Source organism: Anguilla rostrata, chromosome 6, assembly GCF_018555375.3.
Source record: "Anguilla rostrata isolate EN2019 chromosome 6, ASM1855537v3, whole genome shotgun sequence".
Classification (NCBI taxonomy): domain Eukaryota; kingdom Metazoa; phylum Chordata; class Actinopteri; order Anguilliformes; family Anguillidae; genus Anguilla; species Anguilla rostrata.
The window spans coordinates 37,772,661-37,843,637 of record NC_057938.1 but is presented as its reverse complement, the minus strand read 5'-3'; the positions used below and the strand labels follow the sequence as shown (position 1 = coordinate 37,843,637).

Genomic DNA, 70,977 nt, shown 5'->3' with positions numbered 1-70,977 from the left:
AATTTATCCTTTATTAATTATTACAGCATCATAGAGGTTTGCATAACAACCGCGTAAACCTTTTCACCATTCTTCTGCAGTAACAATAAGAATGCTGAGTTTTGTGCCATTACTTATCTTGTGTCCTTACTTATTGTCAGGAGATTCTGCTATGTTGACTTCAACAGTATATATATGCATCATGTGCTTTGTACAAGGTGCTGTAAAACTAATATTTGCCCTCTCCCGTGTTTGCCAAATCCAGGTGTGCTTGCACTTTATGTCACGTAATCCTTTCTCTTTAAACACCTGATCATCCTTGAAGGAGTCCTTGCCTGCCTAATCATACTATTCTGACCAGCTGCGCCGCAAAGCTGTGACAGGCTGCCAGGGAACCATGCACGCACATTTTTGCCCAATCAGATCACAGCGAGGGGATGGGCCTTGTTGTTGCAGAGTGCAGCTGTTTCACTTGCTAGTAAAGTTTTCCCTCAATGTCTCCAGAAGTAAGGTCACAGGAGAGTCCTCATGCATTGTATTAGAGCAGTGGTTCCCAAGATTAAGGAAAAAATTCTGAAAGAAATTATGTGTGCAACAACCTAATTATGAGTCTGTTTATCAACACTAGTCTTTCATTTGATGAATAAATTGTTCCTTCTTTTTATGTAATTGTTTGCCATTTAGCACAAAAAGCCCAAAATGAACATGGAAATTTTTTTCTTCATGGCATGCATCGGTATTTCTGACATAATGTGGCTTAAAGGTCCAGGAAACTGGATTTAAATTGTGGTTATATTCTCCAGAAGTGACAATGGATTGTCTTCTTAATATTTCTTTCAGGTCTTCAACCCCAGTTATAACCATTAAATTGCGATAAACACTAGTGAATTATTATGACCTGTTCAGCGGACAAGGACAGGGTTGGCGTGTATCCTGCACTCATTTACATACACATCCGTAACACACGTCATATATAAACCATTCGTCATCACTAGCTATGTTAGAGCCAGTCAGGGCAGGTCGTCACATGCAGTAACCTTACACTACCGGACAAAATGAAAGAAAGCAACATAAACTAGGCTTTGCCATCATATAGCTAAACCTGAAGATCATTCAATGTGTGATAATGTTGTAATACTGAGCTACTATACACTAACTTTAGACTCCATAGCATTCCCTAACTCCTGACATTATACCCAAATAAAGAAATTCTTTGATTTCACACGTCTAAGCTCGAGAGCTATTTAATTGTTGCTACTAAACGGTAGGTCTAGCTATTGATCCATCGTGTTCTGCGACAAGTTCCGGGTGAAAATTGACACAGCAAATATTGACTGTATGGGTTATTCTGATATTGCAGTGCCCATGGGCTCCAGAAAGAAAACCGATTTCTTGTAGGTCTCTTCATTTTTGGGAAAACACAACAATTTTGCTTTTGCCGCATCCAGAGAAGGGGCAATACTTAGGCATTTTCAACTTAGCTTGCCTTACTGGCACAAAAGTGGCAAAAGCATCAATTACATATTACATGTAGAAAGAATTTCACTGGTTCTAAGGTTTTGTTACATAACTAACACCCATGTAACCCCGCCCACTGAAAACCTACCATTTAGCCAAGATATTTTTTTGTTGTTGCAAGAATCATTGAAAAATATTTCTTGGCAGTTTGTCAATGCAAAAAAAGTGCTAAAACAACACATCAGCAAATAATTCACAGATTTCAGTTTCCTGAACATTTAAGAGGATAAATAATACCAATAAAGGTGAAAAGCACCTAATTAAAAAATATAAAAAGTAGCTTTTTAAAATTTCAGGATTGTAAATGTGGTTGTAACGCAAATGAGCCTATACAGGGGGCCCCATGACTGAGTTTGGGAACCACTGTATTAGAGAGACGAAAGCCTCTGTCAGCATAAACACTTCCATGGCTGTGGCTCAGATGTGCAAGGTGAAGCACCCTCTCTACCTCCCTTTTTTTGTTGTTGCGGCTTTGCCTGGGAACTGCTTTCTTGGGAAAACCCTACCCCCAGCTGTGATAATGCAAGACACAAAGCCAAGAGTTAAAAAAAATCAGTGGGCAATGCGCCTAGTCAAACCAATCTGAAACCAATATAAATCTCTCATTGTGTGTTCCTGGCTGCAATCTGAGGAAGTCTTATGCATATTTATCTCAATTAAACAAATAATTCCTACCAGTTTTACACATTAAGGGTAGTTGAATGTGGTAGGCCCTGTTCCCTCTCTATCTTGTTTCTACTTCAATCTGTCTTTCACTCTTATTATTTGTCTTTTATTCTTGTTCTCTCTCTCTCTCTCTCTCTCTCTCTCTCTCTCTCTCCCTTCCCCAGTCGTGCTCTGTAATTTGTAACTGTATTGTAATTTGGGAGTGATGCCACTGATTCCATTGACAGAGTGAGGGAGCAGACAGGGTGTGTACGTGAGTTTCCCCACATAGCCTAACCGGTGTGCCAAGAATGGGGAAGCAGACTATCCCCCCCCCCCCCCCTCCGCCACACTCGGCGGGAGGTGCCACAGTCACGTGCGACGCATCCCATTGGACTGCCTCCCGCATTTCCCCACCCGGGGTGAGACCATGCCTGAAGTGAGGGGGGGGGGGGGGGTAAAAACCTGTGATGTGGTTGAGCTCAAACAGAAGCCAGCTGTTTCCTGGCTCCCCCTGGACCAGCCCTGAAGCCCCGCCCAGGCCCACAGACAGCCCAGGGCCCACCGTGGATGACTGGCTGGAGCACAAGGGAACACTAAACAAACCAAACCCAGAGAATCTCAAAGCTGGGTTTTATTCAGAAGCAGAGTAGATTGCTGACACAATACTGAGAGGAACAACCATCTCTGCCTTACTTCCCTCCCCTTCCCTACACTGATGTTTTGAGGGTGTTAAGTGAGGTACATTAATGTTAACTGCATCTAAACCTGGCAAAATCTTGATCTGTATGCATCCTGCATAGGACCGAGAGAAGCCTGAAGAATAGTATAGTTTTACATGGGTACTTCCCTGCTTCATCATGTCATAGCCTGCAGTATCTTGTTTCTGTATGAACTGTTTGAACTGTGGAGTTTCATTATTGGAGGATTATAAAGTAATCCAGTCTTATCTAAATAGTCTCTGGACCTGTTGGGTCTCACTCCTGATTGATTGGAAGGCAAGCTCATATTTCATTGGCTCCAGGCCATTTCTAGTATGCCACAGGCAATGAGCAGATGTGGTCAGAGTTTTATGGTGGCTGTGTGATCATGTGATCATATCCACAAACACCATGGGAAGCATATGCTACTCATCTCTGAGGAATGATCGGCTCTTCTGCCTCAACTGCGCGAGCAAAGACTCAGGACTAAAGGTACTTTACCACATGCCAATCATCTGAAGTGAATGGATAGATCACACTCTCATTCCTGTGGATGAAGCTGACCTGGCAGTGTGGCCCTGCTGGACCAGGGTTGAGTAGCCTTGCAGCCACACAGCCCTGCAGGATTGGGGTTGAGTAGCCCTGCATGTAAGTCTGGATATCCACTCCCCCATCACATAAACACCAGCTCACATGCACACAAGCATGCATGCAAGCGCACACGCACACACACATACACCCACAGACACACACACGCACACACACACAAACACTGACAGCCGGAGTTTGTTTTTTTATTGTGCTATCCTTTTTGTTGTTTGTTTTGGGAAAGACCTTCGCAGTCTAAGAATTTCAGCTATCTCTGTTCCATTCTACCTCTCTCCCTTACACACATGCATACACAGACACACACACACACACACACACACAGGTGCCATTCTTCTGAGTCTGCTCTTCATTAATTCATTAATTATGTGCTCTCGCTGTAAAACAAAATAATAGTAACACTGGTTATAATTCGTACACGGGAAGTATCCAGAAACAGGGAATAACACTATCGCACCGGAATCTTCTTTTTTCCCAGCTAAAGGGTCAGCTGCAGCTAGGAATAAACTGCCAGGATTAGTGATCAACTAAATTATTTTCAGAGCGGTACTGTTCACTGCCACAAGAGGGCCACATTCATAGCATAGATGGCATGTTTAACAGATGTGTTCAAATAAATAAACAAATAATGAGAACACATTTTGTGTTACTTTCAGCACATTGTGTATTAAGAAGTCAACCTATGTAACACATAAATTGTATATTTGTAACACAAAAGCAGTAACACTGACACAAATATAGTAACACAAAAGTAACACATCCTTTTCTCTCTTAGCAGTTGAGTTGGTTGAACTCTCAGTTGCTGGCACACAGGATCACTGGTGCTGTAGTGGTGATTCATCTTTTTTGTCAACAAAGTGGCTAATATCCAAATGCACATTTCCTTTCCAATGCAGCATATAAGTATTCTGATAAAGACTGCTGCCTCCTTTTAATTCAGCCTCTGTTGACACTCTCACTGAGATGATGGTAAAAATGAAGTCCTCTTTATTATCCTTGGCATCCTGTATGCCATATTTCTGAGAGTTATATGGATCTGTCTTTCCACACCTCTTAGCTATAATCAGTGCATCGCTTGTGACTAGTACTGTCCCAGCCTGAATAAAAATGCAATAATTTGACCACTTACTAAGAAGCCCTCGCTGGACACAAACTCCCTGAATAATTACACACTGATTTCCAATTGTTTTTTTTTTTTGTCTAAGGTTTTCGCTGAGCAATTGATTTTTTATTTATTTTTTTATTTATTTATTTATTTTTTTAGCAGAAACAGACTGCTAAAAAAATCTGTCAGGTTCTAGGGCTCACCATAGCATGGAGAGTACTCTCCTTAAAGTGATGAATGATCTGCTTGTAGCTGCTGATGCTGGGAATTCATCAGGGTTTGTTCTTTTAGATTTCAGCGCTGCGTTTGATACTGTTGACAATACTATTTTATTGAACGGGCTTAATCACAAGGTGGGCATAACCAGTTAAGTTTTAAACTGGTTTTACTCTTACCTGCAAAATAGCACTTTTAGTGTAGCTATTGGTGACTCACAGTCATCTTGTGTGAAAATGATCTGTGGGGTGCCTCAGGGGGTTTGTCCTTGGGCCACTTCTCTTCTCCATCTACATGATACCCTTCTGTTGCATGGCTGACCTTGTCTGGGGCAGGCTATGTTCAGGCTATCAGACTGAAACATATACAAGCACCGCCCTTTGACCAATCAGCTCCTCGGAAAAATGCGTCTCCATTCCTGTAAGATCTGGTAGAGCTTGCGGGTGTTTTGCAGGGTGTAGATTATTTAGAGACCAAATTTATCTGCTGATGTTCTCTGATGATACACTCGAAAGATATAGATTCTCAACAGAGTACATATACATATGCAAGCTTCTTGAACCCTACACATTCATATCTACTTCCCATATTTATGGGACAACCCATAATTTTTGAGTTCATGAATAAACTTTGGTGTGATTGCTTCAGACAATATTTTAAATATCCTGTATCAAGTTTAATGTACAGGAGCTCTAGAATGAGTCTAGAATCAGTTGCCAAATTATAATAATAATACAGTTTGTGAGATAGGTGATTCATTTGTTAGTAGTGGTATGGTAAATACGGTATGAACTAACAAATTTCCATGAGCAATTCTTTTCTGCATACCCTTTGTTGGTGGCATCGGTCTTACTTTTTGACGATTCTTTTATGTTCTTCATGTCTATCCATTGTGTCTATCCTTATCAGTCTTTTTTTCCTCAGGTGGGAAATACGCTGTTGGCTTATGGTCCATGCTGTACTGCTATAGGCTAATTTTTTCAGACGCCGGCACTTTTATGGGCGTGCGCACAGAGCTTGATTAGCAACCCGTGATCACTTAGCTCGTTGATGACCTCCTTTGTGGTACCGGTTAAGCCCGTTTGCAGTCGTTAGGGTTTGTCAAGCCAGCTAATGCAAATAAACCCTGGGTATGTTAAGCTTCCTTCGTAGTATGGCCACCTGTTATCTTCATCTCAGGGTATTCTCTAGAATTTAATCATTTTTATTGTGAAGGAACCTAATAGAGTGTAATCCACGCATTTATCTCTTCACAATTGGACTACTGTAATTCCCTTTACACCTGCCTGAGTCAGAAAAAGTTTTCACAGATTACGGCTGCAGCAAGACTCCTCACAAAATCTGAAAGGAGAGAACGCATTGCCCCGGTCCTAGCGTCCGTTCATTGGCTTCCGGTTCATTTTAGGATCAGAGTTGTTAAATTTGAATTTTAACTTTTAAGACACGTTATGGGCTAGCACCCAAGTTACTTTCATGATCTTTTAACCCCATATGAATTAAGGCACCCCTGGTAATCTCTCAGTCTAGATGGGAGGGTGATCAGTTTCATCGATTCATCAAACATGTTTCATTTGATGCTTGTGGAGGGGAGAACAGGTGACATTCTTAGACACAATATAATATTGAAACCAATTCACTGTTTCTCTTTCTAAGGCCACAAGCACTGGATATCTGATATGCATCTAACATTTTTGAATGTTATCATCTTTTGTCATTTTACTGTAAAGGTTTTCAATCTTTGTTGTGTGAACAAAGATTATGAGTAATTATGATTATGATTATCATCCCATTTTATTCATTTTATTATTTTTCTCTGTTTTATTCTGTCATGTAAAGCAGTTTTAACTTTGTTTTTAAAGATGCTATTATTATTATTATTATTATTATTATTATTATTATTATTATTATTAAGTTTTTAACCTGGTTTTTCATTTGTAGACAGGGGACTTATGTAGAAAATTCATTAAGGTCATTATGAGGTCATTAATGTTGTATCTTCACCCTCTTTCTTCCTTCTGGTTCCATTGCAGAGTTCTCCATATGCAAGTGGAGTCCACAGCACTGAAGGTAAGCAGCTGCTCTGGCTAATAAGCCACACTGTGAACACTGAGAGGATCTGTTTGAGGTGTTCAGTTGCCCTTTGCTGCAAACTGAATGGAAACATTGGTAACAGTAATCACAGCCTGGGCGAGTTTATGAGACAAAGCTAATTAACTGTGATGTAATTCTGTGGTGGTTTGTCTCCCAGTCAGTAATGAGTAGTTTTAGAACAAGGCCTTTTATTAGTGACAATCCAGCCCCAAGACTCAGGGCTTGTACTCAGCACTTTTTACACAATTAAAATACATTGCCATATATTTAAAAATATCCCAAAATACATCGAATAATACATTTGCATGTATAGACACTCTTCAAATATGTTTTTCAATACTTGCAAATATATTGCCATTTTTGCTTAAGAATAGATTCTCGATGTATCCACATAGATCCCACTGAGTCCCAAACAACAATAGTTTCTTTCCATTAATCAGTACTTTTCTCAATACAAATGATAAGATATTGTACATTTCTAGTAAAAGTTTTTAAATTCATAAATAATTTATTTTTAAGGTTGATATCATTGGTATCTGAAAATATTGTGAGAACAGCCTTACATTATCACAATACATGACAAGTCACAAATAACTATATACTGATATTGTGATATCTGTGAGCTCAGATCAGACAGCCACAGATTGGCTGAGTGCTGTGAGTGATGGCCATGAGTTCTTCTGTCGTTGCAGTGGTGCGGTTCCCTGAGGTGTGGGGGCGGAGCTTCTGCCGCACCATGGAGAAGCTAGTGGAGGTGGTGCAGGAGTACCCCGGTGAGGTAGAGCACGTCTTCAGCCCGGCCTGCGTTTTGCTGTGGCGCTGTGCTGGTTGCTGTGGCGACGAGAACCTGGAGTGCCACCCTACCCATACCAGTAACCTCACTGCTCAGGTACGCCCAAAAATCCACACCCTTGCCCAGAGAGAGAGACCACATCTTTGCTTATAGGCTTCCAGTTGCCAAAGCACTAGGTCATTTGATTTCTGTAGCTGAAATCAGATGGCCATGTGCTTTGGCATCACCTCTACTGGTGATTTTTGTAAGCACAATATGAGATACCAATAAATTCCAGTGTATCAAGTGATATCCAAATATATAAGTAAATGCCTCAAATATTAAATATAAATGTGATTTATTTTAAAATATGAGTATTTCTCCCTTATACAAAAATATTTTTTGTTCTTGATTTATTTTTCATTCTGGAAATAATTTCAGAATTTAACAACATACCAGTGATGTGAAGACTTAACACATACTTTTTTTTTTAGAAATGCACAGTGTATTGAAAAATGCTGCAACATCCAACGGTTGCTATTTTGGTTTCCTGGAATATAATAAACAGAAAGTATTATTAAGCAAAAGTTGCAAAATATAGGAATGTAGTGAAAAGACATATGGAGCACCGATCTATTTTCAAATGCATTGTCCACTATATCATAGTGCTTTTCCAGTATATGAAAATTCATTTTCATTGCCGAAGGGTTGTACTGAAATATTCCTTAGATATAATGTCAGGAAAAGATAGATTAATCATTTCTGGGGAAAAAAAGAAAACAAATGTGCAGTCTAGTTTTAAATTCTGCCTCCTTTCTCTGTTATGCCAGCTGTTGAAAATCAAGCCAGGGGATGTAGAAAAAGAGTATGTTGAGATGACATTTATGGAGCATCAGACATGTGAATGTAGGTAAGAAGAGTCCTATCTGTGTGTGTGTGTGTGTGTGTGTGTCTGCGTACATGTGTGTGTTTGTATATGTGTACGTGCTTGTACGTGTAAGTGTGTTTGCTCATTTGTGTATAGATGTGTATGCATGTTGGAATTCATACAAGCATGCATGTTTGTTAACGTGAACCACTATCTCACAAGTCAGAACTTCAGCTTTCTGGCATTTTACAATTATCATGTCAAGTTGTTCATTTTCATCCCTAAAAAACTGATTTGAAAAATAATGACTAAGCTATACCAAGAAAGATTTCAAAGGAACAGCAGTAGAGGAGGCGTCTTGCAGTCATGAATCATTATGATTGATGCTCCATGCGAGCTTTCCATGGAAAAATTGTTCATGTTTGTTCAGCCATTTCTTTTGAATTATGAAACATATGTAAATGTATGTCACTGATTCCTGTACTGAACTGACCGATGATGTTCTCTCCTCTCCAGACCGCGAAGCACTTTGAAAAATGAAAGGTCAGCATTTTTGCACACATGGACACGCAAACACGTGCACAGGCATAAACGCATATTCATGTGTATACACACTCAAGTATCTGCACACACATACACTTAAACTTACATACACAAATGATGTGCGACCAACAGTATGCATAGTTAGACAAGAGAGAGTTTGGGTAATTATGGGTCATTTGTGTGGTATTGCGCCTCTGCAGGCAGAGACCGAGAAAGAGGGGGCGGAAGAGGAAAGACCGGCAGAATGCAAAAGAATGCGACACGTGAGTAGCCTACTGAGAGAGAGTGAGAGAGTGAGAGTGTGAGAGAGAGAGAGAGAGAGAGAGAGAACAAAAGTGTGTGAGAGAGAGAGAGAGAGAATGAGAGAGAGAGGGGGAGTGAGAGAGAGGGTGAAAGAGAAAGCAAGAGAGAGAGAAAACAAAAGTGTGTGTGTGAGAGAGAGAGAGAACTAGATAGGGCTAGTATAGTGCATGTGGGGGGTATAAAGTGTTTGTGTGTATGAGTGTGAAGGAGATAGGTAGATGGATAAGAGATCTTGGCTTTTCAAAGGTCCTTATTTAATATCAAAGATTTAGCAAATATATTGGGAAAAATACGAACACCCCAAAATAATTGATAAGAAACAACAGAAGAACGATCACGCCAGCATGATAAAAAAAAAGCCCCTGTTTATTTATCTCTAATTAATTCTGGTTGTTACAAATAAAAATTCCTTCCCTCATTTACATCTTACGTCACTGATAGGGCCTGGAGAAAATATCGAAACACGTGACCATCTTGGCTGTCAATTTGAATTTCATCAGTTTTCCTGCAGGTGTCCGGGTAGGCACTCCAAGTGCAGCAATCATTTGGCAATCACCAGAGATGTGACTAATTATGTAATCAAGAACTCATTATGAGCTCTTCATCAATGCTAACCAACAGAATGATGCCGATATGTGTGGAGGAAGTGAAACATGGATGCACAAACAGTGCCATGGCCAATGACAGACTGAGAAGTGCATACTGACTGATTAAATTGATTTTTCTTATGACTTATCTTTAGACCACAGGACAACTATTCTAATAAACTGGCACTAAAAGCACAAAATCACCCAAAAAAAAAAAATTCCCAATTGAACCCAGAAGGCCAAACTACTTGTTTTTTTTATTATTTTTTATTCTGTTGAAGTAGAAGAAGTATATCTCTTTATGTAGTTTTCCTACATCACCATCAATCCTTAGCTTACAGTAAATGTAAATGTGGCATTCACAGCTTGTTGTGTTTTTCGTTACATTCCAATGCTGAAAATATATTCTATTTATTTATTTATTTAGTCCTATTTATTTTCTATTTGTTATTGCCTGACAATATTTTATGAATCTGTAGAGCATGTTGCTCATTTTAAGTCAGCATCTCCCACCAGATGTTCTAAGCGAAGCAGACAGAAATGGAATCATGCAATAACTGCCTGCATTCTCCTGTCTTTGCCTGCTAGGTGTCTTCCTCCACGTAGACGGAGGTAGCTGTACCTCTGCCCCTGCCCTTGCCCCCCCCCCCCCTTCTGCCCGTTCGCTCTCTGCCCATGGTTGACTGCGTGGACTGTCTTGAGGAGCTGGCTGAATCTAGGATTGGACAGGGTTTCTACAGTGATGAGCTGATTGGCGATGATCCTGCAGGGAGGCCAGAGGGTCTCCAGGGTGGGGGGCGTTCACCAATGAGAGATCATTTTAATGTCATCCTGACCTCATAATGTGTTCCTGAGGAGGACTGCAAAAAGTATCGACTATGATCGAGGGTCCACATAGAGACTAATCACTGTGGAAGACTACGATCTGTGTTTTGGGGTGTTTGTTCATTGAATTATTATTGATTACCACCATAATTGTGTATGTCTAAAAAACTATTTATTATCCAAATATTATGCAATCAAGGTCTGTAAAATAAATGTGTTCTAGGTGTTGTCTGTCTGCTTTTCCTTGGACTGATATGTTACCCCTCACAAAGGGGCTTGCATGTGCCTAACAAGACAAGGACATTCACTGTGATATATTGACACCACTGATTTTCCTGTGAAGATGTTGAATGACAAAAAGAGATTTTCTTTGAATGGACAAATGTGACTGTTCCTGTGTACAGTCTAAAACAGCTGAATATTCCTATGTAACATGCACAAGTGTTGAATACAGAACATTCTATCCTATTGTAGCACATTGATTTTCAAGTGAGGGAAAAAAACAAACAAAAATGGACACAATTAGCATTCTTTTTGCAAGAAATTGTGGTGTGCTTTTATACAACCAGTTACACAGGCTCAAGATATCAGCTAGACTGCTGAGTGGCTCAGCAGGTAAATTTAATGAGTAAACGGTTGAAGTGCAAACTGTCAGCTTTAATTTGAGGGTATTCACATTCATATTGGGTAAACTGCGTAGGAATTAACAGACCTTTATATACATAGTCCCCCCCCCCCCCATTTTAGGGGAGCAAAGGTAATTGGACAAATTAAAAAATATTCTGATTTAAAGTTGTCATATCAAGTGCTTGGTTGCAAATCCTTTGCATTTGACGACTGTCTGATGTATGTGACCTATAGACATCACAGGGCACTGGCATCTTCCCTGGTGATGCACTGCCAGACTTGCTCTGCAGCTATCAGATCCTATCTGTTCCTGGGACTTTTTGCCTTCAGTCTTGTCTTCAGCAAGGCAAACCCATGTTCAGCTGGATTTAGGATGGGTGATTGACTTAGGAAAGAAAATGTCACTTTTTGGCCCTGAAAAACAGCTTGGGTGCTTCAGCAATATGCTTGGAGTGATTGCCCTGCTGCAAGGCGAAGCATCATCATCATGATTTTTGAGACATTTTGTTAGATGCCTCCTGCCTGTGCAAGCTATCATGTAGTAAACCACATATCTAGTAGAGTGTTAAACAGGTACTTGCTCATAGGCAAGTGTACCAAAGGAATGTATGTGCTTCAGCTGTAATGCTGCCTGTACAGGGGGTGGCATAGCAGGGACATGAGAGTGTAGTGTATTTGCCAATTCCAAAATAAAGCGTCAAAATAAAATCATAAGTAAACAAGTGCAGTGCAATGGGATAGATCACGCTGCAGTTTTACTGATGCAAACACAGTAGGTTGTCACCATCTACTGGTGCTTTTGCTGCATGTCATGATATTTGGTTTTCTCATTTCCATCATCAGAGTAATTAACCAAGATGCCGTATTGCACATGAATAAATTAGTAGTAATTCAATATGTCCTCAGCATTAAGAAACAGATTTTTTTATGTAATGAAATTATTTAAAGATGTATTGTGACATGGTTTTCTTGTTGTTGTGTAGAAGCTATGTCTTGGATGCTACCATGAAACCTGTGAAGGTGACACTGCTAAACCACAGAGGACTCAGAGAGAAAATCTGCAGTTCAGCAGCTTCAATGAAAGGCTGTTGCTGATGCCTTTTCCGGTTTCCATTACTTAAGTTTTGCGGATCTGGCTACTTAAGAACTCTAACTTGCAGCTGCAGTGCCAGTCAGATTGCTGACACAAAAGGAAAAACATACAGAGCAAGGGTGTTTCAGAACAGTTTTCCACTAGACTGCCTGTTCACTGCACAATATTACTTTGGGGGTTGGGCTTTGAAATTAGAGATGTCAGGAAATATTCATGTAGTATCACATGCTTAGCAGGGGAAATGTCCAATAGAAGTATCAATCAATAATGAACCATTCTAAGGCAGGAAAAGAAATCAATGAACTTCATCAAGATCTTGAGGAGGCATTTGTTCAACAACTGTGTTTTCTGTTTCCCTCTAGTGGCATAATGCTGTTGTTGCATGAGTTGCAATGTCCTGAATCCATCAGTTAGAAACCAAAACTATTTGCCAGGTTAAATATAAAAAGTTAGTGTTCTGTAAAAAAAAAAGGTGCATAATCTGTGTTTGTAACGCACATTGTAATTAAATTCTATTCTATTAACTGAATTGTTGTACGTCGTAATGGTTAACTCTTAACTGCTGGAATGTTTATGGAGCCAGTTTCAGGCAAGAGGTAGCAGTGTCCTCCCCCCCCCCAGCTCCCTATTTCTCCATCACTGTGCAGAGTAGACTCCAATATCACAATATCATTGACACCCCAGTCTGAAAACAGTAGCGTTCAATACACATTGGCTGACCCAGTATTTCCTATCTTGACCCAAAAGTACACTTTCAACTAGCACCACTACTGTTGCATCCCATAAGGCAACTAGGAGTGACTTCTTTCTTAAAGAATGAAAGAGATCCTCCGAGTATTTGCCTTTAATGTTTCAGATATGCCAGTACATTACAGAAATTGATTTTATAACGTACTCTTAATTCTTATGTCAAGCCAAGACAAATCAGCTACATATCGTCACAACTGAGGGCAAAATAATAGATTGATTAAGTGAAAGGCTAGCAACTTTCTTCGTGTGAATAAGCACACGTGACAATTGACTCTGGCCCAAATGTGAATAGCCGTGCCAGTCTTTTACAGTCTTTGGCCAGCACTCAACCAAATGTGCCAGCAATCAGTCGAATCTGGTCCACGAGTGCTTGCTGTCTGGGACGCACCTGCAGTGGAAAGATAATGGTTTTCCGTCATTTGAAGTTCGTTCCAGCACAAACGATTGTGTTTCCACGCAGTAACTGTCACTTAAATTTTGATACACTTCGTTGAACTAGGCGCACATAGCAAAGTTCCAGTTTAACTATGTGAGAACAATTACATAACGTAAACTGACACCAAGAACAAACAGTCTTCCTCTCTTGGAACATGTGATTTGTTTGCGCCATACTTTACCAAGTCGCGGAAGAACACAATGTACTCGGGATACCATAAAATTAACATACAGTCACGTTTCTAGGCTCGATGCCATTCGCGTCCACCAATGACAGCTCAGGAAATGTCAAATATGGGAGGACACATCAGTCAAAAACAGTGACGTATTGCAGAACTGTAGATTTAGCCACGCCCCGATATACCGAATAAGGATTATGTTTACAGAGATTCCTTGCGGATGAGTGTAATGTCAATGAATAGTACACTTTCGTAGAGATGTGTGTGTTCAATTTTAAATGAAAATAATAGTTGAATGGTGCTGAAACTGAAAAAAAAAAAAACTGACTCCGGGTAAGTAGTTGACTGCACTATCCATCACGAGTTCTGTGTGCTGGTGTGTATACAGTAACAGTAGCCTACGTGTTTTCTTGTCGCGTGCTCTGCATCGTGTATGGTAGAGCTGGCTACGTGACGGGGCTGCTCGGGGAGTGAACTCGCAACAACTGAGTCGTTCTGAACTGAGAGGATTTGACACACAATTAGCTATTAAGCTACATATTTAATAGTTATTTGAAGGCACGGTGTTTTATAAATAAATGCGTTCAATGTTTAGCGAGAAATGTACATCGTGCATTTGAATGAGCCGTTCTGTAGGCAGCTCACGGAACAAAATTAGCTTGCATGGTTACATAGCTAGAAAGGTCAACACTGAAATTGGTGATACGAGCCATTTTGGGGTGAAATAATGTCAGGTATGTATAATGTGTGTATATTTAAATGCTGAAAATATTGTTTGGAATTTTCAGAATTATAATTTAGTCAAATATAGTAGGTGGTGCCCATAGTGCTGCAACAAAAGCTGATGTCCCGTGTTTGGCCACATGAATAGGCTAGCCGATATGGCGTTCTGGAAAGATTGCATGTATCCTGTACAAATGATTTCCGTCGACGCGTAGACATCTCTCCACTACTGTACAACAGAATACTTTGTATAATTTGTTCTGTTAATGCGTGGTTACATTTCAGCTCTTTGCCAATTGCATAGGATAAATTGCCTTCAAGAAATTCAGTGTTGATTAAATGAAAGATCTCTGTTGTTTTTCTCAAAATCTTTCGCAGCATCCATACATAATTACAGAAAATATGCAACCGGGTAACCTCTTTCAGAAGAACAGCAAATATTGAATGATTGTTAGAAGTCTTGAAATATTGAAATAGTACACATGTATAAAATACAGGCATATATATTATGCTAAGCAGTGCTGCGTACATACTCATATTAATCTCAAGCTTATACATTATAGGCAGGGACAGAAAAATATGACCCAAGGGCCCAGGGCCAAAGGGTGCCAAGGTTTGCCCTGTGAGGGGTGGTAATGAAAACATAAATCAGTGTAGTAAATGATGTGAATGGGTGTGTGTGTGGGGGTGGGGGGGTTGTGGTCATTGATATACCTTGAGTCTATACATAGACTATATCTCAAACCCATCTGAAGCCATGTTCACATAAACATAATACGCTATGCTAGGCCATGCTGTAACTGTGCGCACCGAATAAGTGCTGAAACATAATATAGCCCAATGTTGTAAAATCTTTTATTTGCGTGTTCTCATACTTGTGATTCTGATAATTATTGTCCCTTCATCCAGAGTGACGTAATGGTGCACAATAAAGGGTGTGGAGCATCAGTATTACAGTAAAAACACTGCTGTGAATATTGTAGTAAACCATTAAATGGCAACCCACGAGACTTTTGCATGGGGCAGGTCTAGTTTTTGGAACCAAGGTGAAGTTCGAACAGGTTTATTTTTTGAGGGGGGCATTCGCATGGTTTCTAGTTGTTTGTAGGGGAACCTCTGTCTCAGAGAGGAAGGCCTGCTCTTTGGAGCGAGGCAATGACTTCTTTTACGCCCTTCCATTACTAAGACGTCCCTCTGGTGCAGGAGATGCGGTTTGCCTGAGAGACGACAAGCGCACTGGAAAGATCGGAGCAACTATGAGCGGCAGAGTTCGAGCGCACAGCCAACAGAAACCGTCATCTGTCGCCATGAGCCGGATGAAGGTGGAAGGCCTCAAGCCAGAGTCCGAGAGGGACTCAGGATTCTCAGGTCTGCCATTCCCTGGCTACTGTTACCGTTTCATTTTTTTATGTATTTATTTTTAGCAGACACCATTACCCCGTGCAACCCGATGGCACTGGGTAAGGACGATAATCTATCCAGTGGGATATTTAACTAGCGTTGCAGGCATATCGTAAATACTGTAAGTAAAATAGGTTCGGTTTCTTGGCCCCTATGCCACACTGCCACATTCTTTAAACATTGATGTGTCACACTGGCCGTACCAGACACTTGTTTATCATTTGCAGGCGATCACTGTTGATTTTATATAGTCAACAGTCGCACAAAGATTGATCTTTATGTCTCCATTTTTATAAACAACAATGCAAAGTGTGTCTCTACACCTTGTATGGCATGCCTTTAAAATGGATCAGTGGAGAAGATGATGATGAGGATGTAAGTGAATGATACCTAAATCCGAACCAGTGAAAACTTGCAACAAGATGGTGTATATTACAGCATGTGGCTAATTTCCTCACACCAAATGAAGATAGCATTTACTTACTTAAAGGAGACAGGGAGCAAGTCCCATAAACTGTAATCAAATTCAAAGTAGCTAGCTTTACTGTTTTGTAGTGCTGGGCGTGCATACTAATTGAATTACTGCATGACAGTAATTAAATTAGTGATGTAGAGTCTCTACAGATTCTTTTGCTGGGGACGCAAATGTTCTTGACAACTGAAAAATGAACGCTGGATAAAATGATGGATAAAATTGCGGACTGCCATTAGCTGCCTGTTTCTCACGGTCCCACAGATGCGAGTTCGGAGCACCTGAGTGCTCTGGATCAGATGGACCTGGACGAGACTGCTCAGGGCATGTACCCAGGCGCCCAGACGTCTCAGCTGGTGATGGGGGCGCCCTATTCTGGCCTGTCCCCCATGATCTTCATGAACAACGCCCTCCTCAAGCAGGTATGAGCCAGAGAATCCCAGCACCTTGCATGGTCTTTGGAAGGTCTTGGAAGAAGTGCAGTACACCATTCTATTAATGTGTAGAAATATTTAAGAATCTCCCTGAAAGAATTGTAATTTTTTTAAATGTGTGTAAATTGTGTTATATTTGCTAAAGTTGCTAATATTGAAAGTGGTATGAATTAGCTGAATATACTGTATATGCACTAATTGTTTTGCTCTGCTTTGGAGGCTCACATGCTGTTAGTTGTACTTGTATCACTTGCTCTGCATCTGACGTGTGAAGTTATCTTTAACGCATGTGTATGTTGCTTTTGCAGCCAAATGATACCCCTCAGTCACCAAATGCATGGGGTTTCCAGCCTGCGATTGAGATGCTTCCACAGCCTCAGGTGGTCTTCCTGCAGCCCATGGTGTCTGCCAACCCTTCCTTGCAGAGGAGCGTGTCTATGAAGCGCCGGCGCTCCAAGAAGTACTTTCCCATCCTCAAGTCCTATCCCAAGATCGCCCCCCACCCAGGGGACAGCTCGTCAGAGCAAGGCAGCTCCGGTTCCACCGAACGGAGCAGTTCGGCCTCCAGCCACTGGGGGCGCCGTCGTGCACAAAAGCAGAAGAGCTGCCCAGCCGGCGTCATTCTCCTCACCCCTCCCGCACTCCCTGTGACTTCCGGCCTGCGGGCTCCATCCCCCAAGCAATGCCCTTCGCTCCAGGAGCCCAGCGCAGACAGCAGCGGGGTCTTAGGGAATAAGCAGCCGGGGCCCCTGAGCGACAACGCGGAGCGCGCCCCGTCCACCTCCCCGGCCAAACCCTCGTCCCCGCACGCCGAGGCCGGGGCTCTCGCCCCCTTCTCGTGGCCCGTGGAGCAGGCGGACGGCCCCCCCACCGACGACGACTGCGACAGCAAGCGGAAGCGCTTCTGCAACACCTACAACATCCTGAGCCAGTCGGGGCTGCTGGACATCACGCTGCGCATCAAGGAGCTCATCCGGCAGAACCGGCACAGCCAGGGCCAGCTGGAGCGGCTGCAGACGCAGGCGGGCCTCTTCCGGGAGGCCGTGCAGAGCGGCAGCCCCGAGGTCTGGACCAGGCTGCAGAAGGCCATGCAGGAGGCGGGGCCCGAGGCCATGGAAGAGGAGATCAAGCATGCTCCGGAGAGGCTGCCCTGAACCCCGCAGCACGACCGGGGACGATGGTCCGTCCACCTGACGGGCCGACAGACAGATAGCCGCCGACAAACAGAATACAGCTGCAACATCTCACAGTCCAAATCGAGGTGGGATTGGGATTTTTACGTCCAGCTGTACCTCACCATCGAGAGGCTGCTGTCACATTTCTGGTGAGGGGATTGGTCCAAAGGTGCTGTCGATCACTTCCAAGGAGGTCAAGCCCTACGCTGTATTTGGGGACTATGGGAACATTAAGATATCAAAGGGATATGTGTATAAGGCATGGAAATTCTAGCACAGCTGGTGCTGTCAGTTTACTGAATTGGAAAACACTGTGGACCCCTGCAGATGTTTCGTTTTTTAAAAGTAATTTACATTTAAACGAAGGTTGGCTGTTAACTAAAGGCTTATAAGAAAACTTTGGTCAAAAACTTTGAAATCTTCCATTGTTTATCGTACATACACTTGGTTTGGTGGCACCCACTTTGGAAGATAATGCATGTCTTTATGCTCCTCCTGAATTGATGGAGGACGTCACAGTGTCTCACGTTTTGAGAAAAAATAGGGATCAAAATGATTTAAAAAAGCGTCCACGAGATGAAGCATTCCAAACGGCATCATCCTTCAGTTGGTGATGCAAGCCACAACTTTGCAGTACTCTAGGCAGAAAGAAATGTGACAAAATGGCTCACCAATGTGGCTCACCATGCACAGCGAGGATTCCATTACATAGAAATATTTAAGAAGCAGGTCTTACTTTTCAATTTGCCGTCTTCCATTGAATGATTTTGTGAGCTTAATCTCGAGGTACATTAACAAAATTTGAATTTTTGACCATAGTTCTCCCAGTTCAGTTACCAAGCAGATCATTTAATCTTTTTATATAGCGGTGACTGAATAATAACGCATCATGGATTGTTTGTCTTGATGCCGATAAAAATGAATAACGATAATGTTCTATTTATGACATTTTCAATGTGCTGATGTCAACTGAAGAAAGTATTGGCATGTGGTAAACCTATATCAATCTGTGGCACGGAAAAGACTATGAAGCACGAACAAAGTTGTGTACGAACCAGAAAAGTCCCTTGAAATATAGACTGAAGCATGGACATGTATCGATCTGGACATGTTTCTTCAGAGCTTCCATCACGGATCCCAAAGGACACTGTCAGCAGTTTTTGCCGAACGCCCCCCGGAACAGCACAAACCTCGAGGAGAAATTTCTCGCCGACGCAAAGAAATCCCTCCTCGCCACTTCCGGTGCTCTGTCGAAAAGTGCCGGAGACTCCTGGAGCTGTGGCACCGCGATGTCGTCCTAGAAGGGCCTCACACGTGCTTCTCCCCCATCTTTAGGAGAAAAAAAAAGAAACGTTGTCGACGTTATGTCGCAAAAAAGGCCATATCAGAGCTTTGGTTATTTATTTTTGTACGACTTTATGCTGCACTCTGACAATAGGACTGCAGCATTTCGGCCTGCTTTAAATTGTGATTACTGGGCTTATTGAGGCAGCTAAAGAAAACGAGAGAAACAAATAAAAATGGCAAAGTAACCGTTTCATTTACAAAGCTTCATTTAGGGGATAATACATTTCTGGTCTTTTAAGAAAATATATTTTGAACCTGTTTTAAGTACTTATCTTTTTATCTCAGCCGTTAAGCACTATAAAGTGTCTGTAATTGTGAAGCCGCCAATGACAAAGTACATTAACAATAGGGGGGAGTGAACTTGGAATAAGATAGAATAATAGAATAAGTTGTAGACAACATTATCTCCCATGTTCATGTGCCGTGTGTGTGTGATTTCTATTTATGTTCTTAGTTGTATAATAATTTCATACGATAATATAATTCATTCTTACATATACTAATTATACAGCAATGAATTGCACTCCCAGACAGCAAGACAGTCTGAAGTATTGACATTAAAACTGTCTTGGCAATCTCCTTAATACTACGTAGGTACCACCACTGTACAAGTGCTGAATAGATTTGACTTTCTTGACAGATGGCTATACAATACACATTTTTTTTCTTAGGCCAGATTCAGTTAAACTGCAGTACTCCTAGAATAGTGAATTTCTGAAACTGGTTTGTTACTTGTGTTGAGTACTTACACAACACAACTCATGTATTCAACGGAGAATTAAATAATTAAACAATGTGTGGGAGAAAGAAACTTAATGCTTGCTTCAGGCCTCTACACTTTGCAAAACAAATTCAAATGTGATTTTGCCAAAGGTACTTTCTTTGATCTTTGGAGAATTTGGGTGGGGTGAGGTTAAAATCTAACCCAAGGTCAGCTATAAACAGCAAACTTATAAACAGAAACTTATGAACTTCCCTCTTGAAATTCCCAAATAAAACAAGTAATGAGTTGTCTACATTACATAAAGGCCTGTAAAAAGATATTAAAAAATCGGGTGGAGGATCAACCCTGAACTTATATTGACTCAGTCTGAACCTGTGACTGCATGTTTAAAATGACTCAGTGTGTACAGTTTGTGCGTGTAGGCATGCAGTTGCACTTCTGTTTCGTATTGAAATATCAGGAAAGAAAAGGATACTGGTGAACTGACCATGGGTGACTGTGTTAAATCTCTGTGGTTGGTGAGGGTGTTCCATTTCCAGAGTGCTCCAAACCTCAGCTCGGGAAGCTGTAACTTGTGAGAGAGATCACGTGAAACTTTCACAGTACTAGTGGAGTTTTTTCATTGAAGTTTTGTAAGGCTTTAGAAATATTATTATTAACATCAACGTGTGTTGTGTCTCTTGTTCTACCTTGAAAGGTCAAAAAGGGTGTGTAAGGGTCAGCAAACTAAACAGGACTAAACATGGCTGGATGCAGGCTGTGTTAAATCCCCCAGTGGTGTTTTTGATTGTCTAAGAAAACTTGATGTTTAACAGTTGCCATTCCATTTAGTCTGATGGCATCTGTTGGGCTTTTACATTACATTACATTACAGGCATTTAGCAGACGCTCTTATCCAGAGCGACTTACACAACTTTTTACATAGCACTTTACATTGTATCCATTTATACATTTATACAGCTGGATATACTTTAAGCAATGCAGTTAATACCTGCTCAAGGGTACAACGGCAGTGTCCTTACCCGGGAATCGAACCTGCGACCTTTCGGTTACAAGCGCAGTTCCTTACCCACTGTGCCACCTCCCACTTTTAGAAACACTTATTACACCAAAGGGGTGCCAAAGACACTTAATTGTCTCATATATTCAGAAAATATTAGCTAATCTTGTTAGCCTTCACTTTCATTTGAAGTGAACTGCTCTATTGGAACTGCTTTGAAAAAAACACGAGCTTCTTATCGACGCTGAGAAATGATCCTCTCCATTCTCTTGCTGTGCTCTTCACTGCAGTCGGACATTTAATCAATGCCTGAACATGTGACATAATTATGCAAATAATCAGCTTTGTAGGTATACAGGCCATGTGATCTCTCTGCAGTTCATGATTCATATGCAGCACGTGAGGGAGCACATTTGAGCATGTTTTCTTCTGATGGTAATGTGCGATGACCTCACACGTCATGAGTGATTTGGCCTTTCATCCCTTCATCTTTGTTTTTAAAAATGCATCTCACCCGAAAAGCAAATAATTATTTTTCTGTTTAGAATCTTGGGCCGGGTGCAGTACAACAGACCTTGTCTTCATCTTTCATGTACAGCTGAGCACGTACTACTGTGACAGATCCAGTATCTATGTAAATGGAAAGCTGTTGTTCTATCTTTTCATAGTAAGCACAGCAAATATAATGGGTCTTCTGAATGTGGGTTTTTTAAATATCGGCTTAGCGCAGGAGTAGCGAATCAGTATCTTCAAGTATCTGTTGCGGTGGGTCACCGAGCCAAGCACAAAACAAAATTATGCTCGTACAATTGGCTTTTGACTTTCCAAAGACATTTTCAGCAATAGATCCGCAGTTTTTATTTTAGGTGAGGCAATCAAATTGTGTATTTAATGTAAGTTCAAAGGTCCATTTTTGAGAAGTGGACGACATAGCTCAGGAGGTAAGACCGATTGTCTGGCAGTCGGAGGGTTGCCGGTTCAAACCCCGCCCTGGGCGTGTTGAAGTGTCCTTGAGCAAGACACCTAACCCCTAACTGCTCTGGCGAATGAGAGGCATCAATTGTAAAGCGCTTTGGATAAAAGCGCTATATAAATGCAGTCCATTTAGCAAGTGAGTGCTGTGTGAACTGAAACTGTTAATACTGTAATTAGTTTTTAAGTGATTAAAGAACTCTTGGGTGTTGCATAATACATAAAAGAAAATATTCAGGCTACAGGGATCTGTGCTATCTCATGCACTGTTTTTCTTGTTAACTATACTATTGTTTAGCCATCTGAGAGGAAACCGTGGTTGTGACATTTACTGGGGGAAAACAAAGCTGTGGTAGCAAAGCTAATTAACTATGCAACATTAAAAGCTGAAAATTGAACAAAGATTCACCATTTCAAGATTTTTTGGTTTAATGAAGTGCACTTCTGTACTTTAAAAAAAAAAAAAAAAGCTTGCTTTGACATATTTGGTTATTAAATGAAACCATTTTTTTCTAAAAACCATTTTAACCATGCATCTATGCTGTTACTGGATATTTGCAAAGGTCATGTGCAGTCCATGAATATAACCACTGTTGAGTGGATTTACAATTTACACGATGCAACTCAACATACACTACACTTCACTAAATAGCCACAAACAACAGGATGGCTAGGTTAGTTTGCGAAGTACCACTTAACAGAGCCTACAGAGTTCTGGAAAAGGTTCTTGGGGACAGATAGGACCAAGATTCACTTTCATGTTATCAGCGTGATGGCAAGAGGAAAGTGTGGAGGCCAAAAGGAACTGCCCAAGATCCAAAGCGCCCCTTTTCATGTGTGAAACATGGTGTTGGGGGTGTTATGGTTTTGGCATGTATGACTACCAGATACTGGCTCACTTGTCTTCATTGATGATGTAACTGCTATTAGCAGCAACAGAATGAATTCTGAAGGGTACAAAAGCATTCATCTGTTTGAGTTCCACCAAATGCCTCCCAACTCATTGGAAGGCACTTGATCCTACAGAAAGACAATGATCCCTAAGACAGAATAAATGTTTTTTAAATCTAAAAAATAATTGACTGGCAAAGTCATTCACCCGACCTGAATCAAACAGAACGTGTTTCATATGCTGAAGAGAAAACTAGCCCACAAAACAACCAGGAGTTGAAGATTGCAGGCCTGGCTGTGTGTCACAAGAAGATACTCAGCACCTGGTGATGTTTATGGGTTACAGACTTCAAGCAGTCACTGCATGCAAAGGATATGCGACAAAGTACTAAACATGACTGCTTTCATTAACTTAACATTAATATTTCCCAAACATTATGGTACTTTGAAATGGGGGCTATGTATAAAAAGTGCTGTTATATCTATATGGTGAAAACACAGTGTATAAAAATACCCTTAAATAAAAGATCAGAATCTGCTCTTTAAGCAGAGCAGATGTGGAGTACAGAGCCAAATCAAGAAGAAAAAAACTGTCCTAAACATTATAGAGCTCTCTGTGTGTGTATCTCTCTCTCTCTCTCATATAAACATAAAATTGACCAAAATCAGGCCAGCAGTGTCACATGTAGGTCAAGAAATAGCAGCAATAAAGTGTAAATGGTTACTGCTCCCTAATTAGATGACAACAAACCTCCTCACCCCCTTTCAAAAAAGAGACTGGCATACAAATATCAAATGGTTTAATACAGCATGAAATGCATGTCTCAACATTTCACAAATTTTAGAATTTTAAGGCAAAAATCTGGTCTGTTTATTCCTTAGGATTTGATGATATGCATATATGTGCAGTATGGCCCTCACTTTGTTCTCAATGTACAAAGAGTAGACCTGCTAAGGTTTGGTTAACAAAACTTCTATTGTGCAACAAGAGTACCGAGACATAGAAGATCTCAGCAACTTGCACTCTGTAGGCAGTACATAAAGAAATTATTTAATTATTGTATGTAGTACATTATTGCACTTTCTAATAAATAATTTACCACAAAAGACCAAGTTTTAAAAAAACAAACAAAAAAAACGTCAAAAGCAATTCCATTCAAATGAGAATTATTAAAAACATATTTAACAAGAGTAGTTCCTCTCTAATGCCTAAAAGAAATGAAAATGATTTATATACCAGATAATCGATTTAGCCATTGATATTAATCCGACAAATTTAAGGCATATTCATGAACAGCAAATAGTAGGAAATAAATATTATGTGCGTCCTTTGACCCTGAGGTGTTACTGTAAACACGAAGCCTTCCCATTAATAATAACAAATATGTACAACTCTTGACCGCTATGAAGCGAGAGCACCTTAGAGCAACATTATCAGCACTTAAAGTGATACACGCAGACGGGGTGCACAACTCTGGTCCTGGAGGGCTGGTCTGCATGGTCATTTTTGTTCCAACCAATTGCGTTGGTTTCACTCGTTTTGACAGCTTTACAGCTCTATGCCGGTTCACTCCTGTACCTGAGCACAGTAAAATCTCTAGGACACACATGCAGTCTACGGTTGTCAGCGTTTATAAAAAAGATGAAGATATGCGTGAGCTTATTAAATAATTATGAGCAGAAGTCAGCACAAAATCCTGGAAACAGATCAGCCATTGTTGTGCACCCCTTCTCTATTCCTTTGTTTGACAAGTTTTAGACGGGGATTATTTTAGTACTTTTTTTTCCAAACATGCCATTATGCTCATGCTAATTCACATTAATTAATTAATTAATTTATTTATCTGACATAATGAAAGTTGATAAAAACCTAAGACTGGATATATATACTTTGCACCGCTCCATCAAAATAGTAGTCATCAAATAAAACAAACCTAATATTACATGAATGCCCCTGCCCCTGTTGCTTAAAGAGAAACACTCAGGGTTGAATTGAAATGTTTGTCTTACAAATAAAAGAACACATAGACACCTAATAACTGCATGTGTGCCTTTGATGATGTCATACTCTTATGCACACAGCAGTATAGTCAGTTGGATCAAAATTGCATACTATACACTTCATGTAATTATCAGATGCAATTACATGCAATTACAAGGAGCTGACTGCAGCTCACTATCCCATTCTGTGTAAACTAGGTAGTGTGTCAACAGTTCTTGCCCTCTTCCTGTTGGCTGGGCTGAACTCAATTCCTTATTCTCATCTTTGAGAGGAAACTAAACAGCAATACTTTCCTAAAGATGTAAAGTCATAACTCTTTCAAGTGGATCCAAGTGAAAAAGTACTATACTCAGCATACTTGATATACACTTTATCCTTAAAGGTATTCTGAAGTACAAAATAGCATACTTCAAGTATACTTCAGCATACTATTTTTTCATATATGGGGATGCATATCAGTGAGACATGTTATATGGTTCATTTTTAAGCTTTATGGGCTGGTCATATGGGAAACAAACTATTGTATAAGACATTGAAAAAGTTTTCCCATTCAAAGTAGCTGTAAATCAATGTCATTCAAGTAATCCGTCACAAACTCTGCTATTCACTGCAAAATGACACTGATCTGGTTACTAGTAGTTAGCTTTTATTTGGCTAAATATATAATTACCTGTGTTGAGAGCATTCTGCCACAAATTTGCTCTCAAACACAGGTGATTATGCTCACAAAATGGCATTGCTGGTGATGACTGAGGTGTGCCCCCCCCACTACAAATTGTAACCACTACAAATAATGGTATGACTCTTTCCTTTCATTTTAAACTAAGTTGATTCACATACGTTGTTAAGTTATCATTCTTTGTGGTTCTGGGACGTTCAAATCTAAACATACAGCAGAGATATTAATTTGGAGCTTACTACGTAGAGACTATTCTTTTTTATGCAGTGTTTCTCAGATTATACCCAGGATACCAGGGTCTGGATGGTGAGCCAGGTGGCGCAGTGATGGTGAGGGACTGCGGTCTCTCCGGCCCTCTACAACCTCAGTGAATGTTCAGTTTATGGAAGTGGTCAAAGGTGGCACCCAAGGCCCAACTCGCCTCCACGTTATTTACTTTCTTGGTGAGCTGCGGAGGAAAGAGAAAGGTGAGGGACGGCCATTCTGTTCACACGCTTCAAAGATTTACTTTTAAGATCGTTGTAAACAGTGTTAATTATATAGGTCTAAAAACTTCCCATTTTTCTCTGTGATTCAAAATGGTTTGAATCAATTAGCAGCTGTGCCCCACCCTCCCACTCCCCTGGCATAACAAGACCGATTGTTTTCCCATTTCCGACAGGCTCCTGGTCACAACTGGCCAATGACCCATCTGAGGAATGACCAAGCGAGCTCCTCCAAATGGGGCGACATAGCTCAGGAGGTAAGACCGATTGTCTGGCAGTCGGAGGGTTGCCGGTTCAAACCCCACCCTGGGCATGTCGAAGTGTCCTTGAGCAAGACACCTAACCCCTAACCCCTAACTGCTCTGGCGAATGAGAGGCATCAATTGTAAAGCGCTCTGGACCTGCACAGTCCCATTTTGTGCAGCTAAGCTAATAGCTAAGCGGATAGAAAGTGGGCCACCAGACGCTTACCTGCAGGACAGTGTTCTCCTTGAAGCCGAAGCCCTCCTTCAGCAGGCAGGTGATGTAGGTCATGTCCATGCACAGGAAAGGGCTGACAGCGGCGTACTTGGACATTTTATTGCAAACTGAAAAATAACGCGTTACCCTTAGAAGCGAGATAATGCTGGTTGGCATGTTCTGCTTTGTGAGTGTGTGTGTGTTTGCCTGTGTGTTTCACTGGTTACTTCATTCCATTTTTGCTCTTGTTCAGTTTACTTTGTCTCAGACAACAGATCCTTATCTCCTTTGGTTTTCGGTGAAGTACTGTGTGCTATTTGAAAGAACTTGACAGAATATCAAGGATGCAAGTGCTCAATTATTCTGGACCGAGCAGAGATTCTTCTGTGCTGAATGCTTCCAAATGAGATGGAATTTCTACGGACTATCGTTCAGGTTACTTAAGTAAGTAATTTTACTCATTTTACAAGTGCGAATGAACATTTTTGAAGTCAAGCAGGAGGCCTACTGCTCCGATGCAGTCTAACGTCCTGCAGGAATGCAGCCCGGACGCTCACCTTCTTTGGCCCTCTTCTTGAAATCTCGAACTTCTACCGCCCCTCCTTGAGAGCCGTCTGAAAAACAAGCCCCAATCAGCAAACATTTTGGATTTCATACAACACTCACGGTAATGCAGTTCTGTTACGCATGTAACCTTCCTAAAGGTTTCCTAAAGTACACATTACGTACATTTTTGTGGGCATACAGTATACCACTTCTACATGTATAGCACTCATAACAGACTGGAGTGCTTCGTGACAGCTCCCATAAGCCTGGATTGTGTACAAAAGAGAAATAAAGAACATAAAAATATGTGAAATAATCCCAGAACTAGTGCTCTAAAATGAGGCATGATGAGTTTTTCCTATGGTAAACCATAATACTATATAATGATTTACGTTAAGGTACAGAATGACAACGAATGCCATAAACTAATGATACATTAAACCTCAAGACGTAAAACGTAAGAGGAGAGAGCAGTCAAACCTCCAGAAACATGTAAATGAAAAGGGAACGTCACTTAAATTATTTTACCATCATCGAGCGCTTTTCTCATTTATACCAGTTTGGGGACATTGTCACTTGGCTTGTGTGCCAGAGGTGGCGCTGTTGTGAGTGGTTTCGGGGTCTCACCGATGAGGCCTGCGTCCACGGCCCTGTCAAAGTAGTAGGAGAAGGCGTAGAAGACGCTGTTCCCTCTCAGCTCCATTGGCTGGTGCACGATTCCCTTCACCACTTTCAGGACCTCCTCGTAGCAGTGCTTGTACCCCGAGGAGCCTGAAGGCCCAAGGAAAGAAATACCACAGAGTTCAGAGCTGTGCAATCCCTGTTAACCCCTTCGTGCAGATGCCAAATTTGGCCAATCGTCACCCTTTTAGGCAGTGTTCTATTTCAATCTTTAAACACCAGATGTACGCAAGCATCACAGAGACTTGGAAAACGGCTTAAATGAAGCAAGACAATTTTACCATTTACACTACGTACAATACTGAGATTAGTTTACATTAATAATTTTGGTAAAAATAAAGTGCCACAAATGCAATTATCTCGCTCAGTTTGAAACAAGTTTAGCTGCAGGAGCACTGAATGTCTCAGCTGAGAAATCTCAGGACGCCAGCTTCGGGCCACTGGGGCCTTGTGCAAGCAGGTTAAAGAGCTCCTCACAAAATATCAATAACATACACAAGTATACAATATATGTAGAGTGATAACCTTTTTTTTTAACATGTACAGAGAGCTATAAGCCATATATTTTAGTAAGAAGTTATCCTTTTTCACAAAAAAGGTCCGAAATGACCAAACAAACTCTTAAATAAGATCTTGAAATGAATTCTACAAAGGTAATACATTCAGGAAATGAACACCAAGGTAAGTTTTTTTTCTCCCCAGAATACATTATATCACACAAAGTTAACAAAGGGTCTTTACAAATATACATTTTAAATGTAAGGCACAGTACATAAGCCAAACATATTGATGGAGCTGTACATTCATCACATAATAATTACTGTATGTAAATGGCTCATTCTGTCCTTGCACAGGGATACTGTGCACTGTGCTGATATCTGAACTGTCTTAATTGAACATAATGAAGACAAAGCCAATACGCCCTGATGTGCTCTCTACCCGAATGAACATAAAATGTTCACGTTACCATGCTGTTGCACAAACGTAACGGAGGACACCGCGAGTCAGCAGATTTGGGAGTCAGCAAATTCTCTTTGGTCTCCCCAGGCATCGCGCAAAGCCCTCACCACCCAGAAAAAGGAAGCGTCGACCTTTGTCTGGCAGGCTGATCCTACTGGAAAAGCACCCAGCACAGCCCTCTGGGTAATCGAGTCTTTACTGCATTACTCATGGCTCTATGGATCAAACCAGTAATTGCACTAAAGAATTTAAAAACAAGCAATTAGTGACAAAGGTGTGGGAACGCGGGCATTACTTAAGGTGCTGACCATATGGTTTAGCCTTAAATCACACCGTTTGCACCGCTGCTGCTCTCCGATTGGTCATGTCTGGGCCACAGAGGCCAAAAAGTACTCATTTACATTCTGGCTCAGCAAATCTGTGTTTCTTTTTTTTTTTTTTGTGTGTGTGTGTACGTGTGTGTGTGTGTGTGTCTGTGTGAGAATTCAACTGTTCAGCGGTAACAGGTTCTCACAATGCTTTATTATTAATTACCCAGCAACTCACAGGGCCACCGGAAACATAAAACGCACATCACAAAAGCTGCAAAAATTGGTGTACGGGAACAGACAGTAAATCATTACTCCAAGTCATACGGTGCAGCGTCACTCTTAATGGTGGAGACGTTGAGGATAAAATCAATTACAGATGAGCATACACCAAAGGAGCAGAGTATGCTAAAAGGCTCTCTTAGTCTGAAAAGCAGGCGTAGTCCTCACCAGCCTCCACACCGCTGACTTTGTAAGTAATCCCGCCAAAGGTCCAATTCTCGCTGAATTTCTTTGGCAGGCAGGAGCTTGTAAAAACCCTCCACTGTAACCCTGAAGGGAAAAACCCAAAAGTGCATAGTTGGCAAGGTACTGTGTGTGATAATCATTTTAAATGCAACAAGAGTTGAAGTCACACAGATAACATCCACAGTTGGACTCATAAGCCACAAACTACAGCTTTAAGTGTACATTTCCCAGGAAGTGAGTTACCCATACCCATCGATATCATCCCTAGTAATTAAACAATAAAATGTGGGGTTTGCATGTGAAATGATAGAGAATGCATTTCAGACATATAAATGAGCTGTCCATAAAGATTAAACGGCTGTAAAAGAAACTTTTATTTTTTATTTTTTAGCAATTATTAGTCAGCAAGCACTAGCTTCCACACAAAACGAAGAAGCTGTTCTAATGGCTGAGTAACATGTACACTTCCTTATATGTCAGAGAGTCCAAGTGTCCAGCAATTGGCTACTTTAATAAGATGTTGTTATTGGCAGATGCGGCTAAATGTCCAATGGGGAACATTATTGATTGTGGGACTGGAGTATTTGTGACAGGAATAGGCATAGGACAAAATATGAAAAAGAAATGCAAAAGAATCGATGTTTGGTATTTATTGTGTGGATGTGTGAAGCTGTATCTGAATTCTGTGTGTTTACATGAGGTGAGAAGGTACAGAAGAGCTGAGAGAGGTCACTGTGGTTATTTCTGTAGGAAAGCCTGCAAAGTGCCAAACTCTAGATGCTGTACAGGTATGGGATATTATGGCATACCTGCCATCCCAGTAGTATTTTACCTTTAGCAACACTACTGTGTCTAATGACAATGCTGAAAAGCCATTGGGTAATTAAAGTCATGTGGCCATTCACATCAGCACATTATTATCCAGCAGCCATACCACCACGCACTCTGCTCCTGCCGACTGGCTGAAGCTAAGCAAGTGTGGGCTTGGTTAGTACTTGGATGGGAGACCACCAGGGAATACTGAGTTGCTGCTGGAAGTGGTGTTGGTGGGCCAGCAGGGGGCAATCTTCCCTCTGGTCAAATAAACCCCGGGGACACTGTGCTGTAGGAGATGCCGTCTTTCGGATGAGACGTTAAACCGAGGTCCTGACTCACTGTGGTCATTAAAGATCCCATGACACTATTCGCAAAGAGTAGGTGGTTGTCCAGTGTCCTGGCTAAAATCCCAGATCTGGCTCTCGCAATAACTTGCCACCTAATCACCCCCTGATATAATTGGCTAAAAAAATGTTCTCTCCCTCCCTCAGTGGCCAACAATAGAGGATTGTGGTTGTACTGGCCAGCTCCTAGGTGTGAATGTGTATGAGTGTGAAGCAGGGAGTTGCTTCACACTTCACAAAGAGCATCCGTGCTCAGCGAACCTACCCCGGGTAAATAGAGGTTAAATAAAATTTAAATAAATAAAAAACAATTATGTGATATGTCAGGTATATACAGTTAGATTAACTGTTTGCCCTTAAAATACACTAGCCCTGTGTGATGTGCATCACAGACAAAAACTCAAGTAGACAATTCAATGGATTCAGCATGTTTTAAAATAGCCTACCTTCAGCTCCAAGGGCACCAAGGGTTGCCAGCCGTGCTGCTTTCAATCCGTTTCCAAGGTAACTGCGGGTAGAAGGAGATCAGGACAGCAGTTCCATATGGGTCACACCACAAACATTTACAAGACAGCTCGAGCCAGCACAGGTCATCCCCTGGAGCGCCACCAGGTGGCGCTTCTTCCCCCGCCGCTGACACGCTTCATGCAGATTAAAGGATCGACAAGAGGAGTCAGTCTGGCGCCGTGAGACGGGGACAACACTGCTGACCAAAGCCTCCCCTCCAGATTTAAGCTAAAAAATAAAAAAATGTATAATTGCGGGAAAGAATATACAGTGCCTTACAAAAGTGTTCAGACCTTTGCGGTTCTCATTTTTCTGGAATGCAAATGACAGGTATTTTTTATACACTTTATATTTTTATACAAAACTCTCAAGCTCAAAATGAGTTGTATGACAGCAAAATAATTAAAAGTAGGATGAAACAGAAATATGATGCTTGCATATTCAGACCCCTCAGATAAATAGACGAATGACCTTTCGACCTAATACTGGCATTTTATCAGGGTAAGTCTCTACCAGCTTTGCACAGGGAGTGATTTTTCCCAGTTTCTCTATGCAAATTTGCTCCAGCTTTATTTGCAGTTCTGCTCTAGTTGCAGGGACATCCAAGTCGAGCCACAGATTTTGGATGGGGTTGTGGTCAGGACTTTACTGGCCAACTCAAGGACATTTATCTTTTTATTCTCTATCCTTTCCAATGTAGCTTTACCTCGTAGACCTGCAGTGACCTCAGCCTCAAGTCTAGCTGACTGAAAAAAAGTATTTTTATCCTTTTTTTCCCCGTATACTTTTGATAACCTTATTCCTTAATCGCTGAGAAAGCTCCTTGGTCTTCATTTTTGTCTTCCCTGCAAATTCACTAGTTGACCAGTGATCCTCCCAAAAACAGGTGGCGCACACAGACCGATCAACAAATTTTATGGCTCGCTACGGCGATTATCCCACACCTGCATTATTCCTGAGCTGACGGAGCACAGGGATCGAATGTTTATGCAATCAACATGCCTCCATTTTCATTCCATTTCTGCCCATCTACTTTTTCCCCACTTATTTTTGTTTCTAAAAGAGCGGAGTAGGTTGCACAAATATTAGTTCCTAAGTAATTAGTTCGCAAACAAGTAAATATAAAGATTGAGCAAGGGCCTGCATGCTTTTGCAAGGCACTGTATCTCTCGTTGTTATGGCAGCGTGGGAGTCATGTCGTGGGAGTGGTGCATGCATCGATAAACACAGACAGACAGCAGCATTACCTGTGCGTGTACAGCTGGTACGTGGTGTTGAACATGTCAAACTTAGCGATATAATCGGCAGGAGCTGCTTCAATAGTTTTCTGTAAAAGAAACAATGGAATGTCACAGGACATAGAAGTATATTATGTAGGTGCGTGTGTGTGTGTGTGTATGCATGCGTTATTAATAAAAGACAAATGCTGGAATTGTTGCACAGTAGTAAAAAAATATTCACCTCAGATTTGGGGAGAAAGGTGATTTGGGTCGAACCCCCGCCTAAATCCAAGGTTCCCACTGTCTGTTTGCTGTCTGAGTACAAGTGACCTAGAAAGCAAAATCAACTGCTTAACATCAACTCCACCAATGAATGCTGTTTGAGGAAAAGGTGACATGGCCAGGAGGGGTGCCCATAACTTTGATCATCCTGCCAACACTGTGGTCACGAGTGCAACAGTGAAGTTACAGCAGGCTGTCTGCCCCATTCTCAGAGAATGGCAGTACATTACAAAGCTGTTCCTTCAACCACACCTAAATCTACTTCTGCAAATATGCACTTGTAAGCATGTCATTATAAATGCTATGTGAAATATTAACTGGGGACAGCACGTGTCTTGCAAATAAACCATAAAATAATGATTACTGAATGTGAGAAACAGAATAGCAATAGTAATATCACAGGCTGTCTAGACCGGGTGGAGACACAGGTGGACTCACAACAAGAGAAGGAAGATAGTCTCTCAGCATTCGTAACCTCTCGGGTATACAAGCTGCGTCAACTAAATTTACCACCGAGTCAAATACCCAGTAACAGCCAATCAGCCCCAACACAAGGGGAGTTTTACCTGTCAAAAAATTCACTGTCACCCAGGCCAGGATCCCTGAGGGACAAAAAGATATCGTATCAGAGAAGCGCAATGTTACTCACAATCATAAAGGTCACACAGGGAAAAACATAACAACTTAACAATAAACATAGCTTTAAGTACAGTAGGCTAAGGCAGATAAGGTGGGAAGCGGTTAGCATGACTCTTAGGATTCACGTCATTACTCATGCGTCTGGAGCCGCGCGACGCCCAGGCGATTACAGCCGCCCGCAGCGCAAAAACCGCCTGACGTATTCGGAACGGCGCGCGCGAGCGCAAGCGAGGCTAAAGCCGAGGGGAGGGAGGGCCGCTTGGCGTCGGCCGTGGGCGGCGACGCCGACAGACTGGGCTAATTGCACCATGAGGTAACGCAAGCCCCGCTTAAACACAGCCCTTTCTGAGAGAGCGGGATTAAAAATCAGCGTAGTTCTGCTTCCAAAAGCCTGGTTCGGATCTGGGAATGACGGCACTGCAACATCCAAAGCAACGCAAATCCTTCTTTCAGCTGCTGACCATTCGAAAATACAACCTCTCATTACTCAAGTGCCTGGAGATAAGTGGTACCTACGGTAATTTTGTATCTTAGGGCTATCAAGCTGTACATTTTGTTTGACGGCTTGGTGAGAGGCAATGGAGTAGATACCACCACCAGAAGCAAATAATCAAAGATCAATCGGACTGACCACAAGATCCTCAACAGTACCTTCATTTGTTCCATCCATTATGCTGACGCTGTCATTTGGAATGAAAAATGGAGATTCGGTGAAGACCTGTTGGACCTAGGGACATCACGCAGATCACGCTGTGAATGACCTATCGTTACTCAGACGTTACTACATTATGACATCATTTATAGCAGGGATCTCAAACTCAGGTCCTGGAGGGCCACTGTGTCCACTGGTTTTTGATGTGTTCCAGCACTTAAGTGCTTAATTTAAGCCACTGACTGGCTAAGGAGTCTGGAAACCTTGTTTCCAAGGCCTAAATTGGCTGCTGATTGAAAGGTTGTTACAAAAACCTGCAGACACTGCGGTCCTCCAGGACTGGAGTTTGAGACCCCTGATTTATAGCCTTTATCACTCGGCTGTTATATCACATCATCATTTTGGTTAGCAGCCATTCTTGTTCAGAGCAACACTGCACTTTTTAACATTCTGTCTGTTAGAATAGGCATCTATGTGTCTTGCTCAGGAGTACAACAGCTATGCCCGACCGGGGGTCTATAATGGCCGCTCTAAGGCATTTCTCAGATGGTTTCCCAGATGGTGCAGTACCTGCTCCAGCAGGGCCTGGGCCTTCTCCTCGGGGAGCAGCCGGAGGCCTGCGGTGGCCTTCAGTATGACGGGGGTCCTCTTCCACTCCAGGCGAGGGACCGTCCTCTTCGCCAGCTTCAGGAGCTGCCTCACCGTCTCCCCGCCCTGCCAACGCATGCAGCCGCACCCACACAACACATCAACATTGCACTGAGCCCACCTCGGCTGTTACCATCTCACCGATTATTACGACATCCAATAAGCCACTGGGGATTATCCAGCACCACGTCTGGCCTTTGGGATCAAACCCTGCTCCAGTCATCGGACGTGAGTAAGTAAATAACAGGAGTTGCTATTTTCCGGCGCGGCACGGATTTGATTCGAAACATAACAGCCAACTTTATGATCCGCCCCTGGAAGAAATACCAGACGAATGAATGACGGACATACCTTTTCAGGCGCGTCTGCATAGGCGGACAGTCCAGGCTTCACTGACTGGAACATCTCATTGTCCAACACCGGCAGCTCGTCTTTAAAAAAAAAAAAAAAAAAAAAGAGCGGGAAAAGCAAGCAGGTTATGAGAGAACTAACACTAGTATGACTGATTTAAGCCCCATAGTGTCAACAGGCTGGGAGGACTTCAATGAAGCACATTTTCAACACGAGCGCCTAAAATCCCATATTTAAGCCAAGACAACAAAAACGTCATGTCCACTTAGTACTCCCCTCAGTCCTACCTCAAAATGCACATGTGAACACAATGACTGAAACTGTGCAAAACTGGTATGATTGACAGCACAAAAAATGTACCCAAAACACAAAATATAGCCGCGTTTCCACCGCAGGAACTATACCCCGGAACTAGGAACCTTTTGAGGAACTCAGTGCGTTTCCACCGCAGGAACTAGGGTCTAAATTTAGTTCTGGGGGCTTTGTTTTACCCCCCAAAACGTTCCTGCTCGGGGGGTAGTCCGAAAGTACAGGAACCTTTTCGGTGGAGCTTGCAGCGCTGAACATTTCTGATTGGTCGAGTACTCGTAGCATTTGTGTTGTATTTATTTTCCGCCATTACCCGCCATGTTTGAAAATATGCAGCGGCAAACCAATTTATTTTCATAATAACTTCAAATCAAACTTGTATGTTATGCGGCGCAGTAGGCTACTTTTGGTTATAGCCTGTCAACATCTTGGAATTATAACGTGTGCTCTTCTGTTCTTTTCTTGCTTTAGTATTCCTTTTATAAAATGCTAAGCATTCGTGCTGGGACAGCATATTACGTAGGCTACCAAAACATTCAAACGGATTAATTCGGTTGCTGAATATTTTCTTCCGGATTTTCTTTGTTAGCCCGTTGTAATTGACTCAAAACGTTTGATACAGTTATGTGAGGTATGCGGTAGTTCTGCATAATTAACATTGGTGATACAGTACAAGCAAACTGGAAATCACCTTCCGCACTTTTTATCCGGGTAAAATAACAGGTTAATTCTAGTAATCTTCCCTTTAGCTTTTTCAGACTGCCGTAGTTTTACTCAATTTTACTGCCATTTTTCAATTGCACGAAAAGACCAGGAAGACTATGGACTCGTTTATGGTGCATGGTTCGCATCTGGAGGGCACACTTCGCTGCTCGGCTAGCAGTAGCCTAACTTCGAAGGAAAGCAAACGGTGGCTGTACCACTACTAATTTACATTTTCACGCAAGTCCGAGTTTTCGTTCTATTTTGTCATTTTGCGATTAGCCTATATGGAATTGACGACGAGAAAGTAATAAAACAGCAAATTGTTTACAACGTGTGCATGTTTTCTGCTGTTAATGAATGTGTTTGAGAGGATATATGAAAATCAATAAATACAAAAGTAACCATATATAGTCATTGTTGGTAATCCGTTGTATATAAGTGGAATAAACCCCTCCGGGCTGTCCCGGTTATTAGAAAATAATGTAGGCTACTTCGGTGGTAATATGGGGTTACAGAAGAAATCATATGACAGATGGACCGACGACAACGTCAGTGGGCTAATTTGCCTAATCTTCGCGGTACTTTAGACCCCGGTGGAAACGCAGACAACCATTGGCTGAAGGAACCTTTTAGTTCCTGGTAAAGTAGTTCCTGGGACTGAAAGTTCCGGGTAATTTTGGTGGAAACGCGCTTAAGAAAATCAATTTTAGAAAAACATAAGTAATTCCTCAAAAAGTAGGCTTACCAAAATGTTTTAAAAAACAAAGCACAAAATGTCTCAAAAATGGCCTAAAATACTAAATTAACACTTGCATTTTAGGGGGAAAATCTGCCTCTTTCTACCTCTGGGAAAGTCACACCTTAAAATCTTCAACACAAAGCGCCTTCACTTATCATGATATGTTTTGCCTAACAAAATCTGCTTTATCCTCCCCATTAAGAAAAAAATGCTTTAAACAAATTTAGGTCATCACCAGTGCCAGTGGACTTTTTCTAAAAACTCCACAGGAGCACTATTCGTCCGTCTCACCGACATATCCATGGATGCACTTTAAAACAACACTAAGTGCAAGGAGAGGCCAGTTTAACTTCATCAGCGAATACAAATTCATCATATCCATTACAGCCACAGCACTGTCTAGCTGTGAAAGCAGCCATATAAATTCACGATGCAGCTTCGTCAGTACACTCTACTCCTCTAACATTATCCTGGGTCTCTTTGAAGAGGCCCCGACTCACCGCGGTTCTTCTGGATGAAGGTGTAGACGTGGATGCGGGTGCCGGTGCTGCCGGCGTCGAACATCACGCCGTAGAAAATCCGGCTCGCGTTGGCGGGGCGGGTGACGATGGGGAGGTTGTTGTCCATGCCCGGGAACTCCAGGTTGTACTGCAAGGCCTCGGGCGGATAGTCTCCAGACACGCCGCAGAGAAAGGCTCCCCACAGGAGCAACATCTGCAAAGCCATCCTCGCCTTGTGCTGAAAGGAACTTCTTTACGCTTCGATGAGGTGGGAAACGGGGGGAACTTCTTTCCTTCCCCCGTTCTTCTAGATCAGAGGAGTTGCGAGCCAAAGTCAGTCAGCTCCAATCTGCAAAAGAGATTCCCACAAGTCGATACTGAAAGACGGTGAGAGATAGAGAGAGCAGCCTGCTCCGTCAGGTATATAAAGACTGCCAATTGGCAGTTAGCCAGTCCAACAAAAGCCATCAACCAATCCAGGAGCTACATATATTGCTACCCTGAAACCTCCCTCTGAATGATGGACACTACATACCACATACCTGCATAACAGTTTTGTAAAACTGCAATACATTTGCTTTTCTAGACTAATCTGGCATGCAAGAATGGTGTATGCTATTCAATATAAACCTAACACTAAACGTAACTTTGCAGTGCAACAAGTTACCTGGATCCAAGCTAAATTCATGTGTCGAACAGCTAATTTCCGAAATAAATCTGATTAATTTTGAGTATTAACTTAGTTAAATTTGGGGATGTATCGGTATCAGCCGGTAGTACTGAATTTATTTACCACTAAGATAATAACCAGTATGATGATGCGGCTTACAAACACCAGATAAGAGACACACATGATCTAAATTAAGTGAAAAGGTCACACCCAAAAATTAACTTAATCATAGTCACTTAATCATAACTCAAAAGCTTTAATTGTTTTCATTTCTTATTGATGTCTATGTTTTATTTTTATGTATTTATCTTTACCAGCCAAACAGAAGCAAAGCTATGAACAACTATGTAGAGCTCTATTCTGATGTATCACTCTAGACTGATGAATAATGTAAGCAAGTTTAAATATTTTTTTTATGGAGAAATAAAGTGTATTACACTTATCCTTCATAATTTGTTTGGTTGATTGTTACACTAATTCAACTGGATTTAGCCAAGATGCAAAAGCATACCTGCTACAAATATTAACATGCACTTCTTAAAACTTGTGTCAATGGCACCTTTGTGTACTTCATTCTAAATGTTACTATGAATGAAAAGTAATCTTGTTTAAAAACAGTCACTGATCTGGTCTACAATTCGATTTAATGTATTGTTAATTATAGTCATGATTCTCATCATTTAACTTAACGAGGACCGCACCAAGGTATTTATAAAATATATTGTGAATAACATACAAGATTGAACACATAATACAAAAAAGCATCTAAGTTTCAATCCTTAATTGAATGCATAAACGACTTAAGACAAAACCAAGCCTATGATAATTATCACTTTTTCTCAAAAAACAAAACCTACCCATAAGCCGTCCCTGTGTTTACGCAAGCACATGGTGTACAAACAACACAAACAGCATTACTACAGGACACATAAAATGGTGCATAATAAACGTGCTGTACCCATCGAATCGAAATTTCACAGAGAAACCTAATGCAGTATGCATTCCTAAATTAAACGTAGACTATGCTCAATCGCGAGACGCTACCATGAAATACCATGGTACGACAGATATCATCGCGTCCTATGTGGAAAACATGCAGCCGTTGGGTAACAGTACCTATCTACCAATTCAAAGGGCTAATTTGTGCTTACTTTTTCTAGTAGATTTAAGATCCAAACATACAAGTCTGGTTAATTTTAGTTGGAGTACAGCCTTTCATAGATAACATTGGCTAAGTTACACGCTTGATATTACGTGTAAATATTTGCACTGTGGAGGGATTTCCCCCATATCAAATGAACCACCGGCATAGCCATAGCTATTGCGGTAACATTACGATTTCATAACTACGACTGAACAGTTTGAGATAAGAAAACGTGGCACACTTACCTGATCTTATGACTAATGATGCGAGTTAACATTGTTGCTATGATTAGCTAGCTAACGTTTGCTAACCTAGTTTTCGTCAGTCCGGAGAACATTTCGGATATCGTTTCAAATAAATAAGTACTCAGATAACTTAGCCAGCTACCTAACGAGTGAATTAGACGTAGCAAGTTAGCAACAACTACAGAAAACAAGCAAAAATCTAAAAAAACAAAACAAAAACAAATGACAAAGTCTATCTAGTCTAGCAAACTGGTCAGCTAGCTCGCTGGCCACAATGTTCTAGAAAGAGCTCTGACGTCACTGCATAGCTTTTAGTCCGATACGCAACGTATACAAAGCAAATACAAAGTGTGAGGCTACTTGGTGCTCAACAGTGTTCGCTAGCTAGATAAAGACAGATTGTATTGGCTCATATTCTCCTATCTCGTTACGAATGAAAGTGAAACATCAGAAGAATTTCTCTAGTCAGCTGCCTATTAGCTAAAATATACGAATTTTGCCAAATCCCGTTAGTGGACAGCTAACGTTACCGATAACCGCTAATTTAATTATACCAAAAAGTTTCAGAAGTCCTGCCAAACATTTAAGCACACAGCCTAAATGGAACTGGTCAGACAGAATGCTGTACGTCACCTAAAGTTTCGCCTAACGTCACATTACGTGGAGTACGTTGTCTCTATGGCAACCCTTTTAGCCTTGAACATTACTGGCAAGGTTCTTGTTGTAAAAAGAGTTTAGCCTAACACTATGTTGTGTAATATAATATCATGTTTGTAAAAACAAGTAGGGACACCAAAGGATGTTTGGAAATTATCTGCAGAGCATATGGCATTTATTTTGGCCTGAAAACGCGGAACCGATAGCTCTTAGCTGGACTGATCTTGTCTTAGGTGGTTGCTATGGTAGCAGTCACTTTGGTAACGTGTACACAATCAAGATGGATGCTTTCTTGCACTGGAGTTGCAAGGACGTGGCAAAATGGATAGAATCCTTAGGATATCCACAGTATACGGTAATTTTATTAAATTTTGTTTAAACAGGATTTTGAATTTTTTCACGAACTAAACCAAATCCATGGGCTAGTATTTAGCTACTGGAACTTTCTATTTATTTAGCCTACTATTTCAAAATTGTGCATAGCTGTAACTTTATATCACATGCATAGCATTTCCAAAAAATTTTAAATCAAAATGACTTAAAAAAGTATTGATACTTTCCTTCCAAAAATGTATGGTGGATTGAAAAGGTATGTTGGTGGACTGTAAAGCAGCCATGTGTTTAGGATCTGAAGGGAAACTGATAGCTCATTGAAGCAGCAGAAAAGATGACAAAGACTGTGTGTTAAAATTAAGGTTTTGTTTCATGTCGTTTTCTTCTGTCTCAGGAGTGTTTTACTGAAAACTTTATTACTGGTAAAAAGCTGATTTACATTAACTGCCGTTACCTTCCAAGACTTGGAATCACAGATTTTGAAGACATGAAGGTAAGTTAAGGGGGAGTCTACAAAGCAGGCAAATGTCTATACATCCAGTACAGGCCAAAAGTATTGGGCCACCTGTGTTTTTTAATTTATTTTTGATTTAATTTGAACATTTATTGAATAACAAAACAAAGTATAAACTTTTTTTTTTTCAATTTCTACAATGACACAAAAATATGAGTTTTATTTAACAATGATCTTAAACACAACTTTCCTCAAAATTGCCTCATTTGGCTTTAATTAAAATTAAACTAATTACTGGAAGTCAATCAAATCATTTTGAAAATGGGGTTGGGGGGGGGGGGGGGCGGGAGGGGTAGTCAAGTTGAAGCTCCTGCTGATCGGCAGTAAAGTTTACAGGAGAAGACCAGGAAGTTCCAGAGGCAGTTGACAAATATCTTGTGGTGTCAAGCAAAAGAAACCATTGAAAAACCACAACTACCGGAAGAACTCTAGTGCAGCTAGAGAGCATGGCAGCTATGATCTGCAGGTCTGAAAGGATGTGCATCTGCCTTTTTACAATCTTTTTTTGTCCATTGTTGATAGTGCTTGGCCCACTGACATCTTCTCTTCTTGTGAACAGCACATAGCAAGGGTTTTTTCACAGATATATCCTTTTAGACCAGCAGATCGTAGTTACCTTTTCACTGTAGTCAGTGAAACTGGTTTCTCTCTGCATTGAGTTCTTCCTGTACTTGGTGCAGTTTTACAATGGTTTCTCTTGCTAGAAAACACACGATATGTAGGCCTATATGCTGCCTCTTGATTTTCTTGGCCTTCTACTGTTGACATTACTGCCCATCAGCTGGAACCTTCTGAGAGTGTACTGAACACTTCACCTGGAAATCTTAAGCTTCTTTGCAATTTCTTACTGGGAGTTACCTTCTTGCCACAATGTTTATTAAGTCCTGCACATCTAAGCCAGTTTCCATTTTCTTTGCCATATTTCTTGCAACTTTAGCGCCTATTTAACTTGCACTGCAGGCTAAAGGTATTAGGCTACCTGGGGTTTAAAAAAACTTAAGGTGAAAAAGATTTCACTCAGTTTAACTGCCCATCCACCTCCCTCCCACCCCTCCACCTCCCACTTTGCAATGGTTCCAATAATTCCAATAATTAATTTAATTGTAATTAATACCAAATGAGGCTATTTAGAAGAAAGTCATGTCTAAGATTACTTTTAAGTAAAAGTCATGTTTTGGTGTTTGTGTGTGTCTGAGTGTTTACTGCCACAGCAAACAAATACTGTAACATGTGCCTAACACATTTAAATAGGATGATACATTTTCAAAAAACTGAAGAAGAATTGTTGATATTGAGTATTTCAGTCTGTCAGACGGTTTTCTTTTGCGCAGGCGATCTCTGGCCATGTGCTTGAGCTGCTGGGGATCACAGACCCAGTCTGGAGCAGGAGCATAGCACTCCCACCGCGGGACCCAAGGGGCCTGTATTTAGAAAAGAAGAGTCGCACAGGCCGGTGGGCCGATTCTTTAACCTACACCCAGTTTTTAAAGGATGGGAATAACTGTCACGCACCTGCTTTATTTCCAGATATAAAACGTGTGACCAAAGCAAGGGTATAGTCACACAGCGTTAGTTGTTTCAGATCTTTGTGCTTTTTGTGCCCCTCTCCTCCAAAAGAGAGAAAACAAAAGATTTTTCTTTCCTATTTATGTTGTTTGGCATTCTTCTGAATGGTTCATTTTTAGTAGTTTTGTAATTACCATTAGTATTTTTGAAATTAGTTTATTTTATATCATGTCTCCAAATATGCTGCCAACACTCAATGAACCACGTCATGCTAATAAATCCATTGAATCCTGTGTCTGTTCTTGCTGTTAGAGGGTGCTCTGGAACTTCAGTGTAGTGAGAGCTTGAACAGCTAGTCCAGAGAAGGGGCAGGTAAAAGGAATCAAACAAGAGGAGTCATTAAGTACAAAGTGCAGATGTTATAAATTGTGAGTTTGTGAAATGTCCTGCTTGTCTGACTCTGTGTGCTGCTGTGGGGCCTGGTTGCTGTGGGAAAAGCAGTCCAGTGAGTAGTTTATTACTGGGGATGTGTCTACAGCAGTGGTTCCCAACCCTGTTCCTGGAGATCTACCATCCCATTGGTTTTCACTCCAACCCTAACAAAGCACACCTTATTTAACAGCTATAGATCTTTATGAGGTCCTTATTAGTAAAATCAAGTGTTCCAAATTAGGGTTGAAACAACTACAGGATTGTGGATCTCCAGGAACAGGGTTGGGAACAGACCTGGGTCAAATACGTATTTGTTTTGGATTCAAATATTCTTCTATGCTTTACTGATTTTGTCTGGTGTATTGGAACCAATGAAATACTCTCAAAAAGTGCAAACCCCGTCTTCTCGTCATATTGTCAGGCTCAGTTACACCAGGCAAGATCAATAGAGCACAGAAAAGTATTTGAACCCAAAACAAATACATATTTGACCCAGGTCTGGTTGGGAAATACTGTTCTACAGAATGGCATTTCTAACCATGAAATAAGCTCTGAAGAATTACTACAGTCACTAAAATTCAAGCAGACTAAAGAGTAAAGCAGAAGTAGGGCCATCTGTTCCCCACAAATATGTCACTGCAGGTAAACCCAAAGAGGAGATAAGAGACACTTTGAGCCATGAAATTCACTGCAAAGGAGAGGATGAGAACAGGCACAATAATGGGGGTGAAAGGGAAATGTTTCTATACTGAATTGCTGGAATCTCATCCAATTAACAAATTGCCCACTAGCTTGTTAGGTGTGGTTTGTAATGGCACCTGAATACTATCAACAGCATTACCTTGATAACTCTCCCATTGTGAGCACCACTTACGTCAAATCACTATAGTGTAGTGTTCTTTTGTAAAACAGTGTGCAGTCGTCGGAAAATTGACCTTCACCTAATGTTGGAGGCATTTTTTCTTTTTCTTTTTTTCTTTATATCAGCCATTTATTTAAGTGGAGTACAACTGTTCTCAGAATAATTGTGAAATATTTAGGGTCAAACAAGTGACAACCAGGGGTCCAGTTTTTGCCACTTGGCCACTGCACTGGGCGCCTTACTCACCCTTTAGGATTGGTAACCTATAAACTAGGATTTCCTTGAACAAGAGGTCACCTCTCACCTTTGACCCCTATTACATTCTTAACACATTATATACTGCCTCATTAAAGTTGATAGGTTCCCAGTTTTATTTAGTATATATATATATATATATGTAGTGTATTGCGTTTCCTTTTCATATCATACTGTGTCTGTAGTTTGCTTGCCTCTATGTCTAGCACCTCTGTAGTGTGTCTCTGTATAACACCTCTAGTGTCTGCGGCAAGGATGTCACATTCCTATACTAAATGGCTGCGAGGGTTCCCAGGAAGGGACAAGACCATTTGTCTCCGGCCCGCCACTTAACTCAACCTTCTGATATGTAGGCCATGACTGCAAACGGTATATCCAGACACCACACAGCTTGATCGGCAGAGATTCTCTCAGCGCAGCGCCCGAATGTGCTGGGTCTGCCTCTCCCTTGCGCATCGAATTGAACATCAAATCCTCTGAGGAAACTTTGTCAGCGTGTTCTTCATCGTCCTGCATTTGACTCCACGAATAAGGGCAAAATATCCTAACAAAGTGCATGACAAAGGTAAATGAAAGCATAGTAAACATATGCACAAACAGATAGGAGAGAAAGGCCAGCATTCAAAAGGTATAGTTTACTTTGTGGAGTTTTTATATTATTTCAGTTCTGGTGCATGTTTCCAAATGGCACAGACATGCCTTGTTTAATTAATGTTATTTTAGATACTGAATTTTCTCAGACCTGCTAGCTAAACAGTGGCTGGTGTAAGGGCATTAAAGAGTTTGTGGTATAAAGCAAGAAAATAACTTCACATGAACAAATCTTTTTGTATTTTTTTATTATTTAAAGCACAAACTTGTCGCTGGCCCTATACTAGCCATTACTATACAAGCTGTAACTTCTACAAGTATGTAGAATATCTTTGAACCCCGGCCAATACAAAAATACACCAAAACTGAAATGATATGTTTTTAGAAACTCAAGAATGTGAAATATCCCATTAAGTGCAACTGGGTAATTTAGGAACTGTAATTACCACCTCAGTTTATCACTTTGTTTCTAGATTTTTATTGTTACCATTTTTTAAAGAGAGAGGTCAATGACCCCTCGCACTCACTAATGAAATGAGGCGCCTCCTGCTTATGTGGATTGAGGAGACACTGAGTGCCATGTCCATGTGGACATGTAGCCGCAGTGCATTTAACAAAAATACATGGGATGGAGACCAGCAGGGCCAGAGAGAAGATGCCAGAAGACAAGAGAGAGGTAAAAGGAACAGCATGTGCCAATCTGTTAGCACATTAAATACTCAGTGCAATCAACACCCCTTAAAATGATGTCAGAACCAGGGGTCAAAAAGGAGGCTGCCAACAGGAGTCTAATCTCCGCACTGCAGGGTATGGCTCCAGGATGGTGCTCAGAAGGGTCTGGGACAATTATTTTTGTTTGTTTTTATTTTTGGGAACAGGGCCTCTGCATGACAAACTGTGAGCATTCTCGAAAACATATCGTAAAACTGCGACGGTTTTAATTCACAGCTCAATCCACAACCTAACAGGGCCCTGCCACCCACCCAGGCATGAAAGATCTGGCTCCGGGGAGTCCTGTGATTTCTCATGGGACTTCCTGGTTCCTGCTTTTTTTGAGGAGTGTGAAAGTGTGGTCGTAAAATAGTGGTAAAATAGTGGAAGGGGGTCAGGGTATTGGTCTTGCAACCATGAATATGCAAGCTGCTATCCTTTAGATGCAGTGCCCTACTTTAGTACCTGAGGTTAGCTATTTAACCTACATTGCATAATAGAAATGTTAAGCTTCATAAATGGGTAATATGCTAAATATTCAGAAGACACACACTCATGTGCATCCACACAATCTTAAAGACATTGCAGTAATGTGACATGTTTAGAGTTATGATTGCGTTGTCCAGTATGGGGTAGAAAAATGAAACAGAAAATAAAATATTAATAACAAATCAAAATAATTAATATTAATTTCCTTACGGGTTTTCATCTTTTAATGTCACCCATACTTAGGTACATATTCCCGTATTTAACTGGATCACACACAGAATATCTTGACCTGTCTTGTCTCCACCAGGTGGCACCTCAGAGTATGATTGAGCCAGATGTGATGGCAGAATGCTGTACCGTAATGTTTCTCAAATATGTTTCAGATATTCTGTATAAGAAATATTATTTAAATATTCTGCAAACATTGTCTATTAAATAAAACATGGCATTAAAACACCTTTTTTATGAAAAGAATAACTATAGCTTTCATAGCTTTTCATATAACTATATTAAAGCCTAGAATCCTTTGGTTTGAAACCCAGTGAAGCTAAAACCCTATGTTGTTCTGATAATGTTTTGCTGTTTCAACTTTTGGAGAGGTTATTGCCACTTTGTTGATATTTAGGCCTTGTTTGATATTTAGGGTATTGTTGATATTTAGGCCCTGGTCAGCTGGGCGGTTGATGGGTTTCTGGTCATGTGGGTTGGAGGTGTTTTTTTAAATACTGCGCATATCTCATTCGAGCAGAACACTTGTTGCAGTTACATCATCGGCCAGTTAGCCTCTAGTTTCTATATTGGCTGATGGCAGCAGCGCTCTGACAGCAGCTGCCGCATCATTAATCTTACTCTGGCTTTCCCTTTATTTTGAGCGCTGACCAACACGGCCACACCCTTATCTGCCACAACGATCCAGCTTCAAATATGTCCAGATGTGCACTTTTCCCTTTGCAGTAGCCTGTGCATCTCCTGTCTAAGAACAGCTGTGAACTCGCCTGTGACCGCGTGCACTCGGTGCTGATGGTAGTGGCGTCCTCAGCACAGCACTGAACCTGACGCCCATGTGGAAATGGACCAGCTATTTCAGAATCCTGTGGCACAATCGGCGCAATATTGTTTAATGTGTTTAATCTAAAAGCCAGTTAATGAAATAATCAAATGTGATCCATCGCCAGCTCAAAGCTGGCAGATCAACAATAAAGAAGCCACAGGTTCACGCAAGCATCAGAGTTGAACCAGTGAATTTACAGGCTTACTCTCCACAGCAAAGTTGTATAATTGGTTTTAATTTTAGTTTCCCTTTTGGTAATGTCAAGCCTTGCTTTACCTTTTCTGCAATTATTTATTACTTATTAAGTCCCATTAGAACTCAAACATAGAAGGGTTGAAGATTCCCAAATTGCCTATATCTGATCTACCCATGATGCCTTTTGGCAAAACCAAAACACCCAAATTGACTAGCCTTGGTCCAGACTAACAGAGAACTAACTTTGGACAAAAAAAGAGTTGCACACTTTACTCTCTCTGCGCTGTGTTTACGAACAGCCCTCAGCATGGGAAAAAAAATCAACTGAAGAATAATGTTAAAAACCACAGAAATAAATATCACGAGCTAAAGTAATTGACTCTGACTGAGAAGAACAGAGGCGCAAGGTCACCAATCGATTCTCTCTTTTTTCACACAATGACAGAGCTGGTCAGCAAAGCCAGGAGTATCACAACATTGATTTCAGGTCCTGTTTAATTTGAGCACCAGTGGAAAGGGTAGGAAATGTATGCTGGAAGAAGTTCCCTGTATTTATTACTGGTGTTTTCTTTCCTCCTTGGTTTGGGAAAGAGGACACGCACAACCGTTTTCCAAACAGGAAGTCAACACTCGAACAGAAGTTTGCATACAAACATTGCTACAATTCAATCCCAATGCCTTCAGCAGTAATTGAGAATGCAGTCTTAGTAGTGCCCAAAACATGGCACGGATAGTTTTGTTTAGCTGGAAGAGAACATTGCCTTAGGGCGGCCTATAATTAGGATCAATTTGACTATCAGCCTTTGACAGAGTTAATGAGTTTTTACTCCACAGACTAATTGCCGGGGGCAAAAGGTGGAGGGGTAAATGGGGGAGGTTAACACAACACACCCTTTCTGCTCCATTCTAGGATGCACAGCCAGTTCAGTTCCATCAGTGACAATCACTGACATCACACATTGCATGTGGAAATTCACATTGTTAAGTGTCTCATTGGCAAGTGCATTTTAATTTTGTTGTGTCTGTAATCGACTGCTGCTTTCTTGGCCAGGTCTCTCTTGAAAAAGAGATTTTTAATCTCAGTGAGACTAACCTGGTTAAATAAAGGTTAAATAAAATTAAAATAATAAGATGTGCCTATGTTCAAACTGGCTGGCCAAATCAGATTTTTGCATTAAAAAATCTAATTAGAAAAACAATCATATTTTCCTGCAGTGTGAACATAGTCCTACATGCAGTATGTGGTATAAATCTGATTAGAAAATTTTTTTGTGGGTTTTGCTGTTCAGACTTGATAAAAACAATCAGATTCCAATCCGATATGCAAAAAAAATAAAAAAAATGGATCTGGCCTGCCAGTCTGAACATAGCAAATGTTTGAAAAAAGTTTGAAATGTGATTCAAATCGAATTTTTCAGTTTCTTTCCACCGTTTTATCGGTGAAAATATCTCTCTTGTAGGAAAAAGGGTGGTACCATGTTCATTGCACAGAGCTGGTGTGTGATATGCTTTCTGAGCGAAGGAATGATTTGGTATCAGAACGATATGGGCGGAGACAGATAGTGTAGTGACAGTCTACCAGAGGGTCTTCATCCCCGGAATGTTTATGCTTTACACCTCAGCTATGGAGACAGATAATGTAGTGACAGCCTACCAGAGGGTCTTCATCCCCGGAATTTTTATGCTTTACACCTCAGCTATTTGATAGAGTGGATATCAATGGCGGTGCTGTAGGCTTTGGAGAGTGGCTTGTGGGATCTGAACATTAATGCGGGATTGAGTCAGACAGCTGCAGTCTCTGGCGCATCCCTGAGGTGCTGCTGCGATGAGAGGAGGTCCTAGAAAGGGGAGGTGCTTTCTGTTTCCCTGACGATGCTATGGCCAACAAATCCAAGCTGAATTCCAGCTGAATTACGACAGTTAGCTGAGGTGAGTTTAATGGTAAATGTTCATAGTGCTCCTAATGCCCATCGAGCCCATAAAACAGCAAATTGGCTGAGTTAAACAAACTGTGCTTATGATACCCTTTGTTGTACTGACACCCTGCAATGAAGGTGAGTTCTGAGATGTGAGTGTGTGTGAGTGTGTGTGTGTGTGTGTTTGTGTATATGGGCGTGTGTGTTGTCACACATCACTGACGATAACAAAGCATGACATCTGCTGCATACAGCCTATTTCCTGAAGCGCTTTCCAGCAGTTGAGTGTTTCTGCGTGCCTGCGTTATAGTACCTCTCCAGTGAAGCGGTCTAAATCAAACCAAGCTCGCAGCCAACCGTGTGGCAGGTGCTTGAGTGGAAAGCGGTGAGAGTGTAACACAGTAATATTTCCGTTGCCATAAAGCTGGGTAAAATATCCTACCAGGGTGGCAGTTTGTGATGCCAGACTGGGATAGAGGCCCTACTGATCTGATGGCTGAATCTCTTCGTCCCCACCTCCCCCGCTACCCCAGCTGAGCGGCCTGGTTTCCCCCCATCCCCCATGTACTGGAGAGCAGTGCGCTCAAGGTCCCAGGAACTCTGAGAACTTCAAAGCGGCACAGGAAGTGTACAAGCTCTGTGAGCTTCCCCTGGCTGGAAATGTCACTCAAAACCAGGAGCAGTTACCCTCCATACATCTGTCATCTGCCAGGGGTTACTGTGGGTGAGTTTAAAGAACAGTGGAAAGAAATATGCACATACACACACCTCATACACACAGGATATGATCTCATTAAGCTAATTTAGTGCAGTGGCATTGAGCAAGACGTATCCCAACGAAACCTTTAAACGCACGCATCAATAGCCACTGTCTTTATGATTGGATAACTCGATAATAGCACCACAAAGTCACACTATAAATTGATATCTGAAAAAAGTTCTGGGCCTCTGCCAGCGTCTCTGGAGCTTTCTTCATTTTCGGGAGGCCGTGTGCACAGTTTCCCATCCGTCTGCGGCCTGGCCATTGATTTTATTGTCGTCTTTTTTTTCGGTCAAAGCAGTCTATTTCAAGGTCGTCCTTCCTGTTAACGTAATCCCTCTGCAGGCCGTGCGGTCACTTCTCCCAGGCAAGCCGAGAGCCGCGTGTAACCGAACACCCGCCGGTTCCCGAAGAGGGCGGCTGAGTCAAGGGGGTGTGAGGGAGGGGCGGCAGTGTTGCGGGTGGCTGAGGAGTGTATTCACTCACTTTGTTACCACACCCCTTCCCAGGACACACACACACATGCACACACACACACACACACACACATCCCTCCAGATCCCACTCCTACAGCTCTCCCTTGTCCAGCTCATTGACGATTACTCCGCACATAGAAGACTGTGACCGCTGGACAGGAAACCCCACTAGATTCTGCCAGAAAAATGTTTTTTTAAAACCGGGTGCAGCCACCTGCAATCCATTCGAAATGCCCACCTCTCAATCCAGATTAGATCAGCGCTACTCAGTATCTCTTTTCCCATCATTATTCTCTCTCCCTCTCTCTTCTGCTCCCCTCTCCCTTCTGCCCCTTCGCTCATTTTCAGTCTCTGCTTCCTCCTTTGTCCCTATCTCTCTCTCTCTCTCTCTCTCTCTCTCTCTCTCACTGCTTCACTGTTTCACTGCATTGAAAGGCTGTGTCAGTTCCGCTGAAGCATTAAGCTGGAACGTGATCTGGGCTCACAGCCTCTGGCTGTTGTGTAAATATAGAGCAGTCATTGCAGTCCTCTCCTGTCCCCTTTAGGGGGCAATGAAGAGTCATAAAGGGATAAATAACAAGAAGAGAAGAGATGTACCGTCCACTCACGTCACATAAATCAACACTGTACCTTATAGTACCATACAGCTTCAGTTGGTCCATCATCTCTGTAGTCTCATTACAAAAGGTGCAGATTCCAACAGTGCAAAAGGCTGGATTTCAGATAGTTGACAGGGCAGATCACCTTCTTACAGATGACGGCGAATTTACACCTTGAGGCTATGCATGGAGCTTTGAATGCACATTCACTAAACATCCCTCCTCAAATTTAATTAAGGCACAATGCCTTTTTGCCTCTTGAGAGACACCTCATTATGCAGAATGCTAATCTGAGCATACTTCATAGTGTGTGCCAGTTGACAAGTTCCCTCAAGTCCTTGATCGAACCACCAGGTTTAAACGCTTACCTGGTGAGGAATCACTGAGTTCACTCAAGAGCAGAGTTAAAATCCATCAGCTGTTCCCTGAAATATCAGACACATGCCCTCACCAAGTGGAATGCCCCGTTTTATATTGTATTTGACCAAGGAACGGTGTAGCATCCTTCATTCACCACATAACGGATTGGGACAGCCCTCAAAATGGCTGCAGTTTTGCATGAAACTCCCAAAGCAGGATGGGGCACTGCTGAGTAAAGCAAACAAGGGAACACTAAATAACGAACAAGTGGCTTCCCCTCGCCAGCAACCACCGAGACTCCTCAGAAGAAATGCTTTGATCAAATTCCCGCACCAATGAGCCACCAATCCGCTGTGACAAATCATAATGTCAACGAGTGAAAGCAGCGATGAGAACGATGATGGTAATCTGTTTTGAAACCCGCCTCTGCACGTATCCCCCTGCTGTCTCTGTCAATCAAAGTAATGCGGAATTCCTGTCTCCTGCTTCAGTCTGGGAAACCCCACTGCAGTGGATGGTGGGGAGAGGGAAAGAATTGCACAGCAGTTGGTGAGGAGCCATAAAGGGTTGAAAAACAGTTGGCACGGAGCGGGTTCGCAGTTAAACAGCGGTTGGCGTGGAGCGGCAAGGGGCTTATGAAAGGTTGATATGGAGTGGTAGAGCATTGAATGACAGCTGAAGTGGACGTGGTGAAACATGGTGTTTGGTGTAGAGCAGGGCTGCCCAACCCTGTTCCTGGAGGTCTACTGTCTTGTAGGTTTTCATTTCAACCCTAATTTAATTTGGCACAACTGATTCTACTACATAGCAGCTCAATTACATTACATTCATTTGGCAAACGTTGTTACCCAAAGCGACCTACAATAAATGCATACCAAAAGTCATTGGAACAACTGCAAAACACAGGTCCAATAAGGTACTCATTACTGTATGCAACAGTTATCCATAGCCATGAACCCATTAAGTCCAGTTCATACAGTAAGCATAGGCTACATTACCAAAATGAGAATTTAGCTTTTGAATGAGGTGACCTTTGTTAGGCTTGTATTTAAAATGGAAAAGGACAGTAGATCTCCTGGATCCTCCTGGGAGATCTCCTTGGGCAGCCCTGGCATAGAGGCTGTTACAGGAATGTGATGCGGACTACAGCGCGGAGAAAAGCTTGGCTTGGCCCTCTGTCTGTCTGTCTGTCCCTCTGTCCGGAAGTCTCCCTTTAGCTCTGCGGGTTAGGAATGAACTGGTGAGCTCAGCACCTGCTGGGTTATTTGTCACTACAGTGGGGTCAGCTTTCAGCTGTCACCCTCTAATCACCCGTACAGAACCCCCACCCACACACATTTCAGACATGTCACCTGTTGCCACACTAGCCAGTCACTGCAAGTAAGCGTGGGTATAAGAGAGTGTGCGCGTGTTGCCCATGTTGGTCAATGTGTGTGTGTGTGTGTGTGTGTGTGTGTGTGTGCGTGTTACTCTAATACTGCATCTGTCTATGAGTGACAGTAATTCTATGTGTAAGTCTTGCAAGGACAAAGCCTACCTCCTCCCCTTTGAAAATAGACCAGTGGAAGTTCCCCATGAGAGGTATGGATTACAGCAGACTCAGTAGGCCAGAAAACACACAAAAACACACACTAACACACACGCATACACACACACGCATTCACACACACACACACTCTCTCTCTCTCTCTCTCTCTCTCACACACACACACACACACACAGACTCAGACGCCTGACGTTGCGAGCATGACACTCAATGTTGCTACTGCACTCCACAGCATTGTTAAAGCACATCTCTGGCAGCCAAAACACTCAAACACATGCTAACAGATTCCTCATTCACATACTGTATACCACTGCTGCACTACAGGTCATCCTGTTGCTAGACACAGAATGACAGCACCTTTGAAGATAGATGGGAAAGACCATCTACTTTAGGCTAATCACCAGCTATTGGTTATTAACAGACGCGGAAAGTCCAGGGGTGAGACAATAAAAGTCCTGCTATGTATTTCTTCCACTCATGAACTCTCTAATTAGTTCCACCTCCTGGCTGAATAATTATGCCAATTTGAAAATCCAGATGATTGGAACAGAATATTGGGGTGCACTTTTTATTTTCCACCTCAACAGCTCTATTTTAAAATAATATTTTAATAATGTGTGGTGGGAATGGCCATGGGTTTCCTTAAAAGTCACCAAACTGTGTCAAACATGAAACGTACTAGGAAGTCAAAAATCTGTTTGTTTTTTTTTCTCAGAAAATCGGCCATTGTTGTGGAAGCCATGTGAAAGTCTAGGTAGCAGCACAGAGAGCACTCCTCTCTGGTTCTAGACATCTGCAGTTGGGGGATATAACAGTTACCCATGATGCTCCTCTGCTCTCTAAGGTCAGGAACCCCAGACTAAACAAAACTAACAGCTGCCCTCCATCTCACTGATGAAGAAGGCTAATGACTTGCCAACAAACCATGGCAAAAAAAACCCTCACCATTTCCATCAGGGGCATTGTAACTGGTGTCCTTAGTACAACTGGGACTCAGCATTGGGTATTGAGCAATTTGTTTCTGAGAAGAAATAGTTTCAGAGAGCCATGCCAACAAAAACAGGTGCGGTTTCTTTCTTTCAACTTAAGCCATCCATGGCTCAGTAGAATTTTTTAATGCCAGGTTCTTCATCTTTCGTTTTATCTTTCTGCAGAATTTCTCTGCAACCGATCCAGAGAATCCAGTTTGGCATCACCCATATGATGGTGACAAAACATATACAGACAACAAAAACACATGCACACACACATTAATACACAGACATATTCATTCTCATATGAGGATTGACCTCTGTCTCTCAGATGCGTACACAAGCACTCATTAACACAAAAAGCACAGCACAAGCACGCTCATACTTGGTGAGTCGCACTCCATGGCCAGGTGAGGGGCCAGGCAGGACCCCTTCAAGCACAACTTCAAACCCTTCCTTCCTGTGCTGAGGCCTGCAGAGAGGAAAGGGGCGGGGCGCTCCCTAAAGACCCGGCCTGATGACAAATCACCGCCGGCGCTGCTGTCGCCAAGGACGACAGACCGTGATCAAGACAAACTGCCGCACTTAAATGAGCCACGGTGGAGAGGCTGAGGCCCCGTCCTGCTCTGGAGCAGGACGTCCCGTGTGGATCTCACTTTACCCCCCTTCCCCTCACAGCCCTCCCTCATAAGCTCTCTCACAAGCAGGCGGGCAGGAGTGTGTGAGCATGCTGTTCCCCAACTATGTACAGCAGCCACTGGTCCTATGCAGGAAACGCTCACCGCTTTTCATTAAAAGGGGCTACAGGCAATAGAGCATTTGACGGAAAGTCAAGGTCAGTCAAGATCGGTCCAGTGTTTCACCACAGGCAATATGATGACCCAGAGGAAATATTAAGGGCCCCCACCTCCTGTTCCCCTCCCCTGAGGGAGCAGAGCGGCTGGCGTACGCCCCGCTCACACATTACTCCTCAGCTCTTGGCCTGAGCCACGAAGAGGGATGAGAGAGAGAGAGAGAGAGTCCTGGGATGGGAGCAAATAAATACACTAAAATGCATTTTGCTACAAAGCATCTCCCAAATAAATATGTCTATAGACTACACTTAAAAGGTCAGAGGAATTGATTGCTTTCAGGTGATGCAAAGGTATGAACATACAAAAGTGGGACAAGCAAATTCTATAAAATGCATGCATGCAGAGAGAAAGAGAGAGAGAGAGAATAAGAATAAGAGAGTGAAAAAAGAGAAGTATAAGTACTTACAGGTCAGAGATGGAACAGGGCCTCCCAGGTTCAACCAATCGTAATGTGTAAAACTGGTGTGAATGGTTAGCTTAACTGGGATAAATCTGCATATGATTTCCTCTTGCAAAAAAAAACATCAGGGAATCAGGGGGGGATGTCTGTGGGGTTTCCAAATTGGTGGATCCCCCTGGGACAGAACTTACCAGTGTGATTAAAAGAGTGTAATCACACACCTTGGGGAGTCCCGTGTGAACGGGATTAATGTTTCCGTCAATCAGGCCTGGGAAGCACCGCGAGAGCAGGGTCACCACCCTCGGCCCACCGAGGCCCTGCCTGCAAACCACCACACAGGCCGCGGACACAAGTGCTCTGAGAGCTGTTCGGCGCGCACACAGGAAAGTGTGCTTAAACACGTACATACAAGACGTGCGGGTGTGCGTATGGGAGGGGGGGGTTGAGCCGTGGTTTGTGGTGGTGGTGGTGGGGGGGGGGGGGTGCTTAAGTGGAATAACCTGAGAATCCACTCTGTTGCTGGTTGCAATGATGTCAGGAATGCATGACTAAGGAGGGGATGTTCTTTGTCATCACAAAAAATATATATATATATATGGAGTAAAATATTCTCGAAAGTGGTAAACAATATTTCATAAACATACATAGTAAAGTTGTCACCTTCAAATAGACTCTAATAGATTACACTTTAATGTAATAGAGTAAATTTGATCCCAAGAGTAAATTTGAGGCTCAAAATGTGATTTCAGAGCTGAATTATAATTGAATATTTTACAGTGCACACACAAACACTCACATAGTCCCACCTGTCGCTTCCTGTCTCTATATCCCTCACACAATCCCTCAGTCCCTCCCCCCCCATATGTTTTTCTCTTTCTCCACCACACCCTCTCCATTATCCCTATAGTTTTTCTCTCTCTCTTTCTTTCATCTCTAATTGAAATGAACTAGACATTCCTTTCAATCTCTCAACATCTCTAATTCCATTTTATACCTTCCTTCCACCATCAAACAGCGGGGACACCACCTGGCCTGGATACTGTTGCTCCAACAAGACGGTGAATCAAAGTCATTCAGTGCAGCTCTCTCTCTCTCTAGAGCAGAGCTAAACTGGAAAGCCCACTGTGATTGGTCTTTAGTGAGGGTCTGAAATGTGGTTACTGGCATCCATTAACCCCCACACTGTATTTAGTAAACAGGCCTGTTCCTTTGCGTTACCACTTTTCTTCCCAACATATCACAAGACACCACACTCTCTGCTCTAACAGCAACCACTCTAAATGACAAGGAAACGTGCAGTTTATTGCATCCAAAGGCACGTCGCCTAAACCCGGAGTGTGACCAGAGCATGACCAAAGCATGACCAAAGCGTGACAGTTTCATTTACCGCAGCAGGTGGTCAAATTCTGCTCATGAAAAAGACGGAAAATCTGGGCCAGGTCTGTGGTCGGCTCTGCTGGTTGAATAAACACATTCCCATGCCAGCAATGCAGACATGTCACCGTGTGGAGAATTTGTGAAGCTGAGCACTTTCAAAGAAACCATTGGCAACAACGCAATGCGACCACAATTTTATAACCCTCCAAACATCACCTGTTCATTTGTTAGGCATGCAAGGCAGATGTGTTCTCAGTGTGGGAGAAACAGTCAGGGGAAATATTTGCTATACAAGACCAATCAGTACAAAACACAGATTTAGCCACATAATGTAGCTATACACATCCCCTTCCAAAGCATTGTGCTTCTAAAATGCACAGAATAAAACAAGTTATGTTATGTTTACAAGAAAATTTATTCTGCTTTTGAAATGACTGAAAAGTAAAATGCACAAGATATGCTGTAATCAATAAATACATCAGCAAATAAATACAGCTTTAATGATTTAAAGTGGGTGTTAATCATTGGGTGTCGATCAGTACACTCCTTTCAAGACAAATACACAGGAGATGTACTACTGTTAGAATCATAGGAGATCTAGTGCGATTAAACAGGCGGCAACCTTGACCAGATGTTTTCTACTGTTCAGCATGTCATGAGATGTGCTTGATGCTGCTAGCTTTCAAAATGGAGCAGGACTTTGGCTTCCCAATGCTCCAAAATGCAACCAAGAGAAACTTCCGGAAAGTGAGTGGCTGGCATTGTGCCATCCAAGGAATGCAGTACGTTAGCACCCACAGCTCATTACATATAAGAAAAAAAAAATACAAACCCCAATCACAAGGCTATGGTAAGATCTCCTACTAGATACATTGCTTTTTAAATTCCCTTCATATATGATGTAGTCTATTTAATAATATATTCATCACAATAGTTTGTGTGAGTGACAATAGGTTACAGTACATGTATTGTTACATGTGCAGCACTTATCAATAAAAATGATCAGTGCATATATTATAAAACGGGAAAAAATACAGAGGCCATCTCATATTTTTTAAAGAAGAAATTGAGTTATTCCACCAAATATTAATTGTTGAACTCTTCACATTGTTATTTTTAATTATTTATTTACGGGAATAAATTAAGTTTAGTTTGCATTATTCAATGTAGGACAACACGGTGTATCTTTAGCATTTTGACCAGTTGTCATTTTCTGTTCTGAATGGCAATACTTTCATTTGGAATTAAAATTGAATGTGGTCAATATTTCCTGAAGAATATAAAAAGTTCTACACAGACACATACCTATAAACTGAGAAACTGAAAATTTGATGTGGTCTCAATTTTTCCAGAATTAAATTTTGAATTTGTATTTATATAATGATTACAAATATTTTTTTATTTATAGTTTACACCATTGATCTTGCACATGTCAGTAGTTCTCTTGTCTCAGACAGCCTGCCAATACTCTTGCTTCTACAACCTTAAAGACAGGCAATTAAAATTTCCTCAGTGTGTGATTGCCAGCCTTCCAATGAAACTCCAGAAAACACAAAGCAGGAAGACAGACACTTGTTTGGGATGGGCAGTGGTGGAATGCAAGCAGACAGTTCCAGGGAAACTATACAGTCTCTGCATAAACATCACCAATTGCACTGCTGCAGAGCACTGTATACTGGAGCAGTGTGCTATGTTACGCTTCCAGGACTGGGTTCATATGATGTAGACAAGCGCTTTCTAAATTAGTTTTCCATTTACATGTAACTGACTGCTAAACTGGGTGGCACAGTGGCGGCCTTTCTACGTGGAGTTTTCATGTTCTCCCCGTGTCCGCGTGGATTTCTTCCGGGTACTCTGGTTTCTTCCCACAGCCCAAAGGCTAACTGAAGACTCTAAATTGTCCAAAGGTAGGAGTGTATGAGTGAATGGTCAGTGAATGGTGTGTGTGCCCTGCAACAGATTGATGGCCTGCCCAGGGTGTATTCTCGCCTCTCGCCCAATGCACGCTGGGATAGCCTCCAGCACCTCCCACGACCCTGCCCAGGATAAGCAGGTATAGATAATGGATGAATGGATGACTGCTAAACCAGTAGTAAAACAGCTAGGACAATAATTTACATTAATAATTAATGGACAACTGTCAGTAGACCATCTAGCCTTGGATTAAGTCTACCAAGTGAGGTTTCTAAATGAATTTCCTCAACTTTGAGTGTATTCACATTTGCATTGGTCCAGTTAAGGTTGATAAGACAAGATTCTTTCACGCAGCATATTTTCAAAACAGGTCAAACACAGTGGTGGAACTGGCCAACCAACATCTGCATTACCAATTGTCAACATCCAGCGATGCAAATAAGTCAATATGGATGCAATTCCTTCCCTGTTCTTTTCATATATTGTTGCTTATATTGTGTTTTTGCTCACTTTTTGTTAGCACCAAAATGTAATGTTTAAATGAAAAGAAAAACAGAAAAGACACTCATGGGAGCAACATATCAACCATGTTATGAGAGAGATGTTAGCCAGGGTGGGGGATAGCAGAGACAACAGCAATCCCCTTTCATCTCCTGCTGTTAAATAAACAAGCTGAACAAACACGGTCCTGGTACAGACCCCCACATGTGTACATACACACACGCACACACACACATATGCACGCGCACACGCGCGTACACGCACACATAGAAATTTTCCCTGAGCACTTGGCAAGAAGGATAATTTAAAACAATTAGTTAGACAAAGCCAGAATCCATTTGGAGCTGCAGCAAGCAACAAGGAGTACTTCCACTATAAATCCATGCATGTTCCAACCAACAGAAAACAGTAAGGCTAGTGGGGGCAGTCACACCCAGAATAAAAAGGTTAATTCCAGAATGCTCTGTTGTACCCTATTGCATTTGTCATTAAAATGATGAAAAAACAGCATTATATTATTGTCAGGGTAGTGTGATTGTTACGTCCACCTTGCTAGAGACACTCTTGAGTTTCCATTTACTACTGCAACCTGGCACACACAGTTAAAGGGCAAAACTGATGTGAAAGGCTAGTTTCATACTCACGCACAAATGTGGTCAATTGTTTTACGTGCTTCTCCATTTTCTGATTTTTATCACACCTGGACACGGTTAAATTACTTTAATGTTTTAATTTCATGGTGCCATTGTTGCGGAAGCTTGACAACAATAACATACGCACAGTGTCTGAGACAACACAAAGGTCAGTTGCACTGAGTGTGGCAGAACAGACGATTAAAATTACACAGCGCTTAGAAGGAATAAAAACTTTTTCTCTCAGCAAAGTTTTGAGCTTGCTGAAATATCGGAAATACGCTGGCATTTTGGATGCTTACAGTACAATAAATAACCGGGAGTCGTTTTCAGGAACGGTTTGGAACTTTTTCTCTCATGAAGTCCACTTTTGGATAGCTAGTATTAACAACCTCGAAAGCTACAGACAGTATTCATCGCCGCAATAGGCGCAAAAGTCACACGTAGTATGCAATGTCTCTCAATCTGTATAAATGTGGGTATTAACACATTTTAATTGAATAGCAGCTTTTCCCATTGAACTTTAGCAGCAACCGTTCAACTCTGCACAGTAGCAGCATACTAAATAAAACACAGCATGCAATGACACAGAAAGACTGGTTATTCCGCCCCTATAACCCTAACACGCGCACCTTAAACTGGTCTACATTTATGTGACATGTCAGACCCGTATTCCCAATACAAACATTAGTTTGAAGATCACATTCGCTCCTCCCTGAGTCTTTTTGTGACGAATCAGATTGAGTTTTGGTGCAGTACCGACTTTCTACAGTGTTATAGTTTACAGAGTCCCACGGAAAAGGGACCTATTCTGTGTTCACATGCAAGCACAGCTGGATGACTAGTCAAGTGGTAAACGGGAACCCGAACCGCGAAAGGGGTGCTGAAACCGCAAGAGTTGTCTTCTCTGGAGGCAATGACATGTCAACTTCCTCAATACAAGTCATAGATACAAGTGAGATGAAGATGGAACATGGTATGGCAGAGAAACAGGGAAGCTTCACGCTACTAGAACTGAAATCTATAGGGACGTCTATGGCGCGCGCGTTTCCAGACCCCGCTGCAGACGACGCGCATCAAAAACTTCCACAGAGCACCTGCTCGCTAGCCTTTTCTCCAGAACAAGTGTCGTGTGTGTGCGAGGCTCTGCAGCAGGGAGGTAACGTGGATCTCTTGGCCAGTTTTCTGTGCTCCTTGCCACAAAACAACTTGTTAATGGGAGACGAACGCTTGCTGAAAGCTCAGGCTGTTGTTGCTTTTCATCAGTCTCGGTACCAGGACCTGTATTTTATTCTAGAGCACCGTTGTTTTAGCCCGTCAAGTCATCCTGTGTTGCAGGATATGTGGTACAGGGCACGGTACATCGAGGCGGAGAAGGTTCGGGGAAAACCTCTTGGTGCTGTGGATAAATACCGCCTTAGGAGAAAATACCCACTTCCTCGAACTATCTGGGACGGGGACGAGACTCTATACTGCTTCAAAGAGAAGTCGCGAAATGCACTGAAGGATTCGTACAAGCGCAATAAGTATCCTTGTCCTACCGAGAAGAGAAACCTGGCAAAAATCACGGGGCTTTCATTGACGCAGATCAGCAACTGGTTTAAAAATAAGAGACAGAGGGATAAAAACCCACAAGAGACCAAGTCAAAGAGGTGAGGATGAAATGGCAGTTGTTTATTCCCCCCCCATAATTACGACCTATTACAGATAGGCCTATTTCAGCCAAACCAGCTTCAGAGCAAACCTATGACCTATGAAACCTCTTGTCTATTAATTCAATTTATTACGTGACAGGCGTAGACTGTAGTATCTGTATAACAATAACAGTAACACTAACAACAACAACAATAATAATAATAATAATAATAATAACTTGTGTTGGGCATGCTACGCCGTACTATCGTGTGTTTGATATGAAGCAGTTCTTGTTCAGTTTGGGGATCAGTAAGCAAATAATTTAAACACGGCAACTTTTAAATAAACGCACTGTATTTGGTATTTGCAGCAGTAGCAGTTGGAAGTGAATACTTTCTGATTTGACTTGCTGGATATATATCGCGAGTTTGAAAACATAAATATTTATCTTGGACCTTAACAATAGCATCAAATCAACGCCCCACTTGTTTTAATTAGCCTTTGTTTAAAAATCCATCTAATCTCGCGCCCTGCCACATATATGAGTGTCCAATTTACAGTTACGATTGTCTGTGAAGTATCCCCCCAACCCCGCCAAGAGAACGTCAGCACTGTTAAAGTGTAATTCTTCACGAAGGCTATTATGATGATTCATCACAATTGTAAATTTGCAAGGTCAAAATGACTTACATAAACAGGAAATACACCTTTTCAGTCGCGGAGCAGTCATCTCCAACTGTCAAAAAAGTACTGGACAAAGATTAAGACATCCTTGTTACACACGTACTCTTCTAAATTGAATTAGCCACATTTAATTTTAAAAATAATCAAAATAGGTTCTTAATTAGTTACGATTTTATGTTTATTGTTCAATAAAAGCATTTTAATAAACAAAATGAGATCAAGACATCCTTATTACACCTGTACTCTTCTAAATTAAATAAGTCTGCAATATTTAACGTGTAATATTTTAAAAAATCAATATAGATTCTCAAATAGTTGTGATTTAATGTTTATTGTTCAATAAAAGTATTTTTTAATAAACAAAATAGGTTTGTAGGCTATGTTTGTCTGTTTAATACCAATTTGCATTAGGCTATATGAAAGATAACGCAAGCAATTAATACTTGCCCCATTGTATACTGAAGCAAAATGAAGTAAAAACTCCAATCTTTCCCTAGATACAATCAATCGCAATGGAGCACATTACACTAAATTACCCTGGGCCCCGGCAGTGTAGTATGTTGACCTAGTGGGGGTGGCAGTGTAGTATAATGGGTAAGGAGCTGGTCACAGGTTTGATTCCCAGGTAGGACACTGTCGTTGTACTCTTGAGCAAGGTACTTAACCTGCATTGCTTCAGTACATATCCAGGTGTATAAATGGATGCAATGCTATGTTAAAAAAAGATTAAAAGTTGTGTAAGTCGCTCTAGATAAAAGCGTCAGCTAAATGCTTGTAATGTAATGTACAAAAAAAAAACAAAAGCATCTGGCCATTCTCCCTTCCTCCCTCACAACACATTTATTCAACCAAGGTTGGATGGTGGCCTACATTAGCACCTTATGATAAAGATAATGCGTTAAGATGCCACTGGATTTGATTTCATACGTGATACTGTTTTCATGTAAAGTTGGAACATGTTTTTAGTTATGTGTGAACCTTGACTTTCTTCTCGTGGTCTCTCCCACCCCCTTATCCTCCCTCTCACCTGTCCTTCTCCTCTCCCAGCAGCGAATCAGACGGAAATTGCAGTTCGGAGGCGGAGTCCTGCAAGGGCACTGACGACTTCTCCCCCCGCCCCTTGTCCAGTGGCTCAGACGGCTCAGTGGCTAGGGTGGGCGGCCCAGACATTGGGCCAGTCCTCCAACAGACTGGGGACATGAGGACAACCTGCAGTTCTGGGGGGGCGCACGTTGGCCCCCTCTTCAGGACCAGCAGCTCCTACAGCCAGCTCCATGGGACCCTGCTCTTCAGCCAGCTTACCCCGAGTGTCTCTGTGGCGACCGAAGGCCCGTGCCCCCCCAGTGAAGGCGGGAGGCTGCAGTCTGGACTGCCTGTGAAATCTCTGCCGCTCTACTCCGTCCTCCCAGCCTTAGAGGTGAAGATGGAGGAGGCTCGGACTCCGGGGTCCTGGGATGAAGGCCACTCTGACGTTGACCTCCATTCCAGCTTTGGGCCCCCACCGCTGGGTGGCTACAGCCTGGGCGGAGCCCTTGGTGCGTGCATCAGCGGTCCATCGCTTCAACACGGCGCTGAACCTCCACTCCCACTGCTGCCCTCTGTCTCCACAGCGCCCTCTCGTGGTATGGGGACTGCGCCCTACCATGGGCTGCAGTTAAGTAGTGCAGTTTAGCTTAGCGTGGGCCACAGGATGCATTAGGCTGGTAAAAAAATTAATTCTGAGAAATATTATTTGCCTATGTGTGTGAAGAGGGAGAAGGCGTATTAATGAACATAACGCACATTATTCATAAGCTTTCTCAGGAGCTGGGGGAGGGGATTGACAGCTGCTCAGCAGCTCCCCCTGTTGACAGGGAAGTGAATTGAATGCTATGCCTTAATTTTTCATTGCTCTTGAACAGGTATACTTTACATAGCTCACTGGCTCACCCTTCCCCAGTCTTGCTGTGATTGACTGGAGATGTGGGTGATGGTTTGAGTGTGGGAGTGGTGGAGGGGAAGAACGGTTGGTTAAAGGGATTGGAAGTCACCAAACACTACAATCCCCAGTGTCAGCAACCCACCCCCGAAGCCTGTCAATAGGTTACACCTCCCATACCTTGCGCTGATGGTCTCCATTAGCATTTCATAGACAAAAGTTTTTAAAAAAATCTATTCAGCAGTTTTTACCAGCATATTTAATAGCCAGATAATAGAGGAATGGCCTGTTTATTGAACCGTTGATTTAAGCAGAAACACTTCCCATGGAACATGATGCTGCATGTTCTGTGATGTGGATGGCTTCACTTAAAAGGCTGTAAGTGTTGAACTAATGGGGCTTGAACAGAGCAGAAGTAGAACAGTACCCAACTTGTGCACACACAGACACACACACACACACACAAATTGAACACTGAAACTTTTTGTGGAATTTGGAAGTTGCAATATAACAATATAATTATAATATTACAATATTAATGTAATGTTTATATAATATTAATATTATATTTTAAATGTTCAGAGTTGTTCAACTTTATTAGCCATGAATTTGTTGAAGAGATGGAGGGGTGTGGTCAGTGAGCGGCGTTGCTCAAGTCATGTGACACAAGAGTGATTGACAGATTTGCCTTTCTTGTGGGCAAGATAGATTAGCCAGAGAAACCCAGTCTGCTGGAATCAGACCATTGAGGACACTTATGCCACTGTTAGACAAAAGAGACTCTTCCTATCTTATTTTAGTCAAAAATAATATTTAAAATTCATCATGTCCAATGCCTACTTTCTGTTTGATTATTCTTTGAGCTGGTACAAGTGTGATCATTGTTTTGTAAAAAAATAATTTTTAATCTTTACAAAATACAATTTCAGTTGTCACTGCTACTCATTAAACAATTTTGAATCAAGAAAATGTAATATCTGCTTAATACAGTAACTAGTAAGCATAGCAAATTGTGTAAATTGTCTGCTAATGAATGTTGAAGGTTATTAGTCCGTTCTAGAACCTTTGGGTTGTGTCTGAGCCATTCTAGCAGTGAAATCACCTAATACTCAAATGGTCATGCGGTGACTTTGTGATGTCAATACAAATTGCTCACATAGGCTCTCTATTACTGTGGTATATAATGAAGATAAAATGTAATTAAAATGAAACCTCAAACATGCTTGTTGACTCAAACCAAAGAGTTGTCTAAATGTCATAGAGTTTTAAAACTTGAATCAAACTTTCTGTTTGTATTTGAAAGTTATGTGAACTTATTTTTCTGAACACCATACTCCTACATTAAATCTTTATATTTATAAAAACAGGTTAAATGAATCCACTGTTTTTCTTCCTTCTTAATAATGTACACATTGCATCCACTGTACATCTTTTCTCTCCACAGTAAAGACTGGAAGCTTGGTTTATGGTTTAGGTGCTGAATCAGTGATAGATATAACATCTGCATGTACAGTAGAATCCTATCCAAGGTTTTTTAGTTATTGGATTGAATTAACCCCCTTAGTTTTCTGGCGCAATTTGATGTTTTGGAGGGGGGGGGGGCTCTATTCTGCGAGGACCTGGACATTTGTCTTCCAGTTTACAAGACACCCTTTCCCTCCCAAAGACACGTGTGTGACACACAAGGTGACACGTGCGTGACATTTAAGAAGGCTCTGACATCAGCGCACCTCCAGGGACACCCCGCTAGGGACGGGCGCGGGAAAGCGGGAAAGGGGGCCTGCTGTCACCTGCGTGCAGAAGACGACCCGGTCACCTTGGGCATCAGATTACCTGATTGCCAGGTTTCAGGTTTCGCCTCTTGCAATATTGAGAAGCGGGGGAAACGGCGCCCTCAAAATGAAGCCCTGTCGGTTGGTAATGGGATTCCATGGCTGTCTGGTCCCCAGGGGCCACTAAGAGAGCAGGGGACAGAATTATTGAAAAAGAGTTTGATATACTGTGATATTTTACAAATATCCCCCTCACAGACTTTTACAATTCTGTGTTGATTCATCATATTAATCTCTTAATTGCCCCTTTAAGGGGAATATTTACTAAAAATAACTAATTAGTTTCAGGGATATTTCATCCCTGGAGTTTTCAAGGTATTTGCTAAAATTTATTATGAAAATTAACAAAGCATAACTTGTTTGGATGCACACTTTAACATGGAGCTTAAGGGGAAGTTCATGATTTCCAAAGAGGAATTGCAGGTATAAGCAGGGCAGATCAGAATTATAATTGTTTGGTTTTAATTCCAGTTAAAAAGAAAAACAATTGAGAGAATCAATTTCCAGCAGTCAGTGCTGTTGGTGTTTTAAATTGACACATTTCTGCTCTTGGTACAATCCGTTACCAATTCCTGGCTGTAGGAATTTCATTGCTACATTCTGCATCGTGTTCCAAGGTACCCTAAATTTACAGTAACCATAGGAGGTGCCCTTAGACTGCAAAGAATTCTGCACCAATCAATATGCTTGAATGACATTTACACATGCTTTCTCCAGATGTAAAATAATGACTGCATTTGGCTAAGCCTTATTTGTTACAAACCTTCTAATGACTCGTATGCATATTTTAACTTTTCGCCTGCAGCACAATATTTGGAACTTTTACAAATTACATACCATTTGCAAAGACAATTGAGCAAAAATGACCTCTATGCATTTCACTCATTTAACTACCATGAAAGATACTTCTCCACCTTAGTAGATGCTAAATGTTGCAAATATTAACAATGACGTAAGAGCTTGGTGGCCCTGCAAGCCCTTGAAAGGCTTTCTCTAAACATCGCCTACTGTTCCATTGACCTCTGCACAAGGTAAAGATGGAAATGACTATTCACCAATGAGCTTAAATCCAAGGCAAACTTGCTCTTCAGGCACTAGTGCCCTGCTCTGAGAAATTCAATTTGAAGCAGCCAAAACAATCACTTTTTACATGATCAGAAATGGACACAGTAAACCATATGCAGGCAGGCCATAAAAACAAGGAAACCCCACCCCCCCACCCCCCACAAGTGCTTGGCTTATTGAAAGGGCTGGCCCCTGACCTTCCTAAAATTTCAAAGCTCGCCATTTAATGCACTGCAGCAGACCAGGAGACGAGCGTAACCCGATCCAGAAAGCGTGGTACGCCAGCCCTCCGCGTTCCACTAATGAGGGGGTCAGGGGTCGCGAGGCTCTGCGCCGTTCAAAGACCCACCACTATTTCGGTGCGCATTCCCCTTCTCCGCGGAAGAGAAACGGCACATGCGCGCAGACTGCCCGTCCCGTTTTAATAAATCATCGGCCGCCTCCCCTGAAAGATGTCTCGCGCAGAACTGATTGGGGAGGCGCTGTTCAGTCGCAAGCAGAGCATCGCTAATGGAGAAAATGAGAAAAAAAAGATGCCTGCTGAGACAGGTATTGATATTTTCATTTAAAACCTTACAAAGCAGGAAGTGAAATAATAGGACGTGTCAAAAAGGCGACTGACAGAGATGCTGAAATGGACTTAGCCATATTTTATATTTAGCGTGAACTTATAGGCATCTTTTAGCACTTTCTATTTCTCTCTCTCTCTCTCTCTCTCTCTCTCTCTCTCTTTAAATCGCCAACCACATCTGAGTGACCCAGTTTGTAGCTGTGACCTCTTCCTCAGTTGTCTCTGCCTCAAACTGTTATATAGACAGCAATAATAATAGTAACAAGCATAGTGTGCAGTAACTGGTCACGCCACAGCATGAAGCAACGCTTCCTGTGCAGTCTTGGTTCAGTTTGGGGTGTCACGCCTTTGGAAAAGGTCACTGCCGACCAGACTGCCTTTTTGGGCTGATCTGCCTGCCAAAGAGCATCAAGCTGCTTTGACTGGCACAGCTCATGCCCACTCCACAGAGTTTTGTATAACAGTGCACTGAATCCACAGTGGGACTGACATCAGTGAAACCTGAGGAGAAGGAGACACCTCACAGAACAAGCCTTTATGTCTCCCCAATGCCCTCTACATAAGTCCTGGAACCTGTTACCTTATCAAAATATGCTTTAAACTTTATAAAGAACTTCTCAGAAATGCAACATGAATTGAGAACATGACTATGCATTCTATGTAGATTTCATGCATAGAAATGATGATGATGATGATGATGATGATGATTACAGTATAACTGTTACTTAACTTTGTAAGCAGTCCCTTATTATGAACAAAGCATTTAAAAACAGGGGACACTCCGGGTAGCTTATTTAGCTGAAGACCCAAGCTATGAGTACTGTGACGCAAACATGCCAAACAATCATGATTAGCATACGCTTCAGCTCATTTTTGGCACTGTGGGCAAATTATATTAATTTTTGGATGAGGAAAATGTTGAGATTATAGGCAATAGGCAATAGTCAGTCACTGCAACAATGTATTGTTGTTGTGTTTCTGTGAATTCATGCACAGACAAAAGTTGGCAAACCCCCAATATTTTCACATACAAAAGCACTGTTCATGCACTGCAATGAAACCTCTATCAATTTGTCTGTTGACGCTTTGCAAGAACAAATGCTGAAATCCCCTGGTGGCACCCCTGCCTGTAGAAATACAAGAATATGTTATTTGGAAATAACCTAGCCGATACAACCCGTTTATCCCTCATCATCACAAGATTATCTCCTAGCCTATATTTTATTTGCCTGATAAAATGTAGCCAATAAAGCATAGATGCTCTTCCCCAGTTGAATATGTCGTTTAGAAAGTGAACAGTTAATAGGTAGCCAATATGCCTCTCATCGTTTTGGCACTCTAATTTGAAACGTAGGCCTACTCTCATTTAAAACATTCCTTGAGCTATCAGTATAAAACAGACTTTAATTAGTAAGATATAGGCTATTGCAATAGGCAAATTGCAAGAAACATACACAAAAATGACAACCATGTTTTCAACGTGGACGTTCACTTTCAAATAAAAACACTAAGAGGTGCTCCATTAAGCGAAGTGACTCTGCTGTGTTGCCCTGGTGTCACGTTGCCGATTGAGGTGAAGATAAAGAAATGTGATCTATTCCCTAAAACGCCGGTTGGACGGTAGAGAGCTCGCGAAACACAGAGCCCATTTACTAATGGTCCGGTGTTATGTTTCACTGTGCAGGCATAGGAAAAAGAGAAAATCAGTGCAGAAAGTATTACTCTTCAGAACGAAGATGAAACTGCCATTAGAGTCATGAAACAAAGCCTTGGTACAGGACATATTTCATATTGCACGGAAGCCTGAGCAGGTTACTACACACACACAAACACACACACGCCCACACACACAGCACACATACACACAAGAGAGAGAGAGAGAGAGAGAGAGAGAGAGAGAGAGAGAGAGAGAGAGAGAGTGAGATTCCACTGAACTGTCGTTTTTCGAGAAATTTAATTAATTATTATAAACACACGCACACACACAAAATCTAACAATTGTCGGGCCAATGGTGATCAGATTCAATGATAATCTTTGTTATCTGAGTAGCCTAACCCAACACTGGGTCAATACTGCACAGACCACACACTGGGTTATGCCATCTCAACTTGTTGAATTAGGCTACATGTTAGAAATAACAACAATATCAATGCGGTGGCAACATTATTAGTTCTGTCAAACAACAACACCACCACCACCACCAACAACAACAACAACAACAACAACAACAACAACAACAACAACAACAACAACAATAATAATAGTAATAATAACAATAATAATAATGCTAATAATAATAATAATAATAATAATGAAGAAGAAGAGGAAGAAGAAAATAATTATTAAGAAGCAAATAATCGAGGTTCGCTTCTCAGCACTACAGATAACCTCATGATTATGTCTTTATCTTATACCAATTCAAGAAATGACCCAGAATGTGCAGGCAGATCGTTTAATAATGGTTTCATTAAATGTGAGTAACAAGAATGAGTTGTATGCGGGTGTCTGTTGGTGGGTGTGTGTGTGGGGGGGGATGGAGGTTGGGGGGTGCAATAGCTTAAAGGTTTGTATTAATTGATTAAATGGAGGTGGTCGGTGACCATCGGTCCCGTTGGGTAAACAGGAGAAGAGGACTCCGGTTTCAGCCCTGGGGAGGAAGTGGAGTAACAAACTTCGCTTTGCTTTGCTGCAATAGCATAGGGCAACGGTAGAACCAATCAGCAGCCTGTACAGTGATCTTTAAGTCAGTGAGAACTTGAACTGGAACAAATCGTTCTTTCAAACAACTTACCAAACTCCGGCGTTCTCCAGCGGTGGATGTCGGCGACACAAGACAGCGCAAAGCGCGTGTATTTAACCGCAGAATATTGACAAAATTTCATTCCGCACTTTTCTTTAAAAAAGTAGGTCGGTTTGGCTGAGGGAATTTAATCCACCGAAAAAAATGTCAATGTTGCCGTCTTTCGGGTTTACCCAAGAGCAAGTGGCGTGCGTATGCGAGGTTTTACAGCAAGGAGGGAACCTGGAGAGGCTCGGCCGATTCCTCTGGTCTCTCCCCGCCTGCGACCACCTCCACAAGAACGAAAGCGTCCTCAAAGCTAAGTCTGTGGTCGCCTTTCACCGAGGTAACTTCAGGGAGCTCTACAAAATACTGGAGAGCCATCAATTCTCCCCACACAATCATCCCAAGCTCCAACAACTGTGGCTGAAGGCGCACTACGTGGAGGCTGAGAAGCTGCGGGGCAGACCGCTAGGCGCGGTGGGGAAGTACAGAGTTCGGAGGAAATTCCCCCTGCCCCGCACCATCTGGGACGGCGAAGAGACCAGCTACTGTTTCAAGGAGAAGTCAAGAGGCGTTCTGCGTGAATGGTACACCCATAATCCCTATCCGTCCCCGCGGGAGAAAAGGGAGCTTGCTGAAGCCACGGGACTGACCACGACGCAAGTCAGCAACTGGTTTAAAAACAGAAGGCAGAGAGACCGAGCCGCTGAAGCAAAAGAAAGGTATCCAAAGATTGTGAAAAGTTCATCCAATCAGTGTATTATTATTATTATTATTATTATTATTATTATTATTATTATTGATGTTGTTGTTGTGCAGCAGCAAAAACAACAAAACAACTACAACAATAATAATAATAATAATAATAAGGAATATGTTGTTTATCATAGCTTAAACACTAAATGTTAGTGTAATAATGATTTCGTAATTAACATTAAGATAACAGAAATAGGAAATTGAAACAATAAAGCTAGAAGAGTTCTGTATCATCAGAATGCTTTTGAGCAACGTTTAAAGGTAAAACTCGAATTCCAATAAACAATTAATTAAGATAAACAATTAATTTGGCCCACTGTAAACGGCTACATTATTATTTAAAAATATTCTATGAATAAGGAAAATGAAATTTGCGTTACAGAACATTAAAATGTCATTATCGAATTTCAAAGCAGTATAATACAATTCACAATAGTGCAACGCATGACACCATTTTTCAAAATTTTGCGTTGAAATTTAATGACAAATA

At 41.8% G+C, this 70,977-nt stretch overlaps 5 protein-coding genes and 2 long non-coding RNA genes across 8 annotated transcripts in view; 5 read left to right on the top strand and 2 right to left on the bottom strand.

Annotated features, from left to right (window-relative positions):
- Positions 1–10,992, top strand: part of LOC135257079 (placenta growth factor-like) — a 21,360-nt gene extending 10,368 nt beyond the window's left edge. The window contains exons 2-7 of the mRNA XM_064339501.1: positions 6,801–6,837; positions 7,554–7,750; positions 8,464–8,543; positions 9,018–9,044; positions 9,245–9,307; positions 10,523–10,992. Of these exons, the coding sequence (XP_064195571.1) occupies positions 6,801–6,837; positions 7,554–7,750; positions 8,464–8,543; positions 9,018–9,044; positions 9,245–9,307; positions 10,523–10,550 (432 nt within the window). The 3' untranslated portion in view covers positions 10,551–10,992. The remainder of the gene's footprint in view (positions 1–6,800; positions 6,838–7,553; positions 7,751–8,463; positions 8,544–9,017; positions 9,045–9,244; positions 9,308–10,522) is intronic.
- A 2,316-nt stretch (positions 10,993–13,308) lies between these two features.
- LOC135257078 (uncharacterized) lies at positions 13,309–15,880 on the bottom strand. The gene is made up of 2 exons (XR_010330587.1): positions 15,749–15,880; positions 13,309–14,170 (listed from the first exon to the last, which is right to left on the bottom strand). It is a non-coding gene; the product is annotated as an uncharacterized LOC135257078 (long non-coding RNA).
- On the top strand, positions 14,036–20,211 carry LOC135257077 (CLOCK-interacting pacemaker-like). 2 transcript variants are annotated; one of them, XM_064339499.1, is made up of 4 exons: positions 14,036–14,176; positions 15,753–15,934; positions 16,704–16,861; positions 17,182–20,211. In XM_064339499.1, exons 1-4 carry the CDS (start codon positions 14,139–14,141, stop codon positions 18,025–18,027), a joined length of 1,224 nt encoding a protein of 407 aa, XP_064195569.1. In that variant the 5' UTR covers positions 14,036–14,138; the 3' UTR covers positions 18,028–20,211. The 2 variants fall into 2 exon arrangements, with proteins under 2 accessions (XP_064195569.1, XP_064195570.1); XM_064339500.1 differs by lacking the exon at positions 14,036–14,176 and adding an exon at positions 14,238–14,577 and having other exon boundaries at positions 15,770–15,934.
- Positions 20,212–23,765: 3,554 nt separating this feature from the next.
- On the bottom strand, positions 23,766–39,926 carry LOC135257075 (ectonucleoside triphosphate diphosphohydrolase 5-like). The gene is made up of 14 exons (XM_064339497.1): positions 39,342–39,926; positions 37,283–37,631; positions 35,030–35,109; positions 34,601–34,744; positions 34,030–34,105; positions 33,306–33,341; positions 32,699–32,787; positions 32,485–32,564; positions 31,177–31,238; positions 29,553–29,654; positions 27,781–27,924; positions 27,165–27,221; positions 26,620–26,735; positions 23,766–26,111 (listed from the first exon to the last, which is right to left on the bottom strand). The coding sequence occupies exons 2-14, from the start codon at positions 37,506–37,508 to the stop codon at positions 26,028–26,030; spliced, it is 1,296 nt and encodes a 431-aa protein (XP_064195567.1). The 5' UTR covers positions 37,509–37,631; positions 39,342–39,926; the 3' UTR covers positions 23,766–26,027.
- A 157-nt stretch (positions 39,927–40,083) lies between these two features.
- Positions 40,084–42,644, top strand: LOC135257076 (uncharacterized). The gene is made up of 3 exons (XR_010330586.1): positions 40,084–40,353; positions 40,726–40,824; positions 42,177–42,644. It is a non-coding gene; the product is annotated as an uncharacterized LOC135257076 (long non-coding RNA).
- Positions 42,645–59,713: 17,069 nt separating this feature from the next.
- On the top strand, positions 59,714–63,282 carry LOC135257074 (homeobox protein SIX4-like). Its single transcript, XM_064339496.1, has 2 exons — positions 59,714–60,895; positions 62,610–63,282. Exons 1-2 carry the CDS (start codon positions 60,081–60,083, stop codon positions 63,232–63,234), a joined length of 1,440 nt encoding a protein of 479 aa, XP_064195566.1. The 5' UTR covers positions 59,714–60,080; the 3' UTR covers positions 63,235–63,282.
- Positions 63,283–69,619: 6,337 nt separating this feature from the next.
- The window catches only part of LOC135257073 (homeobox protein six1b-like), a 2,174-nt gene continuing 816 nt past the window's right edge, over positions 69,620–70,977 (top strand). The window contains exon 1 of the mRNA XM_064339495.1: positions 69,620–70,453. Within this exon, the coding sequence (XP_064195565.1) occupies positions 69,894–70,453 (560 nt within the window). The 5' untranslated portion in view covers positions 69,620–69,893. The remainder of the gene's footprint in view (positions 70,454–70,977) is intronic.

What these genes read in the sequence shown, in the direction of transcription:
- LOC135257077 (XM_064339499.1), top strand. Translation starts at nt 14,139, where the DNA reads ATGGTGCTGAAACTGAAAAAAAAAAAAACTGACTCCGG. An exon ending in AAAAAAAAAACTGACTCCGG is followed by an intron (nt 14,177 to 15,752) that starts GTAAGTAGTTGA and finishes TCCATTACTAAG; the next exon opens with ACGTCCCTCTGGTGCAGGAG. An exon ending in GAGGGACTCAGGATTCTCAG is followed by an intron (nt 15,935 to 16,703) that starts GTCTGCCATTCC and finishes ACGGTCCCACAG; the next exon opens with ATGCGAGTTCGGAGCACCTG.
- LOC135257075 (XM_064339497.1), bottom strand. Translation starts at nt 37,508, where the DNA reads ATGGCTTTGCAGATGTTGCTCCTGTGGGGAGCCTTTCTCTGCGGCGTG. An exon ending in TGGTGCCCTTGGAGCTGAAG is followed by an intron (nt 29,655 to 31,176) that starts GTAGGCTATTTT and finishes TTTTCCCTTCAG; the next exon opens with GGTTACAGTGGAGGGTTTTT. An exon ending in AGGAGAACACTGTCCTGCAG is followed by an intron (nt 26,112 to 26,619) that starts GTAAGCGTCTGG and finishes TTTCCTCCGCAG; the next exon opens with CTCACCAAGAAAGTAAATAA.
- LOC135257074 (XM_064339496.1), top strand. Translation starts at nt 60,081, where the DNA reads ATGACTAGTCAAGTGGTAAACGGGAACCCGAACCGCGAAAGGGGTGCT. An exon ending in CAAGAGACCAAGTCAAAGAG is followed by an intron (nt 60,896 to 62,609) that starts GTGAGGATGAAA and finishes CTCCTCTCCCAG; the next exon opens with CAGCGAATCAGACGGAAATT.